At 54.3% G+C, this 68,770-nt stretch overlaps 3 protein-coding genes and 1 long non-coding RNA gene across 14 annotated transcripts in view; all 4 read right to left on the bottom strand.

The window, feature by feature from the left end:
- The window catches only part of LOC108384183 (uncharacterized), an 11,078-nt gene extending 4,182 nt beyond the window's left edge, over positions 1 to 6,896 (bottom strand). Inside the window, exons 1-2 of the long non-coding RNA XR_012127021.1 lie at positions 1,312 to 6,896; positions 982 to 1,094 (exon numbers count right to left, since the gene is read on the bottom strand). This is a non-coding gene — a long non-coding RNA (uncharacterized lncRNA). The remainder of the gene's footprint in view (positions 1 to 981; positions 1,095 to 1,311) is intronic.
- A 3,251-nt stretch (positions 6,897 to 10,147) lies between these two features.
- On the bottom strand, positions 10,148 to 21,298 carry LOC108384182 (putative killer cell immunoglobulin-like receptor-like protein KIR3DX1). Of its 6 annotated transcripts, none has more exons than XM_073226907.1 (10): positions 21,110 to 21,298; positions 16,678 to 16,752; positions 16,505 to 16,540; positions 15,606 to 15,777; positions 14,988 to 15,287; positions 13,780 to 14,079; positions 13,177 to 13,227; positions 11,312 to 11,434; positions 10,796 to 10,848; positions 10,156 to 10,689 (listed from the first exon to the last, which is right to left on the bottom strand). In XM_073226907.1, the coding sequence occupies exons 1-10, from the start codon at positions 21,131 to 21,133 to the stop codon at positions 10,570 to 10,572; spliced, it is 1,254 nt and encodes a 417-aa protein (XP_073083008.1). In that variant the 5' UTR covers positions 21,134 to 21,298; the 3' UTR covers positions 10,156 to 10,569. The 6 variants fall into 6 exon arrangements, with proteins under 6 accessions (XP_073083010.1, XP_073083008.1, XP_073083009.1 ...); XM_073226905.1 differs by having other exon boundaries at positions 10,158 to 10,689; positions 15,606 to 15,884; XM_073226909.1 differs by lacking the exon at positions 21,110 to 21,298 and having other exon boundaries at positions 10,148 to 10,689; positions 13,780 to 13,964; positions 15,606 to 15,884; positions 16,678 to 16,866.
- Positions 21,299 to 25,065: 3,767 nt separating this feature from the next.
- On the bottom strand, positions 25,066 to 44,478 carry LOC108389161 (uncharacterized). Its single transcript, XM_073226347.1, has 13 exons — positions 44,407 to 44,478; positions 44,209 to 44,244; positions 43,744 to 44,028; positions 43,301 to 43,603; positions 42,812 to 43,093; positions 42,334 to 42,636; positions 37,074 to 37,255; positions 31,423 to 31,764; positions 30,515 to 30,818; positions 30,283 to 30,318; positions 29,854 to 30,132; positions 29,361 to 29,660; positions 25,066 to 29,021 (listed from the first exon to the last, which is right to left on the bottom strand). The coding sequence occupies exons 1-13, from the start codon at positions 44,438 to 44,440 to the stop codon at positions 28,849 to 28,851; spliced, it is 2,859 nt and encodes a 952-aa protein (XP_073082448.1). The 5' UTR covers positions 44,441 to 44,478; the 3' UTR covers positions 25,066 to 28,848.
- A 13,987-nt stretch (positions 44,479 to 58,465) lies between these two features.
- Positions 58,466 to 68,770, bottom strand: part of LAIR1 (leukocyte associated immunoglobulin like receptor 1) — a 10,991-nt gene continuing 686 nt past the window's right edge. For 2 of the 6 annotated variants that reach the window (XM_037025879.2, XM_037025881.2), the window contains exons 2-11: positions 67,356 to 67,456; positions 65,494 to 65,802; positions 65,020 to 65,055; positions 63,003 to 63,278; positions 60,587 to 60,664; positions 60,205 to 60,312; positions 60,068 to 60,110; positions 59,945 to 59,982; positions 59,681 to 59,733; positions 58,466 to 59,181 (exon numbers count right to left, since the gene is read on the bottom strand). In XM_037025879.2, coding sequence (XP_036881774.2) covers positions 59,035 to 59,181; positions 59,681 to 59,733; positions 59,945 to 59,982; positions 60,068 to 60,110; positions 60,205 to 60,312; positions 60,587 to 60,664; positions 63,003 to 63,278; positions 65,020 to 65,055; positions 65,494 to 65,527 — 813 coding nt within the window. In that variant the 5' untranslated portion in view covers positions 65,528 to 65,802; positions 67,356 to 67,456 and the 3' untranslated portion in view covers positions 58,466 to 59,034. The remainder of the gene's footprint in view (positions 59,182 to 59,680; positions 59,734 to 59,944; positions 59,983 to 60,067; positions 60,111 to 60,204; positions 60,313 to 60,586; positions 60,665 to 63,002; positions 63,279 to 65,019; positions 65,056 to 65,493; positions 65,803 to 67,355; positions 67,457 to 68,770) is intronic. The other 4 variants (XM_037025883.2, XM_037025882.2, XM_037025884.2 and 1 more) reach the window with 4 other exon arrangements.

Below are 68,770 nucleotides of genomic sequence, written 5' to 3'. Positions count from 1 at the left end.
CAAAAGCCAAGGGGCCCACAGAAGGACAGGAGGGGAAGGAGCAGCGGCAAGCTTGGCTCCACTGTTGCAGAACCCACATGAGACTATGCCCAGTTCTTTATGAGATCTTGGATTTTTTGTCCCTTCCCTTCTAGTCACGTGTCATGTTTCTCCACATGGGTATCCCTTCCCCTCCTCCTCTTTCATTATGACCAGGCCTTAGCCCGGCACCGGGGCATCCCTCACGGCAAACCACAAGGTGGATCCGCGGGCAGGGACCCATCTCCCTTGGGATCACCGGGCGCCTGGCCGAGGATGTCTGCTGTGTGGCCGCGTTCTCAGGGCGGAGGCGGGGAAGTGGGGCCCACGCCCAGCCCCCCTGGTGCCTGAGCCGGAGTCCCCTCTCCTGCTGCACACGTGTCTGTGTCATTTCCTCCTTCTGTGTGTCTCTGTCTCTGTCTACTTGGTTTCTCTTTGGCCCATAACGTCTTATCTGTTTTTCCATTTCCCTACCCGACCGACTCCCTCCTGAGCCTGTTGCTTCCTCTGTCTGTCTGTCTTTCTATCCCTACTGTGACCTTGTACTCAACACCACATCACCCCAGAGGCTCCTGGGGACAAGGAGGACAGGGGCTGGGCGGCCACGCTCACCTGTGACCATGACATCCAGGGGGTCACTGGGGGCTGACCACACCCGGGGGGCATGGCTGAGGGAGCCGTAGCATCTGTAGGTCCCCCACGTGCAGGCGTAAGGGGGCCCATGGAGAAGCGAGCCTGGCTGTGCCCACCAGGAGGCATCTCTGTGCATTGCTCGGAATGCCATGTGACCCCCTCCTTGTGCAGAATGAATGTGACAATTGCAAGGTGACCCAAGGGGGCCTGGGTGGACAGTGGTGGAGGGTTTGTGAGCCCACCTAGGTGGGTGTACAGGAGTCGCCCTCCTCACCCTGGTCTCTGAGAACTGCAGGAGTGAGGCCCCCTCCCTTCCCAGGACTGACTCACCTTCCTTCCTGCCTCCTGGCACTTCCTCAGCGTTGCATCCCAGCCAGCCGGGGCCAGGCCACGCCTCACCTTTAAGTGCATTTCCTTCTCTCCTGGTCCCAGGACAGGCTCACCTTGAGGGGTGGAGGGACTAATGACTAATTGCGGTTATTCTTGGTTCCTTGGCTGTCAGACCCTCTCCCACGCCATTGTCTCCCTGACCTGCATGGTGGGCGTGTGGGCCCTGCAGGATGCATTTCCTGGCCCCCTTCTCACTGTCCTCCAGAGCCATGAGGGTGATGGGGGGAGACCGTCAAGGGGAAGAAAGGATATTTCCCAGCGGGTAAGCACCTGATCCTGGAGACAGCTCCTGAGGTGCCATCTTCCCCGAGGCTCCGGCTCCTTCCCAGGGGGCGCTGGTGCCGCTCACAGAGGACTCTTCTCTGCCCTGCTTGGCTCCCCTCCTTCCCCAGGCCCTCTACTCCCCAGACAACACACCCTCTCTTTAAATCCCCAGGCGGGATCTCCCTGCACGGTTGCCTCCTGACTGGGAGTCCTGCCCCCGCTCCTGGGCTCCCCGGGCTCTGGCAGGGCCCTCTGCATGCAGGGATGTCACGGGTGGGGCCAGACACCTGCCTGTGGTCAGACTGCGGGAGTCGCTGTGTGCTGACCAGCCTGGTCCAGAGCCCCGGGACGTGTGCTGCGCTCACAGATCTATCAGGAAGCTCACGGCCGCGGGTCCCCTCTCTTCTGAATAGCTTGAATGTGGCAAAGGGAAGGGGGGACTGACCCTGCAGAGTCACGTGTCCACCTAGGGGAACCACGGGCTTGGCCAGGCTGACAGGGAGGGCTTGTGGTGTCCACCTGGGGAGAGGGGCATGGCTGTGGAGGAGAAGGGGGAAGCCACCCCATTGCCAGCCTCAGGGGCTCTCCCTCCCGCGCAGCCTTCCGAGGCTTCCCCCCACACTGGCCCCAGGCCCAGGGGAGCCTGGTGGGGGCCAGGGACTCAGCCCAGCCCCGCATGGTCACCACAGGTCTTCCCAGAGCAAGAGGTTTAGAGTGTTGGTTACATCTTGAACAGAGGTTCTCTTAAACGCAAAACAACCATTACATGTGGAAAAGAAGAGCAAATACTCCTTGATGAAAATAAGGTGATGGAGCCTTGGTCGTGGGCCTGCACCAGGAGGCGCCGCCAGTCCAGGTGGCCTGCCGCTGACCAGTCCCTTCCCCAGCCCCGTGGGGGGCCCACAGCTCCTCCTGTCCCCTCTGTTCCATCACTACAGAGGCTGCACTCATCCCCGAGCCAGACCCCAGCTGCGGAGCTGCGCAGCGTCCCTCGGGCGGCACTGGAGCCGGGCTCAGCCTGTGGGCGTCTAGAAAGAGTCCCCAGGAATAAATGGGAACCTGGGACACATGGGGCTCACCAGCTCCCGGTCTTGCTGAGGGTCAGCCCCAGCTTCCGTGCCCACAGCACTGCTGCTGAGGCACGGTGGGTGTGAGGGGACAGAGGACTCGGCCACGCATGCCTGGACCCTCCGGCCCTCATAGAGCCTTGGACAGAAACCCGCGTCTGAGATGACTTATCCCTGATGAATCCAGGCTTCCATCCATCCATCCTGGATGGGGCCTGGTCTTGGCCGGGAAGCCCTGTTTGCACCACCATCCCCTCCTCCCTTGCCTTCAGGGCTCACCAACACCCAGAAGGTGGAGGAATTTGGCAGACGTGGCTTTGCTTCTGTCCGGCAGGAGTTGAGCGAAGTTACCAACTTGCAGGATGTTGGGGGCAGGTCCCCCACCCCAGTGGCTGCCACACAGGAAGATGCTCAGCACTTCCTGCCCGGGACCTGCCTTAGTCTGCCAGAAACACGTCTCCTGCCTAAGGGATCGCACTTCCTTCTGCTAAAGTCTCCAATTATGTAAGGATTTTAACACATCTTTCTGCCTTTTGAAATCCCTACTTCTGATTCCATTTATATCATGCAATACTCCCTTCCTGAGCGAATACATGAATCTCATGAACTTTATAAAACTCTTTGCAGAACAGACACCAAACGTATTTCCTGCCTCGTAGTTTCGGCCGAGAACTGGTTGCAAATTGTTTCTCTTGTTAAACAAAAGACAATTGATAGAGACTTTGATTCTGCATTCATAATAGAGAAAGAAACATGCAAATTCTGGCTCTTGTTGCTTATCTGAAATTATTTCTCGATTATGAGTCAAAACGCAGCTCTTGGATTCTCTCCAATCCGAGGACCACATGCATACATACACAAATGCACATTCGTTGATAAAGGATGAATCCACACAGACGGAAAGATAGATAGGGGATCAGTAGAAAGGTGGTTAAGAGACATGATTGATAGGCGACTGACAGGTAGAGGTTCCTGGGGCTCCATGACAAAGGACTGTACACTCGCCGACCTAGGGACACAGCAACGTATCCTCCCAGAGTTCTGGGGGCAAGAGGTCTAAGGTCATGGTAGTGATTTTCAGGGCCCCCCTCCCTCCCTCAGGGTCCTAGGGCACAGGTCGTTGGCCTTGTCTGTGGCTGCATCAGGTAGGTGGGCTGACCCTGGAGGGCCCTAGCGCAGGCCGCCCCAAGATATGCCTCTTTGACAAGCAGATGGGTTCAGATCTGAAGACCATCAAGGCCCCAAGACTCAGGAAGATACCCGGGCCTCCCTTCCTCTCCGTGGCTGCCTCAGAAGGATGGGGTTGGAGGGCCCACTCCAGGGAGGGAGCTGCCCCCTTAGGTGACCGCACTATCACGTGACCACGGTGGCAGACTGCGAGGGGTGTGGCTAAGCCCGTGACATTTCTCTGAGCGCCCCGCTGCTGTGTGTGGCCCAGGGGATATGTGACCATCAAACACTGGCTCTCTTCATGCTCCTGTGAACGGCTTCCCTTTTCCTTGGCAGCCTCACACCCCTCCCCTGTTCTCCTGGGTTCAGGGTGACCCACAGGCCTCATTTTGCCCACCTGTCTTTGGACTCTCTCGTCTGTGTGGATTCCCTGGATCAAATTTGTTTTTTTCTCCTGTGAATCTGCCTCGTGTCAGTTCAGTTAGACCAGCTAGCCGAACTTTCAAGGGTACAGGAAAATTCTCCCTCCCCAGTATTGGTAGAGTGCAAGCTCACTTTAGAAGTTGTTTTACCCTGTACAGTAGATAACGAGGTGTTTGTGGGGAGCTCTCTCTGTGGGTCTCACCGTGCACACACACACACGCCGCCGAGCCAAGTCATTACGTTTGCCCTTGTGCATCTGAAGATCCAACACAGAGGCACCGGTCTTTTGCAGCAGGCAGCCCAGCAAGGGGGCAGCAGGCAGGGCCCCCACGTGCCTTGCCCACCTTGGAGGACAGAACTTACACGGAGGTGCAGGGATATTTGGCAGAGTGGGCAGGACTTTTCTCACTCACAGACTGTGACTGAAGCCCGCAGACGCTGGGATTCAGTGGGGCAATGAACAACAGGTAACTTCAGGTGGCCTGAAATTGGTTGTGCAACCAGCCTGGACTGTCGGGCTCCAGAGGTCCCGAGAAAACCATTGGGACGTCTTTGCCTTGGAAAGGACGGTCCAGAAAGCGTTAATGGATTTTAACAGTGCAGAAATGGGACAGGAAATGACTTTTGGCTTCTTATTTAAAAGGCCCTCTGCATGACTGGTTTCAACTATTAACCTCAGGGATGTGTGGTTCCACACACGGAGAATAAGCTGCTGTGCCCTCCCAAAGGGCGCTGTAATTTCTGAGCATGGTCTTCACCAGAGACAAGGTACTTGAGGGTGCACTGCCCCTGAGGTATGTCCCCAAATCTGCCTCTGGTAATGGACGTTACTCAGGCCCCAGAGCTGGGTGCACTCACCTCCACGGCAGCAGGGCGTGCGGCCATGTGGGGCACGGGCCCCAGATGCAAGGTGATCTCTTTCTGGGCATGTGTGTGGGGCACGGGGCCCCAGATGTGGGTGGGGTGATCTCCTGGAGCACATGTGCTCCAGCTTAAGCACTGGGCTCTGGCCACATCCCAGCCCCGCAGAGGAACTAGGTCAATCCTGCACACGGTGCTGTCCCTGGCTTTGCAGATGAGGAAGGGAAAGGATGGTAAGGCCAGCTTTGCCAAAAACACAAGCCAAGAGCTTTTTCTAGAAAATGGGCTGATTACCAAAATAAAAAGTGAAATACCATTCCTAAAGTAGCCACTGAGACACAGAATTGGTGAGTTGAGGGATAAGCCAGAATTTAGCCGTGTCCCTGTGAGATAGAGGAGGGACATGGGACAAGCATCAGGATTAATTTTTTCTGCCTATCACAAAAAATGCTAAGATATGAACAGTATAGTAAGAACAGGAGGGGCTCCATCCTAAGAATAAGATTTCATTTTAAAAACCAGGGAGTTACCAAGAAACAGAAGGGGAGGGAAAACTCCCAAACTCATTCTATGTGGCCAGCATCACCCTAATACCAAAACCAGGTAAAGACCCCACAAAAAAAGAAAATTACAGACCAATATCCCTGATGAACGTAGATGCAAAAATACTCAACAACATATTAGCAAACCGAATTCAAACATACATCAAGAGGATCGTACCCCATGACCAAGTGGGATTCATCCCAGGGATGCAGGGATGGTACAACATTCGACAATCCATCAACATCACCCACCACATCAACAAAAAGGAGGACAAAAAAAACCACATGATCATCTCCATAGACGCTGAAAAAGCATTCGACAAAATTCAACATCCATTCATAATAAAAACTCTCAACAAAATGGGCATAGAGGGCAAGTACCTCAACATAATAAAGGCCATATATGACAAACCCACAGACATCATACTGAACAGCGAGAGGCTGAAAGCTTTTCCTCTGAGATCAGGAACAAGACAGGGATGCCCACTCTCCCCACTGTTATTCAACATAGTACTGGAGGTCCCAGCCACAGCAATCAGACGAAACAAAGAAATAATAGGCATCCAGATTGGTAAAGAATAAGTTAAACTGTCACTATTTGCAGATCACATGATATTGTACATAAAAAACCCTAAAGACTCCACTCCAAAACTACTAGAACTAATATCTGAATTCAGCAAAGTTGCAGGATACAACTACACTGCTGGTGAGAATGTAAAATTGTTCAACCATTGTGGAAAGCAGTATGGAGGTTCCTCAAAAAACTCAAACTAGAAATACCATTTAACCCAGGAATTCCACTCCTAGGACTTTTCTCTAAGAAAGCAGGGACACTCGCAGCCCGGGTCACGCCTCCTCACTCGCGGAGGGCATCAGAGCCCTCGTGTCGGCCCCTTACCACACTGTCCTGAGGTGTGGATGGACGGGACCTCTTCCCGGCACCCGCCCCCAGCGGTAAAGTATTTTAGATGTCCCCAAAAGTAGGTGCTTTGGGGCAGTTGATCGGGACACGAGGTGGGCTGCTGTGGGGCCGCCGTCCTCAGCAAGCCGCTGAATAAACTTTGCCTTAAAATGCAAGGGCGCGTCGACTTCAGTCAACAGACGCAATGCAGCCTCTCCCTCCGCATCCCCAGGTCCACGACCCAGAAATAAGGTAATGGACTCATTTCCCAGAAGGATACTTCAGAGGCCTGCTCCACAGGGCGCTGGGGAGGAAGGGGAAGCTGCCCTCCACCCCTGCCGGTTCTGCCAGCTGGTCTAGGGATCCGGTCTGTTAGGTAGAAAGACACGAGCAGCCGGGGACGGGGAAGATGAGGTTCAAGGAAATAACCAAGCAAACCGGTCAGGAAGGGGGTCCCACGGTTCTGCAGGGACCCCTGGGGACCAGGCCAGACCGGCCCCAACACGGGCGCAATCGAACAAAACCAAGGACTGCCCAAACCACACCCCCTTATAATCTCATCAAAGTAAAATGGGGGTTTCGCTCTCCCCGCCGACCCCTGGGCTTGTCTGGGCGCCTTTCGGGGAGAGTCGCGCGCGCCAGGAGGAGCGGGCGCAGAACTAGAGCTGCCCATCACGTGACCCCACCCTGCCACTCAAAGGGCGGGTGAACAGCCGGCAGCCCCTGAAGGTTCGGGCCCGCCCCTCCCTGGGAGGGGCTTCAAACCCAGCGTCCGCCTGGCTGCGCCCCTGGGTCCCCGCCTTTCTGCTCTCTGCTGCTGCGGGACGAGGGTGAGGAGAGCGGACTCGGCCCGCGACGGGTCCCCGTGGGATAGATCAACACGGGAGGAAAAGCCAGTTTCATTCCGTATGTGCGGAGGCCCAGTAAGGGAACTGAGACCCAAAGAGGTGACCAGGCAGCTTTTACGCATTTTATACAAAGAGACAATGAATCCGTGAGGAATTGACAGGACAAAGAATTCTTCTATTTGGGAGCTTCAGTTAGCAAGGACATCTAAACAGCCTTTGGGGCTGGGGCAGTAAATCAGTAAACAAGTCAGAGGCTTGTTCAGGCAGACATCTCGGCTCCGGGTTCCCTCCGGGTTCCCCGTCTCTGCAGACAAGGACGCCGGCTACCGCCAGGGCAGGGGGGCGCCTTTGCGCTGGGAGATGCACTTCCCGGTTTCAGGGGACAGAGGGGGGTCCCAGCGCCCCTCGCGCCAGCTGTTGCCCAGAAACTTTAACTCGAAGTTATTAACACGCCGAAGCGGCACATTTGGGGGTAGCCTGCCCTTGGCCCCCTCCAAGGGCGCTGATGCCATTCTGCAGAACACGGAAATGTGGGGCTGCTAGCTCAGTTCTTGTCGTTTCTCGTTCGGCAGCATAAAGGCGGGCTGGGACTGCTGCTGCTCCAGGTCTCAAATGGCTTAGACACAAAGATGCCCCGGTGGTTTGGGCATGAATGGGAGAGGCGTAGAGGCCCTCATGAGTGTGTGCAGCTAACCAGGCGCTACGCCTCGGTTGTCCCACAGTCAAGACCAGCCTGCTTGGCTTACGAATGTTCCGGGGTTCTGCTCATAAACGCTCACCTCCCCACATGAACAGAATATCAGAGTTTGCAGGGGGCTAATGATTTTTTTGTTACCTAAAATGTAAACCTTCTGCATGCTTCTCAACACTTTGATTTGTTCAAAAATTTCTGAGTAAATAGGGTGAAAATAAAATCAAAACAAGACGCAAAAAAAAAAAAAACACCTGGGATCAGTGAGCAACACAGAAGAATGGAAAAATTGTGCAAACAAATCCCTTTCTAAGTAACTAAGAAACTTTTCATTTCTCGAGTTACATAAGGAAGTACATGCTTCCTCGTAAGAAGGAAAATACAGAAGCGGAAGTTTTATGAGTGGAAATCGTTGGATTTATTCTCTGACCTGATAAAAATAGAAGCCACACTAGAGTATGATCAAAGCGTAGGAGCATCTGTTGGGGAAGAAGAAATTTCCTCAGCCCATCAAGGTTCTTCTAGTTGGTCTAAGAATCAAATTGACAGGAGACACATTAGTGGGAGAAAAAAGAAACAAAATTTAATTTCATATGTATGGGGAAGACACAGATGTGGGTTCCAAAGACAGTCAGGGAGAACGGGGCGTAGATGTTGTCCTGAACCCAGCAGAAGGGGGCAGGGGTCTGAGACGCCAAAGGAAAAGGGAAGCAATTCACAGCAATATGAAAAGAGTAAATGTGTGATAAACAAATGTTTGATGGGCTACGAGAAACAAACACAGAGGGGAATTTTAACAGACAGTCACATCCCTCCCCTTACATTTTAATGTATTTATTTATAGTGCTGGCTCTCCTTCTGGAGCAATGCCTGCATCTAAAGTCTTTCGTCGTGGAGTCAGGTATCTTTCAGGGTCTCTTGGGCCTTGACGGTCTTCAGCTCCCAAACAATATGCACGTCCCAATGGCACACTGTGGGCCGCCTGCCCTGGGTACTGTGCATTGAACACAGGAAATCCCATTTCGGGTCTCACTTCTAATGTGTCATAAACCACTCTCTTTAAAAATAATTCTCATGCTCTCTTATTCTTGAGTGCACCGCTTATGTCATGGAAGCAAAATAAAATGTATTTATTTCCCGTGTAGCTCCTTGTGAGCCCCGGTTGACTCTGTAGGGTAGCTGTGCTTGTGTGATTTTTCAGAGAGAAGAAGGTGCTTCCAGTCTTATATTTTTCCATCTCTTTTCCAAACAGGATTCCTCCGGGACAAACCTTGCAGTGGAATAGACACATGAAATCGCCTGGCCTGGCTGTGCCTGCCAGCCATTTACGCTCACCTCCCCTGACCAGCGCTTGCCACCAGCCCCACATGTCTCAGAAACCAGAAGAACGTAATCCTCTGTCTGACCCAGGGAGGCAGATGGACTTTTCTTGGGTCCCATGAGATGTTTTCAGAAGTGTGCACCACCTTCCTCTGCCTGGTGGGGTGTTGGGTGTCCTCATATCCGGCATGAATGTGTTTCCTGAGCCCCCTACTGGGCAGGATCTCAGCTGGGCACTGGGGTCCCAGGGAGTAGTCACACTCTGCTTTACTCCAGGAAGCTCATGTCCCAGTGTGGCGGGCCAGAGAGAAGCTGTAATTATAACTCAGCCTGTTGGGCAAGGTGGGGTGTGGCACAGGCTTGCCGGGGACAAAAGGCCCCCGTAATTGAGGCCGTGTGATGAAGACGATGCCTACACTGAGATACTCAGGAAATCGAGGAGTTTGCCGTGTGGAGGAGCAGCACGCTCCCGGTCTAAGAGCTGAATGAGTTTACTGCGTGTGGCAGTGTGCGCGTTGTTTTGTGTAGATACCAATTCAGTTCGAAAGCAGAAGAATAAAGGGTGAGACGGAACGGCCCGGAGAACATCGTGTGCTAAGAACAGACGTGTGGGTTCCTTGGGGACAACAGTGGGGACCCAGACAACGTGTAAGCAGGCGGTGCCATCCGCAGGGTGTGGGTGGAAATGCATCTGGCAGAAATTTTTGTGGAGTTGAGAGGTGATAAGACATCCTAGGAGAAGATTCTGCTTGGGACTCATGTTCCATTGGACATAGCATCTCATAAAAGATGCTGAATATTCTCATCGCCCGGCGGACCCTCCCATTGGGTGGGGAACCCTGAGAACACGGGCACCAAGTCTTCAAGTTTGCATCGTAAATCTGAGCACTTGTATTTTGGCTAGTGTTGCCAAGGCACTTTATTTTAAATTTTATTTAATTTAACCTATTCTAATTTCAATGTAAATAGCCATATATGGCTACTGGTTACCATATTAGACAGCTCAGAATCTCTGTAACATTTTATTGACTAATCGAAGAATTAACTGACAGAGGATATACATCAGACTTTTTAAGTTTGCTTTAGTAGAATTTCAGAAAAAGGAGGATGATAATGATTGGATTTCCAGTATGTGCGGGTGGGCACAGCAGAATCTCTGGCAATGGCTGATATTCATAACAGAGTCCTATAATAGGATTCTCAGTATGACGTAATAGAGTGACAGTGGAGCTGAGCGGTTAGGTAGGGGTTCTGGGCTCTAAAGACGATCCTGAACGTCGTGAGGCTCTGCTGCTGTCACCGTGGAGATGTAGCGATCGTTTGGAAGAGGAGGAAGGGGGCCCGTGAGGGAACTCCTCCTTGGAAGATACCCGGGTCCTCGCTCAGAAAGGCTCACGCGTGGAGCCAGGTCCGGCCTCTGCAGGCTTGGTGTCGTTGAGTGTCATGTGGATGCTGGGTTCACGGAGGGGCCCGTGGGCCTCAGGGAGGTGGCGCGGAATCCCTGGGAGAGGATCCATGGGTCCAGCTGGGCATAGATCACATCCTGTGTGTCTTCTGGGTCCTGCAAGGAGAAAGGTAAGAATCCTGGGCTGAGACACGGTCACTAAAGGTGGGGTCGCTGGACATGCGGTGGGGCAGACGCTGTGGCAGGCATTTGGGGAGCTCACCTCGCCGTCCATCGCTGGGTCTTCCTCGGGCCCTGTGCTCTTCATGGCAGCACCTGTGAGTGGGAGAGGCAGTTGAGACTCCGGGCAGAGCTCTTCCAAGCCCTTCGGTCACAGAGGAGGACATCAGGGCCAGGGGGCGGCCGTGGTGTGCCCGAGCTGCTCAGCCTGCCTACCTCTCCAGTCCAAAGAACCATCCCATCTACAGCCCCAGGTGTGCACTGCCTGCCCCAGGGGCCCGTCCCCTCCCATTTCCCTCCCTCCGATATCTTCCACTGCAGACCATCTCCTTCTGCAGGTCAGTGGGCTCCCAAGAGCTGAGGAGCAGATTGAGGAGAAGGGTGGTGGGCGAGTTGCAGGAAAGGCCAGGGGGCCCATGGGTCTCCCTGGAAGACCCTCCACCAGGGATCTGAACACTCAAACCACAGACCAGCCCTCAGGAGGTGAGCATGCAGCTCTGGGCCCCAATCACACCCCATGTCCGCTCGGACGACACGGTCCTTTCTCCTTCAGACTTACGCTTTTTGGTAGAACACCAGAGGCAAACAAGCACGGCCAGGAAAATGCCAGTGGAGATGAAGGTCGCAGAGAGTCCAGTGAGAATATACCACTTGTCGGTGTCCTCTTGAGGATGATAGGCTTCTGTCAATAATCAGACGGCAGGAGCTCCGTCTATCGGTTGTCTCTTTATGCCAGGAGCTGCTGGAGTCTTTACACACTTTATCTCAAACCCTCCCAGCATGCCTGCATTTGACCGCTTTACTCTCCATTTCCCAACAAAACCCAAGGGCCGTGATGATGGTCGTTCAAACCAGAGTCCTGGGAGGCAGACGGAGGCCAGACCCAGGGTCCCAGGCTCTTCTGGGCTGCCCCATAGGCCAAGACATGAGGCTTTGCCTGAAAGGGCACCGCCTACATCAGCCCTGGCTGACCACCCCTCCCTCCCATTCATCCTAACTCCACCACAGCCGGCCGCACACTCTGAAAACGGAGAAGGAGGGGGCTAGAGAGCAGGGGATGCCTCTGGGTCAGGGTGCCGAGACATGAAGTCACTCCCCCAGGAATGACCACACATGGGGCAGGGAGCCATTCGCTGGAGCGGGCGGGGAGGCAGCCAGGGATGTACCACATCTTGAGACCCTTCTCTGCGGCTGGGCCCCGTCTGCGGGTTGGGGAGCTCCACACTGTGGTGAATGCCTCTTTTCCTCAGTGCACACCGTGGAGGGAGGCACCGTTAGTTGAGGAGATTGATGCTACGGGGGTTCAGTTCCTAGATCCGGCAGAGCTTCGAGCAGGGTCCACAAATCTGACTCCAACCTTTTGGCTTTCAAGGGCTACGCCATTCTCCCCCACCAGGCTCCCTGCCCCGTGGTCCTTTTCTCTAAAAACTCAACTCCAAGTTTCCACACAGGGACCCAGGAGCTCTAAGAGGCACGAACAAGCCCACGGCTACTCAGCTAAGAAATAGGAGAATTACCCTCTCAGAGCTCCTTCCTAGGGCCTTACCTCGGAGCGTGCTCCTAATCCACTCATCCTGCGCCTCCCCCAGCACCTCTGGCTAAGCCACCATGGTTTTTCTGCACAAGGGCCTGCACGGCCTCCCAACTGTCTCATGGCTTCCAGGCATGGTCCCCTGTGCGAATCTGTTCTCCCCTGCCAACTGTCTCCTTCTAAACTTTGCACAGTGTGATGCTTTTCTGATGTCAGTACTAAATGGCTTCCCATTGCAGCCAAAATAAAATCCACAATCCCTGTCATGACTCGTCCACCCGTAGCTAAGCAGGCTTCTGGCCACCTCTCCAGGTCACCTCTCCACTGCACGGCAGGTGCACTAACTCCACATAGTCCGAGCTCATTGATGCCTTGGATTCCTGGCACTCAGATCCCTCCACCAACCTTCTCAAGACTGGGTCTCCTTGAAACGGAAGCTCACCTGGGCTGTCACCCTGAGCCGGGTACCACACACTCTACAGTGTCCACGTACCCTTTCTGCATCGCATGACCCCAGCTCAGTGTATGGGGATTAAAGAATCTTAATGGAATTTCTCCTCCTGGAGTGCAACCCTCATAAAGGCATGATCCCTTTCCTTCTTAACGGCTGAATGTTCAGCTCATAGACGATTAACAGTTGGGTGATACAACTGTCCCCGTCCCCACCCACCCTGGTCCCTTTGACCCCTCTGTCCAACTAGGAAAAGGCCTCAGTCCAGGAGCACAAGGGGGCGAATGCCCCCCTGATTCCATGCTGTATGCAATCTCAAATGCCAGTGGAGAATTTGGGGATCAGAGAGGGAAGGAGATGAAACAAGGTCACAGAGTTGGGGACACCGGAGCCCTGTGTCCCCGGAGGCTCATGAGCTGAGCACAGAGGCCTCCTTGCTCACCGTCTGTGGGGCTCGGCTCGCCGGGTGATGGGCAAGTGCTTTCAGTGGTTTCTAGGAGGAAGGACAGAGAAGGGGTGAGCAAGCGTCCTGTCTCGCCCCTCTGGAGCAGAACCCCTCCTCTGGAAGGGGGGCCCCTGCGCGTCCCAGCTCTGTCATCCCCTAAGGGCTGATAGTGGTTCTGGTCCCTCCGCCCGAGTGCCTGGGTGTGTGACTTCCTCCCGGGATATGCCTCCTGCGATGCTAAGGATCTAAGCTCCTCATCTGGGGTCTACCTGCGCGTCAGGAGCGCCTCTGGGAAGCGAGTGAGGGTGAGGGGCTGCCGCTGCCGCTGGTCTCCGGCCTCAGTGCGGCCTCAGGAGCGCGGGCCTCCTGGGTCTGCCCTGGCCTTTTTCTTCGTTCACCTGGACCCAGAGGCCCCCAGCGTGGGCTTCCACGCAGGAAGGGTCGGGGGGCGTGCAGGGGCCTGTGTCCCAGCCTCTCTGTATTTCTCACTGCTTCTGTTTCTGCAGAAGCCCCGGATCCCCTGTCACCAACAGGGCGCCCTTCAGATAGAGCTCGTGGTCTAGTGTATCGGAGACACGGGGCAGGTTCGGGATTCCTCACCTGGGACAGAGAGGTGCACTGGGTCACTCGGGGCTGACCACTCATGGGGGGAGTGGTTGAAAGAGCCGTAGCACGTGTAGGCCCCTTCCTGGGCCGGGGTCCCGGGGCCCAGGGGGAAGGCGGCCTGGGAGGCCCCGCTGTGGCTCCGCCCTGCAGCCAGCCGGCGTGGGCAGGCGTGCCCAGCCCTGCACAGGTGGTACACGTCAAAGGAGCTCTCGGAGCCGCAGAGCAAGGTCACATTCCCTGCTGACCGCACCGCGGAGCCCAGCAGGGCAGAGAGATGCGGCTTCTCGTGTTTTCCTAGGAAGAAAGCAGGCCTCGACCTTACAGCACAAATTACTCCCACTGTCCTTGGGCGAGAGTGGAGGGGTCTCTGTCCCCATCCTAGGGGCCCACAGTGTGTCATCAGTGCCCCCCATGCCCACTCATCTTGGCAGTGTGTGTGCACGGGTGTGTGTGCCCTTTGCCAGCTCCACTTTGCCCCGGCTCCTTTGCCCTCTGCAGACATCTCTCTGTCTTACTGCCCCTAGAGGCCAACGGGGAGGGGGGAGGGGGGTTCTCTCGTGCAACGGACCCGCTAGCTGCTGCGGGACCCTCAGAACACATGGTGCTGGCCTCAGGCCCCTGGCCCACAACCACCGGGCGTTAGAGCCAGAGCCCCCGTCAGCCCTGGGGACGCTCGCTCTGCAGGGAGTGGCCAGTGCAGCCTGGCACCCGCGGGGCAGGAAGGAACCCCGCCTCTTTGTGCAGAAGGACGCATGACACCACAGAGTCGAGCCACCTCAGGGTGCCAGCTCCTTTCGGATCATCTGGGGGCCTGGCTGAGAATGTCTGCTGTGTGGCTGTTCTCAGGGCAGAGGAGGGGACGCGATGCAGTGGGGGCCACGCCCAGCCTCCCCGGTGCCCCAGCCAGGCCCCCTCACCCCTCTGCTGCCGCCTCCTTCCCATCCCTCTTTCAGGGCCCCTTCAGCTGCCCTGCCCCAGGCTGGGCTTCCCCTGTCGCAAAGTGTTTTGCTCCTTTTCCCTCCATGTTTCGCCTGCCCCCTGTCTCTCCCTGTTCTTCTCTGTCTCTGCCTCTCTCCTGGGCCTGCTGCTCCCTCTGTCTGCCCGTCTGTCTGTCTGTCTATCTCTGCACTGACCCTGCAACACCCCGTCACCCCAGAGGCTCCCGGGGACAAGGAGAATGGGGGCTGGGTGACCACGCTCACCTGTGACCGCGACATCCACGGGGTCACTGGGGGCCGACCACTCCTGGGGGGCGTGGCTGAGGGTGCCGTAGCATCTGTAGGTCCCCCCACGCGCAGGCGTCAGGGGGCCCATGGAGAAGCGAGCCTGGCTGTGCACCCCAGAAAACTTCTCTCTGTGTTGCTGAGAATACTGTGTGCCCCCCTCTCTGTGCAGGATAAACGTGTCAAAGATCAGCCGTGAGTGACAGCACAGGGTCACACTCACCCCTGCGTGCACAAGGGGGCTGGGCTGGGCTGAGATGGAGGGACGCCTGAGCACACCTAGGGAGAAAGAGGGTGTAAGTGCCCCTCCCCACCCCTCCCCTGGCATTTCAGAGCGCATTTCCTGACCCCTCAAGCCCCAAGCGGCCGGATTCTTCCTGCACCTTTGTTGCTGCAGAGCCTCCCCTGCTCGTGACCTTTGCCCCCTGGGCCTCTGCTTGCCTCCGTCTGCTCTCTGTCCATCTCGGCTACCAGCCCCTCTTCCTCCAGGTTCCTTCTAAGCTCTGTGACCTTCAGTCCTGCCCCTGCTCCTGGGCTCCCGGGCTCTGGCAGGGCCATCTGCACGCAGGGCTGTCACGGGCGGGGCCGGACACCTACCTGTGACCACGATCTGCAGGGGGTTGCTGTGTGCTGACCACTCGCAGCTGTGGCAGAGAGCCACAGAACAGGCATAGAACCCCGCGTGTGCCACGCTCATGGGGTCTATCGTGAAGCTGTTGGAACGATGTCTCTGGAGCTCACGGCCGCGGGTCCCCTCTCTTCTGAATAGCTTGAATGTGGCAAAGGGAAGGGGGAACTGACACCTCAGAGTCACGTGTCCACCTAGGGGAACCACAGGGCTCGGCCAGGCCAACAGGGAGGGCTTGTGGTGTCCACCTGGGGAGAAGGGCATGGCCATGGAGGGGAAGGTGGGAGCCACCCCGTTGCCAACCTCAGGGGCTCTCCCTCCCCTGTGGCCTTCGGAGGCTTCCCCCCACACCAGCCCCAGGCCCAGGGAAGCCTGGTGGGGGCCAGGGACTCAGCCCAGCCCCACATGGTCACCACAGGTCTTCCCAGAGCAAGAGGTTTACTTAGAGTGTTGGTAACAGCTTGAACAAACGTTCTCTTAAAATTTTTTCTACAAGAACAGAAATACACATGCAAGACGAGGTCATCAGGGCTGGGCTGGAGGCCCCGAGTCACTTCCGGGTCCTCAGAGGGCTCCGGGGGCCCAGCACTGGGTCCTTCCCTCCTCACCAAGATTATTCTAACCCATCTGCAGAGAGGCCGGCTTCTGCTCATCACAGGCTCCTTCAGGAGCTGGCTCGGCCCCCGGGCGGGTGTCTGGGGGGGGGTCTCAGAAGAACTAGAAGCCTAGGGTTGCCAGGTAGCCCCACTTCTTGTGCCTTTGGGGGGCTCCCTGCCCAAGCCAGCCTTGTCACCCACTCCCGAGCTCCCATCTCCCACCGGGGTCACCCATCTGTGTCCCACCAAATTGGCACTGCTGGGGGACTCACCCATGGGTGCCCAGGTCCTCTGGACCAGACAGGCTCCTGGGGGGAAAGCCACGTCAGAGGTGACTGACACCCTGGGAACCTCACCCTCTTGCAAGAGTGCCCTGTCTTGGCGCCCAGCCTGAACTCGGACTTTTCCCCCATAAGCCTCTCCCCCCACCCCTTCCAGAACTTACCGAGACACAAGAGGCTGATGAGTGCGGAGGACATGGTGCTGCTTCTGTCGGACGGGCTGCAGGAGCTGAGCAAAACTGGAAAACCAACAGAATGTGGTTACCAGAGGCTGAAGTTCACCGCCTGCAGTTTACAGGCGGCCCACCACACAGGAAGATGACCGGCTGTTTCTCACTCTAAATATGGGAGGTGTTGTGGAAAACTTACAGATAACAGTCATGGCTCAGCACAGCCCTGAGGAAGGCCCTGCTCCAACCCCTGGCTGACCGATCCCTCGCACCCAGGTCTTGAATCGGATTTTCCTACCTCCAAAACCCTACAGAGGGATTTAACGTATCTTGGCTGTCTTTTCTGAGATATACATACGATTCAATGTATAACCATGTGTGATGTTCTGCTACCAAATTAGTGTGTGTTTATCGTTCATGTGATAAATGGAGTTTAGAAAAAAACAGTTCTCTTATTTTCGATACTTATTAATTGCAAATGGAGAAATAGTGACAAATTTTTAAATTTTCCTGCCGAGTGTTGAGGAAATCTGATTCTGCAGCATTAGCACAGATCAGAATCTGCCAATTCCGGCCATGAAAGGTCTACTTGAGATTGATTGTTTACTTGTAAGTCAAAACTCTGATATTCCTCCCTCAGCCTCAGCAACATATGTAGACACTCATATATATAAGTATGAATAGATATATATATTCATGTTGAAGATATATGTAATATGCATACATACACACATATGTATACTTTTATTTTATATAACATTTTTATAAAAAATAATCTATATTGTATTGATACAAGATATATAAACAAATATATACAAATCATAATAAATATACACATACATATGTGTATATAATGATGAAGGTACTTCAAACAGTCAACAATATCAAAAAAAATAAGTTCTATCAAGAACAAAGGTGTGAAATCAAGCTGACCCAGCAACCAGGATACTCAAGGGAACACCAATATGGCTCGGGCTGTGCCTCCTGCGTCCCCGCCCTTCCTATAATCTGATGTGACCACTGCACTGGGTCTTTTGTTTATTTCTTCAGAGTTGTTCTTGTCAGTATGGTTCTCCCACACCATCATGCTATTATATGCAACATTTGTGTCTGCACATACATAATTATTTATGCTTCAATTCAGAAGAAAAGGACAAGGCACTTACGCACCTTTATGTGTGAGACCGTATTGCGGCGCCCACACTGTTTTGCTGAGCTCCGGTTTATTTCCTGGCCGGTGTATAGTTCTCCACTGCCAGAATATTCCCCAGTGCATTTATCTTTCTTGCTCACTCTGACACCTGTTTTTACCATGCATTTCCTTTTAAGAGCAGAGCTGCCCTGAAGGTTCTGGCCTATATCCGCTGGAGTGTATGAGCTAGAGCTCTCTGAGTGTACAGCCAAGGGAAAAATTGTGGGGCAGGGGGCGTGTCGAGATACCCATCAACCCGAGAGCAGCGCGTGGTTACTTCTGTATGGATGGCACCCTTTGTGCTTATTTTCCTGCTTCCCAGCAAACGCCTGATTATTTTGAGAGGATAAATTCTATGTTAGTGTTTAGTTAAATAATTACACTCTATGAACAGACAGTAAATCAATGCTGTTACTTAAATATCTATAACTGTAGGTGACTGTACCCTCCATGAGATGATATTTTTATACAAAAATTGCAAAAATAACACAGTGTTTCATAAATAAAAAGAAATTAGTGCCGTGATTCACAAAAGGTGTCATAGAAGTGGGAAGCAGAGAGCCAAGGTCTCATAATGGAAAGTCATCCTCCGAACAAAAACACTTAGAAAATAACTGTTTAAAATTATGATATCTTATTGGTTAATCATGACAGGAAGTCATGGCCATGGACTTTGTTTGGGAGTGCTTGGAGGTATGTGTGGGATTCTTGCCAAGGAGACAGGCTAAAAGTGTCTGCACATTGGGATAAAGCCAAGAAATCCATGGAGCGAACTGTTTTTCATTTCCATTTTTATTTACTGCAAACGGAACTGGGCTGGTAAGGCAGTCAAATAGATAGTAGAGTGGCCTTTGAGGAAGGAAAATTTGAATACTAATAAAAAAAGTTCTGGCTCTTGAGGTTTAAATGTACCTTGATTTCTAAACAGTCAATGAAACTGGGAAATTTTACATTTCACATTTGTATTAAAGGATATATTTCCGTGTCTTTTTCCTGCAGTGATGAACTATTATTGCAGAGGTAAAATTGGTGCAGGTAATACATTATTCACAAGTATTCCTCACCCAACCCCCATCCTACTGAGGTATAATTGACCTATGACATTATATACATTTACGTGTACAGGCGACAGTTTGATATATGTATAGTGCAAAATGTGACCACACTGTCAGTTAACACCTCCATCACCTCACCTAGTTACTACATGTTATTTTGTGTGTGGTGGAAACATTTAAGATCTTCTCTCTTAGCAACTTTCAGCTATGTAATACAGTATGTTAACTACAGTCCCCACGCTGTACAACTAGGTCCCAGAACTTACCTTATAACTGGAAGTTGGTGCCCTTCAACCAACATCTCCCCACATCTACTCCCTGCTTCTATGAGTTCAACCTTTTTAGATTCTGCACGGAAGTGAAATCACATGCTATTTGTTTTTGACTTTCCTCACTTAGCATTACGAGGTGAGTGAGATGGAAGGGAATGGATTTTGGAGCCAAGCACATAGCTGAATTGGGATTGTGACTCTCTTTACAAAGCGTGGAGATGGGAAAATGCCTTCATCTCCCTGTCCCTTGGAATCCTCCCCTTTAAGAGCAGAAGGTGCTCCCTTCCTTAGGTGTGTGAGAATGCATGAGTTGGTGTGTGTTGATCACTAGTAGAGCCTGGTGGACAGAAAATGATCAGCAACCACCAACTCAACCCTGCCTGTGAAACACCTAAAGTTCCCAATTATCCAGAATTGTGTTCTGTATCTTATTTTCTGATATTAACCTTTCATATCTTAGAAATGTCCCAGATGTGTAGAGAAAGAAAACAGGAAAGGGATTTCTACCAGGCAAAGAGATTCTCATCAAATTTACAGACATGCTAAGGGATTGGTGGCTCACCCATGCATTGTGGAGTGTTTTCAATGAATAATAGATTAATACATTTGTCTGTCCATTTATCCACTTGCCCAGGCACCCATCCATCCATCCACTCATCCAACCTGCATATGTTCTCCAAAGAAAAGTGACTATATTTCACATACTTGCTGAGAATAAAAAGCTGGAATATGCTGAATCAATGGGCATAAAGTTTCAGTTATGCAAAACAAACCATTTCTGGAGCTCTGCACTACAACATCGTGTGTTTAGTTAGTGATGCTGGATTGTGCACTTGATATTTGGTTAAAGGGTTAGACCTCATGTTAAGTGTCTTTAACACAATCACATAATTCTAAAAAGTCAGAACTAGGTGATAAAATAGTAGAGGTCAGGCCCTCTGGGAATGATGAGTCCTGGGGATGACTCAGATAGTAACCACACAATTAACAAGTACGGAAGCACACACTTAGTTATGTGTTTGGAGGCACAGCCTCTTGGACCTTGGAGATGGGATGTCAGGCACTGGAGAGAAGGCTGGGATATGCAGGAAGATCTAGGCCGGATGAAGTGACCTTTGAGGGCAGAGCTGAAGCTTGAGAGCCTTAGAGAATTCCAGGACTAGGCCACAGCACGTGGAAGAGACCTTGCACTCCCCCTGGGAATTCCGTCCCCTATTCCTGTCCTCTGAGTAGGCGTGCTGTTTGGATTCTTCTGTAAAAAGGTTGTAAGACCTTGCTGGTGCCCTTATCAATAACGATTCAGGTAAAAATGTCCACTCATGTTTATTTTATAACTGTAAAAGACCAACTGTTTTACCTTTTAAAAAAGTGATCTTTTACCCAAATAGACATTAGGAAAAGGTGTGTTGGTCACAGGTTGCGCACGTGTGCATCTGGACTGGCTGCTCCCACCAACAGGGACACACAGCGTGCACACCGCGCTTCACCCCGGCCCAGAGCAGCAGACACATGCCTGACCCTACGGTCAAGCTCAGTGTCGCCGTGCCAGTGAGCACAGAGGCGGAAAACAGGGCATATGGTGAGCAGACACGACTCTTGGCCCCCCAGCGTAGATGTTCTTTCTCACCTCCCGCTTTCGCTTTATGGGCCGCCCTTTCACTCCTGCAGCAGAATCCACCCAACTTCCTAGAAACGAGGCTCTGAGTCATTTCTGCCTCCCCAGTGCCCTTTGCCTCCTGTCTCAGACACCTCCTCCTCATCCTGAGGTCCTGCCGGCAGCGCCGGGGGTCCCGGAGCTGGGCTGCTGCTCTGAATCTGGGGGGAAGCTGAACTCCATGTAAGCATTCATCTGTCATCCACCGCCTGTGTGGCAATGCCGCCCCATCCCTGAGCCCCCGTCTCCTCACCGGGAGCAGTTCGTCGGTGTGCATGTGTGGTCAGGGCCACCAGGGCCGCGGGTGGGGCTCAGTCATGGTTATTTTCCAGATCAGATGGAGACGTATGGGATTTGGTACAAGAGAAGATCGTGGCGTCCACTCTGCAGTCCAGGTGGATGGCGATGTGCTCACTTGAGAGCCCCCAATGCTGAGAAATGCTGTGTATAATGTTTCTGCAGCGTGTAGACACTGCCAAATGCAGGAAGAGGGAAATGAAAGTTCCCAACAGTGGGAGGGGCACAACAGATAAAAAAGGCCAAAGCTGAGAGGCCACCTGTGCCTGGAACAGCCAGGAGTCATCAGAGGGGAGGTTTCCCCTCTGTGCAAACAGGAGAGGGACCCTAGGTCCTCAGGGTGGGAGGGGCCCGGGGCCTGTGTGAGTCAGGAAGCTGTGTTCCTCCCTTCCCCGCTTTTGTGGAGGGACACTGGGGTGTCTCTGCCCACTGAGCGGCCCGTGCTCAGCACTGAGCCCCGTGCTTTGCACGGACATGAAACAGGTTCACGGCAGGACAGGCAGCCTGGGTACCCGTCTTTGGGGGCGTGTGAGGCTTGCACTGGTCCTGTCCCTTCTGGACAGCCCTGAGGGGATGCTAAGTTTGGGAGAGTGGATGCCACAGGGCAGGCGCAGCTGCGCTAGTCCTCGTCATCATGCCTGACGGCCGGGACAGCCGCGGGAGAAAGTCTCTATGGGAAACAAGGTGAATGGAAACTAAGCTTCCAACGGGAATGGACAGCAAAGGGGGATCCTCACAGTAATCAGCGGCGCTGCAGAAGACACTCTTAACGCTCATGAATAATGTGCGTGACTGTAGCCACAGAAATAGAATGCTAGGAACATGTGAGACTTGATATTGTAAATCAAGCAGGTGTTTGAATATCTGAAAACAAAGGAGGAAATCGAATGTTTGAGACAAGAGTGTGGTTCACACCACAGAGGAAGGGGCCATTGCGGAAGGAAGTTAGAAATCTTACCGTTGAAAAAATCCAAGTGAATGAACACATTCAAAATTTCCGTTCCATCCAGGACAAGACACAGCTGAAGAGCTAGGTGTGGAACCCGAAACACAATACTGAGGAAATTTTCCAGAATGCAGAAAAGCGAGACCACAAACGGAAGTTCAAGTTCCCTGGGAGCAGAACGGGGACGGCCAGCGCCTTAGCCAGTGTGTCCGAAGGAAAGGTGTGAGTTCGGCGCCCGCCAACAGCCCAAGAGGTGAAGGGCTGAGCGTGGCACAGAGAGGAAAGTCGCTTAAATGGTAACATGCACGCATTTAAAAATAAAACCTGTATCTTGATCCTTTATGGTAAAACGAAGAAATCCAGGGTAAATCGGGGGAAAAAAACCCCACGCTACTCTGAATCGCATATTTTAAAACGGCTGATTTTATTCACGAATTCCACATCAGTTGCAAAGTGCGCGGCGAGGACTGGTCTGATAAAAAATCCTACGATCACTTCCTAGGGAAAAGTCAGGTACTGTCAATAGAATGACATTCTCACTGGGAGCGCACTTCCCAGTGGCAGGAACAGATGCCCAGAAGACTGAGCCACTGCCTTGGGGCATGACTGTTGGCACAGGATTCTGTACCGAGCCGAATTTGTCCTGTGGGGCAAATGTGGAAGGGTCAACAGGGACACCCCTGAGCTCCAGGGGCCGAGGGCGGCCTCGCCACCCCGGGCTGCGCGTCTCCAGGCTGTGCCTCCAGGGGGTGTGAGGAGAGAGGAGGGAGGATCCCAAAGGATCAGCTGGATTTCTCCCCAAGGGAGTTGGATCTCATTCTTCACTTGAGGTAAGAAGATATGAAGAAGTGTCTTGACAGACAGGGCGAGGGTGAAATAAGGTATTTCAGGATCTGCAAGTTGTTAGCTGTTTTACTGCCTTTGTGCTCACTGAAAGCAGCGCAAAATGATGCGGTTCACGTGGACGAGCAATGAACCCAAACGAAAGGAGGGATATGAGACGGTGAGAAGGAAACGGGAGGCAGAGAAGCATTGGGAAGTTACATTTATATGTAGTTACACACATGCAGATATGCATATATATTCAAGGAGGCCGAATCAAGATATTAGCTGAACCAAAATATAGGAAATACTTGTGTGTGTGTGTGAGACAGTGTTTTCAAAAATATCAAGGACTAGGAGTTATGCTAATGTGTAATTGTGCCCTTTTCTTACTGAAAGAGAGGATGAAGTGAGACGTTGTTCAAAATTATAAATGTAAATTCCCAAAACAACGATGTAGGTAACTCTCTAAAATTAGCAATACAATCTAAACCTTCCAAAATGCTTGGTATAATTATACAAAACAATTAAGTGTCAGTCAAACAACAAGGAGCCTGGTAGGTCGCAAAGGAAGCTAAGAGAATGCAGGATATCTTGATACGTAATGAACCAGAACTTAAAGTTGCAGTAATAATTCAAAATTACTAATTTATTACCATCCATTAAAAGATGAATTGATCTAGCCGAGGGTTAGATCAAAGCACTCCCACCCCAGAAAAGGAAAACCCACTTGTGTACTCACAATAAAATCTCATCTGAAATAAAATCATTAAACGTTTTCTAAATCAAGTATGTCCTATTATTATTATTTAATGGAAGTAGCTGCTACCTATACAAGTATTCAACAAAGTTGAATATAAAACAAAAATGTGTTTATAAGGAACAATTGTTTCATGTTTAAATAATCCATTCACATACAAGGTTTAGCACTCATAAACTTAAATGTATCTAACCACACAGCTTCGAACTACAGAAAATGCAAGTCGATACATAACTGGACAGTTAACCAAACATTTCAAAGATTTGGTGGGTGAGAAGAAAACTTATATAAGAATAAATGACACATCTTCCAAACGGTGATGTGGGAGACCCCAACCTCTGTTCTGCACAGATCAGCAGCTGGACAGCTCTCCATGAACAAGCACAGCTCTGGCGGGGGGCTCTGGAGTCCACTGTGGAAACGTCAGCAACACAGTGGACATCACTAATCACCAGAGAAATGAAAAATAGAACTGCCATGAGGTATCGCCTCACACTGTCAGAATGGCTGGCATCCAACAGACAGGAGGGAACAAGTGTTAGAGAGGATGTGGAGAAAAGGCAACCTTTGTGCCCTGTTGGCCAGAGTATAAATTTGTGCAGCCACTGTGGAAAATAGTATGGAGGTTCCTCAAAAAAAAAAAAGCACCGAACCAATATCTGATCCAGCAATTCCACTGCTGAGTACATATCCAAAGGAAATGAAAACAGAATCTCAAAGAGATATCTGCACTTTGTGTTCATTGCAGCATTATTGACAATAGCCAAGACATGGAAACAACCTAAGTGTCCATCTATGGATGAATAAATAAAGAATCCACAATGAGACAATATTTAGTCATGAGAAAGAAGGCAATCCTGACATTTGCTACAAGGATGGACCTTGGAGGCATTATACTATGTGTAATAAATTAGACAGAGGAAGACAAACATTGTGATGTCACTTATATGTGGAATCTAAGAGTCAAACTCATAGAAGCAGAGAGTAGAATGGTTGATACCAGGGGCTGGGGTGGGGGACATGAGGAGACATTGGTCAATGGTGACTATAGTTAACAATACGGTATTATATACTTGAAAATTGCTAAAAGAGTACATCTTTTTAAAAAAAATTTTTTATTAAGGTATGGTTGATATACACTCTTATGAAGGTCTCACATGAAAAAAACAATGTGGTTACTACATTTACCCATATTATCAAGTCCCCAACCCACACCCCAGTGCAGTCACTGTCCATCAGTGCAGCAAGATGCCACAGATCCACTATGTGCCTTCTCTGTGCTACTCTGTTCTCCCCGTGACCCCCGACACCATGTGTACTAAAAATAATACCCCTCAGTCCCCTTCTCCCTCCCTCCCCACCCGCCCTCCCACACGGCTCCCCTTTGGTAACCGCTTGTACATTCTTGGAGTCTTGGAGTCTGCAGCCATTTTGTTTCTTCGGTTTTGCTTCATTGTTATACTCCACGAATGAGGGAAATCTTTTGGCACTTGTCTTTCTCTGCCTGGCTTATTTCACTGAGTATAATGTCCTCCAGCTCCATCCATGTTGTTGCAAATGGAAGGATTTGTTTCTTTCTTAAGGCTGAATAGTATTCCATTGTGTATATGTACCACCTTTTCTTTATCCATTCATCTACGATGGACACTTAGGTTGCTTCCATATCTTAGCTACTGTAAAAAGTGCTGCAAGAAACATAGGGGTGTATATGTCTTTTTGAATCTGAGAAGTTGTATTCTTTTTTTTTTTACTTTGTTTGTATTCATTATGATATTATTAGGATTCAGAACCATACATTATTTTCATATGGATGTACCTTATTGCGCTGGCTGGGAATCCTTTACAATGCTGAGTTGGTGAAATTGATCATCTTTGCCTTATGTTTTTTTCTTTTTTGAGAGGGCATCTCTCATATTTATTGATCAAATGGTTGTTAACAACAATAAAATTCTGTATAGGGGACTTAATGCACAATCATTAATCAACCCCAAGCCTAATTCTCAACATTCTCCAATCTTCTGGAGCATAACAAACAAATTCTTACGTGGTGAACAAGTTCTTACATAGTGAATAAGTTCTTACATGGTGAACAGTGCAAGGGCAGTCATATCACAGAAACTTTCGGTTTTGATCATGAATCATGAACTATAAACAATCAGGTCAAATAGGATTATTCGTTTGATTTTTATACTTGATTTAAATGTGAATCCCACATTTCTCCCTTATTATTATTGTTATTGTTATTATTATTAATAATAATAAAATGCTGAAGTGGTAGGTAAATGCAAGATAAAGTTAGAAAACATAATTTAGTGCTGTAAGAGGGCAAATGTAGATGATCAGGTGTGTGCCTGTAGACTAAGTATTAATCCAAGCTAGACAAGGGCAACAAAACATCCACGGATGCAGAAGATTTCTTTCAAAATAGGGGGCGTGAGGTTCTAAGCCTCACCTCTGTTGATCCCCAATTTCTCACCTGATGCCCCCCTGCGACTGTGCCTCTCTTAGGTTGTTCCTCCCTTGAGGAATCTTACCCGTGAGAAGTTGTATTCTTTGGATAAATTCCAAGGAGTGGGATTCCTGGGTCAAATGGTATTTCCATTTTTAGTTTTTTGAGGAACCTCCCTACTGCTTTCCACAATGGTTGAACTAGTTTTTCATACCCACCAGCAGTGTAGGAGGGCTCCCCTTTCTCTGCATCCTCGCCAGTGTTTGTTGTTCTTAGTCTTTTCGATGCTGGCCATCCTTACTGGTGTGAGGTGATATCTCATTGTGGTTTTAATTTGCATTTCCCTGATGAATAATGATGTGGAGCATCTTTTCATGTGCCTGTTGGCCATCTGAATTTCTTCTTTGGAGAACTGTCTCTTCATATCTTCTGCCCATTTGTTAATTGGTTTATTTGCTTTTTGGGTGTTGAGGCGTGTGAGTTCTTCATATATTTTGGATGTTAACCCCTTGTCGGATATGTCATTTACAAATATATTCTCCCATACTGTAGGATGCCTTTTTGTTCTGTTGATGATGTCCTTTGCCATACAGAAACTTTTTAGTTTGATATAGTACCATGAGTTCATTTTTACTTTTGTTTCCCTTGCCTGAGGAGATGCAATCAGGAAGTTGTTCATGCTTATATTCAGGAGATGTTTGCCTGTGTTGTCTTCTAAGACTTTTATGGTTTCATGACTTACATTCAGGTCTTTAATCCATTTCAAGTTTACTTTTGTGTATGAGGTTAGACAATAATCCAGTTTCATTCTCTTGCATGCAGCTGTCCAGTTTTGCCAACATCAGCTGTTGAAGAGGCTGTCATTTCCCCATGGTATGTACATGGCTCCTTTATCATATACTAGTTGAACATATATGGTTGGGTTTATATCAGGGCTCTCTAGTCTATTCTATCGGTCTGTGGGTCTGTTCTTCTGCCAGTACCAAATTGTCTTGATTACTGTGGCTTTGTAGTGGAGCTTGAAGTTGGGGAGCATAATTCCCCGTGCTTTATTCTTCCTTCTCAAGATTGCTTTGGCTATTCAAGGTCTTTTGTGGTTCTATATGAAGTTTAGGATGATTTTCTCTAGTTTGTTGAAGAATGCTGTTGGTATTTTGATAGGAATTGCATTGAATCTGTAGATTGCTTTAGGCAGGATGGACATTTTGACAATATTTATTCTTCCTATCTGTGAGCATGGGATGTGTTTCCATTTATTGGTATCTTCTTTAATTTCAAGAGAGTAGGTCTTAAATGTTCCCACCACACACACACACTAGAAAGGTAATTGTGTAATGTGATGGTGATATCAGTCAACACCATGTGGCCATCATTTCGCAATATATAAAGGACAGAAATCAACCCCTTACACACCTTGGATTTACACACTTTATAATGGGTATATTCACTCTGCTGAACCACCCCTCGCGTTCAGCCCGGTATGTCTGACAGCCAGTGAGTGTCTTGTGCACAGCGTATTGTCGGATCTTGTTTCTTTTAATTCGTTCAGCCGCTCTGTCTTTTGATAAACCGTTTGCATGGGAAGTGGCTATTGGCATACGAAGACCTCCTACTGCTATTTTATTAGTTGTTTTTGGACTATTTTGTAGTTTCTTCCTTTCTTACTTAGATGAGAGAGAACAGGTTCTTGGAATGTCCTGTACGTAGGCTTTTGATGGAGAAATTCCACAGGAAAAGAAAGCCACTTCTTCCTGGTGTGCTTTTCCTAATTCTCCCTCGCTGAAGACTAAAATGAGGCAAGACATCCTAATTATGGTTCATGCTATATTTTCTCCAAAGAAATAAACAAATGGCACAACTCAGGGCTTTTGAAAAAAATGATATTTCCTTAGAGCCGGTTTACCAACACACTATCTGGCTGTCACTCCAAACATGACTGTGTTCTTTCAAACAGATGTCATTTCTGGAGAGACTGTACCATGTGACATCTCATAAGAGAGAATGGCTCAAGGAGCCCCAAGAGTGTTTTACAGAATGATTTTTTATGTATCCGTTCCAAACTGGAGTTGCTATTAATCAGAAATACAATGTGACCAGCAATTCCACCTCTGGGAATTTGCCTGAAGAAAACAAAATCACTAATTTGAAAAGATACATGCACCCCTATGTTTATTGCAACATTGTTTACAATAGCCAAGATATGGAAGCAACCTAAGTGTCCATCAAGGGATGAATGCGTAAAGATGTGGTGCTTATACACAATGGAATATTACTCAGCCATAAAGAAGAGAGGAATTTTGCCATTTGTGATAATGTGGATGGAACTAGAGAGTATTATGCTCAGTAAAATAAGCCAGGAGAACAATGACAAATACCACGTGACTTCACTTATACATGGAATCTATAAAACAAGAGAAACGACCAAACAAACAAAACAGAGCAGACTTGCAGGGATGGGGGAAAGAGGTGAAGGGGCTAAGGTAGGACAAACTTCCAATTATAATATAAATTAGCCATGGGGATGGGACAATCAAGGAGGGTGCGAAATCATCACAGTAATTGCAGAAGAGCTTCCACAGAGGCAGCGCAGAAGCTGTCCCGCACCCAGACCATGTGTATACCTCTGACATTGTCAGCAGACAGGTCCCTGGCTTGTGCCCCAGGTTTTCCTCCAGAACCTCTTGGTATCATCAGATTATGTCCAAGGTTCTAGATCCCTCAGGGGTGAGGTGTTACCGCCTGTGTCTGACTCCTGCCTTCACCTTGGGTCGTGTCCGAGCAGTGTCCGGCCTGGGCCAGCAGCATCCCGAGAACCAGCAGGATAAAGGCGGCGATGCCCAACCGGATGAGGTTCCCCAGCGTGTAGTCCTGGGGGTGTGCGGCTAGAGATGCTGGACGGTGAGGTCACAGAGGCAGAGACACCCCAAATCATCCAGGACCCCTGCATGGCGGTGAAGGGCCCCTGCTTCCCCCTGACAGGATGGGACCCTCTGAGCCCAGACTCGTAACTCAGAATCCCTCCCACTCACCCCTCCTGAGCCTGACGTGTTTGTGATGGGATGATATTAGTTCCTCGGGGGGACCCAGAAACACTGGAGGAATCCCTTCTCGGATCTCCGATAGTTCTGGCCCCCAGGGGCCAGTGTCCCCAGCCCTCCCCCACCCAGGCCTCCACGGGCCGGTCACTCTGGGGTCAGGAAATAGCCAGGGCTGAGCCAACCTCCCCTCACCTGTGACCTCCAGGGACAGAGGGCCGCTGGGGTGTGACCACACGTAGGGGTTTTTAGTTTCAGAAGTGTAGCATCTGTAGGTCCCGCCACGGGAGGTGGTCATGGGGTCCACAGGGAAGCGGGCCTGCCACCCCCCAGCAGAGAACAGCGCAATCATGTGTTGGGGCCCGTCAGCTCCTCCCTCCTTCAGCAGGTGGAAAGTGCCCCCTGTGACCTCTGACCTACACCTGAGGGACACAGTCCCTCCTGACACCACCACAGGGCTTGGGTCAGCCGAGAGGGAGGGTGGGTCAGACACTCCTGAGGGAGAGAGCGGAGACGGGTTAGAGGTGTGGACGGTGAGGGGGGGCGGTCCACTGGGGAAGGGGCCTCCGGGGGGAGGGATTTCAGAGGGAGGGGCCCCAGGGGAGGGGCCTCCATGGGGAAGGGTCTCCAGGGGGAGGGATCTCCGGGGGAGGGGTCTCCAGGGGGAGGGTCTGGTGCCTCCCCTCACCTGTCACCACCAGGTCCAGGGGGTCACTCCACTCTGAGCCGCTCCTGCTGTGAAACCCACACTGGTACCGTCCTGCGCGGTGTGCGCTCATGAGCCCGATGGGGAAACTGGCCTCGTCCCTGAACTCATCCTGGGCTACCAGGGTCCAGCGTCCGGAGTACTCTTTATACAGACTGTACCTGACAGCCTGCGGAGGCCCCTGACAGTGGATGGTCACAGGGCTGCCGTTGGTGACCACGGAGCCCGGGGCAGCCCAGATGGAGGGCTTGGGGAGGGTCCCTGGAAAGGAATCAGACCTGGAGTCCGGGAGTGCCCTTCCCCCGTCCCCGGCTGTCACTTCGAGGCCCCCCGGGGGGTCCCCGCGGGCCCAGAGCCCCTGTGCTCCCAGCTGCCCAGGGGCCGTGAAGCGGGAGGCCCGGGGAGACTCACCCGCCTGCACGCGGTCCCGGGGGCCCCAACACAGCCCTGGAAGAGAGCCCCCCTCTGAGCGGCCCACCCGGAAGGTCAGCCTGGCTGGGCCCCGAGCCCTGGGGTCCCTTCTGGGGCTGAGCGCGGCCCCCCCCAAGGTCCTGCCCCACTGAGCCACTGCGCCCCGGGGGGTCAGGCCCAGGCCTGGGGGGGCAGGGCGGCCCCATCCCTCCTCTGTCCCCCCGTAGCTCACCGAGGCAGAGAAGGGCAGCGAGTGTCGTGGTCGAGGCGCTGCCCCCCATGTCCCCGAGGCCAGACAGACGGACACAGGGCGTGCTGACAAGGACAGCCCCCTGTGCCTCGTCTCGGGTTCCTCTCCAGGGGCCTCTTCGGAGGGAGCAGCCCCCAGCGCCCCACTCTGCTCCCTGAGGGACGGGGCTGAGGCCACAGCAGGCTCTGGGACCCTTCAGAGCAGAGCTGCCTCCAGACCCCACAAGCTCCACCACCCGCAGAGGGCAGGGCGCCCAGCCCAACTTCTGCTCCAGTGGTGACTCTGCCTTTTAGAGCCCGTGTGACCTTGAGCAAGTCACTTCCCCTCCTGAGGCTCCGTAAACGCAGCTGTGCTTCCTTCCTTCCACCATCCAGGCAATGAGCCAACGTCTATTGAGCAGTGACCCTGTCCTGGCATGCGATTCATTGGTGACGGTGACCAGTCCCTTCCCAGGGCGCACGGGGCTGGTCGGTGACCACAGAGAACACACACATGGTGACAGAGACGCTTTGGCTGCGTGGGTCGTGCGCGGCAGAGAAGGGAGCACAGGGAACAGAGGGACCCAATGGCAGGTGGACATGGAGCAGCCATAGACACGGGATTGTGGGGACCTTCTGGAGAAGGAGAGGCCAGGACAGGACGAGGGTCCTTCCGGGTGCAGTGAGGGGACACCGTCCTCGGCCAGCAGGGGTGTGACCTCCCCTGAGACCCGTGAGTCTCAGAGGGTCTGCGCCCCTGCAGGGGTCCTCGGGTCTCATCTTTCAGGCAACAGGACTGGTGTCAGTCCAGGGGCGTGTGAGCAGGTGGCCGTGTGGGAAGGTCGCCACCCTGCAGGGTGCAGCGTGGGGGGTCCGCACTCGTGAGGAACCGGTCGTCTCCGGCCTCCCCACCGCTCGTGGGGAGCCCTGCTCCCCGTGGCCGTGCGGGTCTCTCGGGCAGCCCCGCCACCGTCCCGAGACCGCGAGCACGTTCCCCGGCGAGCGGGAGGGGGCGGGAAGCGCCCCTGCAGCTGGGCCCCTGCAGCCGCCGCCGTCCAGGACGTCTGCAGGGAGCCTGCGTGCCCAGCCGGCCAGGAGCCGCTCGGGGAGACACACGTGTGCGTGCAACGCAGGGCGCGCGGGTGTCGGGGGAGGAGGCGGTCGGCTGGGGGGCGGTGTCTGCGGGGAGGAGCCGGCTTTGCTGGGCCGGAGAGTTCGGCCCCGCCTGGTCTCCCCGGACTGTCGGGCGGAACCCTGGGGTGTCAGGGGAGGAAGGTGGGGGCCTGCGGAGGGGTCTGTGCGGGGCGGGGGCCCTGACAGGCGAGCCCGGGGCGGCGGGGAGACAGGGCCTGGGAAGGGGCGGGAAGGCGGCGGGCGGCGGGGAGGCTGCCCCGAGCCCCGTGGGGGCCGTCGGGGTCCTGGAGGAGGGGCCGCTGGGTTTGTATGGGTGGGCGAGACGGGAGAGCACGGGCCCCCCAGTCCCTGCCCTGCCCGGGGCGTCACAGGACGGGTGCCCCCCGGCTGAAGGGGGCTCGGGGAGGTGTTCACACCCTGTTCTGACTCGCCGGGGGGCCGCCCCTCCCTCCTGGCCTGGGTTCCTGCTTCTGTGCCTCCGGGCACTTCCTCTGACTTGCCTGTTTTCACAACAGCTGCAGCTGTCCCCACAGCTGTCCACGCGGCCTCCGCGTGCCCTGCGCCTCCTCACCACCTCTGTCCCTCCGAGGCCTGGACCACAGCAGGAGCTGGAGACAGTGCTCAGTGGAAGCCCTTACTGACCGTCTACTTTGGGCAAGTAATATGCCCTCTCTGGTTTTGCCCTTATAGGAGAATGTTAACAGCCTCACTGTTACGGGCCTCACTGGACTGTCACGAGCGTCAGTAGTTCCTGAAACATGGAAAGGTCTCAGGCTGGAGAAATCTCTGTGATCAGATTAGACACGTGGTACAGGAGCCCTTTTGGTAAGAAGGGCTACTTGGAAGTCCTACACCTGCCCTCCCTGCCAACAAGGGATGTCAGAAGCCATACCTTCTCCTTGGCCGAATGGCAAATGAGCACGGGTACAGGATGCAGGAAGGACCCCGGGTACAGGATGCAGGAAGGACCCCAGTCACAGGATGCAGGAAGGACCCCGGGCACAGGATGCAGGAAGGACCCCGGGTACAGGATGCAGGAAGGACCCCGGGTACAGGATGCAGGAAGGACCCCGGGTACAGAATGCAGGAAAGACCCCAGTCACAGGATGCAGGAAGGACCCCAGGCACAGGATGCAGGAAGGACCCCGGGTACAGGATGCAGGAAGGACCCCGGGTACAGGATGCTCATCCTGGGTTCCACCTCCACCAAGCTCAAGAGTGAAGGGGCCACCAGTGGGATTGTCTCCAAGCCCTCTGGCTCTCGGCATTCAGACCTGGGGGGAGTCTCTCCTTGGATAAACTCGGTAGGAATGCCATGCAACTCCTTAAGGTGTAAGGGATCCATAGGGAGGCATGACATTTTTACTTGATTTTCATTTGATTGATGTGAGTTCATACAACACTGACCATATTCAAGTATAGAATTCCCTGAAATTGAGTCAATTTACAAAGTTGCCACCATCACTTGTAACTAGTCCTAAGAGACTTACATCCCCCAAACCAACACGAGGCAGCCAGCCTCCATTCCCTCCTCCAGCTCAGCCTCTGGCAAACACAAGTCTGGTTTCTCCTCAGAGGGTTTCCTTCTTCTGTCTGTTCCACGTCATGGAATCCTACAACATGTGACCGCTTGGGTCTGACTCCTTTCCCCTGGCTTATTCACTCTTATGTTTTTGTCCTACATCCCCATGGTAGCAGGTATCAGTACTTCTTTCCTTTTAAGGCTGAATACAATTCCAAGGTTATGGAGATGTCCATCAGCCGGTGGACCTTGGGTTGTTGACACCTTTTGTCTATTGTGAAGTGTGCTTCTATGAACACCCGTGCACAAGTGTTTGTTGGAATACCTGTATTCAATTCTTTCTGTTTTCTATTCACTGCAGTCAGAACACTTACATGCGACTATGCTCTTTACAAATTTTACCAGCACAGCACTCTGTTGTGAACTGGAGGCGCACGGTTGAATGGCAGATCTCTAGAACTCAGGTTCATCTGCAACAGCTGAAACGAAGACCTGGAGATGGAATTTCTAGGTCATGTGGTCACTCTAGTTTAACATTTAAAGGAACTGTCAAAAACGCTTGACCCACTTCACAGTCCCTACAGCAGTGTATGTTCGTTCCAGTTTCTCCAAATCCTGGCCATACTTTTGTTTTCACACCGAGGCCAAACAATGAGTGAGAAGGGGTAGCTCCAGTTGCTTTATTAGCATTTCCCTAAAGGCTCTTGATTGGAGCATTTTTCCTTAGGCTGTCTATTTGTAGATCCTCTTTCTAGAAATGTCTGTTCAAGCCATTTGACCATTTTTAAAGTGGGTTGTTTGTCTTCTGTGTTGCTATAGAGGTGTTCTTTCTAACTTTGCATTCTTGACCCTTACTAGATACATGACTTGTAAATATTTTTTTCCAGTTCTGTAGGTTGTCTCTTTACTCTCTTGATGGTGTCCTTTGATGAACATTAATTTTAAAGTCTGATAAAGCTTGATTTATTTATTTTGTATGTTGTTCTTTGTTCTTTTGGTGTCATATAAGGAACGATTGACAAGTCCAGGGTCTTGAAGATTTACTCCATGTTTTCCTCCAAGATGCTTAGAATGTCAGCTCTTACAGTGACCTATTTGGGGCCAGTGTTTTTCTATGGTATATGCAAGGGTTCAACTTCATTCTTTTGCACCTGGATATCCAGTTTTCCTAACACCACTCGTTGATAAGACCACTCATTCCCCATGGTGTGTCTTGGCACCCTTGTTGAAAATCCATCTGTCTCCAGGAAACTGCCGGCTCCTCCTCCCTGACTCCCAACCCGGTCCTGCCCAAGTGTTGCTGAGCAGCTGGCAGGACCCTCCCTCCCAGCATCATCCTGGTCCTTACCTCACCCCATCTCTGCAATTACATGGGAGGCGGCTGTGTACAGGGGTGCCAGCCCCTGGGTCAGGGTTCTCTCGACGCCATTCCCAGATGGAAGCAAACTGGAGGCTTGACCCTGAAGGGCAGACACAGGATCCCTTAGCCGTGGTGTGCCATGTGAAGTAGAGATGACATTTGGTTGTGAGCAGTTTCCAGGAGAAGGAAACCCCCAGTGACAGATCTTGGTAATTGATATCCCAGAAATAGTAGTTTGTTTCCTTACAAACCTTCTTTCTGGAGAAGAGAAGAAAGTGGGTCCCTGAATGGAGACCCACTCATCCAGGGCTGTCCCTGCCCTGAGACCCCAGATTTGCTGGCCTTATTTCCACGGCAATGAGCATTGGACCATCCATGTGTAGAGAAAGAGGGTCGCCCTAATCCAGCATGCTTTAGGCCAATTACTTCATGAGCTGAGATCATGTTTACAAAGGAAGAGATGCCCCCACCTAAGGGTTATGTGGTGAAACTCAGTGTTGGGGTGTTTGCAGGCCCTGCACACAGGAGGCCCTTGGAAAATGCTGGTCTGCACCGCAATGTGCAAGAGCCACGTTGCCCAGGGCTCCCTGCACAGCCGCCTCGTGGGTGCTGAGCAGAGCGATCCCCCCGGGCTCCCGCTCAGTCAGGGCTCTGCTGTTCTCGTGGTCCAAGAAAAAGACCAGACATCCTGAGTGTAGCTCTGTTGTGGACCCGACTCCAAGGTGTGGCCTAAAACCACCACCTGATGGGCTTGAACCCAGGCTCTGAAAGCACCCCCAGAGCCCTTATTGGTGGCTCAAGCCCAGTTCAGATACTCAGGCCGTGGGCTCTGGAACTCACTTTAAATTCTTAACTGCATTTCATCTGGTTGTGGGCAAGGTGTTTTGTTCGGATGCCTGGTTTCTCCCCTGGAGAGGGGCTCCTTGTCTGATTAGACTCTTGAGAGGCTCATTAGGCAGGTGAGATCCTGTTTTGAGAAAATCCCAGTGCCAACCTGTGAAGTATTTGCTGTAACAGATCAACAGCCACACTGTTGAAATTAGTGTCTAGTGGAGGGTGTGGCCTCTACCACCTGCTTCAACCCCTCCTCACTGTCTGCAAAGCGGAGACGGTCACAGAACAGGAATCTCTAATCGACCAGTAATGGCAAGTGGACTTCTGAGTCATCCGGTGCAAGTGAGGAACACACTGCCAGTCTTCTAGAAGATTCTGTGGTCTCCATCCCAAACATCCCCTGGTAACTGCCACCATGGATTTCAAGGAATTCTTTCTTTCCTTTATTTCTAGGGTTTATCACAGGTATAAATTCCTAAGTAATATATGATGTCTCCTTTCTAATTTGAGGTGACTGGAATAATCCTAAACACGTAGTTTTATGATCTTTCATTCCCTATCACGTTTGAAGATGGATATACATGACCATTTGGAAGTTCAGTTTGGGAATTTTCACTGATGTATAATATACAAATTTTTACACAAAACACCAAATTTTCTCTTTCCTTTTTTGTGCATGTGATCTTAAAATGGTTTTGGCTAATATGAATAACTCTCTTGTCAGTGTTCTTGTGAATGGGTCCCGGTGCACATGCACATGTTTCCTTTAAAGTATATACTTGTGATCATCGCTGGGTGTCTCTTACTTTACTGGGTAAGTCAGTCTTCTCTCTAAATTGATTGATGTAATTAGCACTCCTACGGGGAGCCTATTGGAATTCTGTGTGTCCACTATTCTCTCCCACGATTGATATTCACGGAAACTGTGCCACACCACTGAGTAGGGATGAGCCCCACACATCAAAGGCAAGGAAACTCCAGCACAGGCTGGGGCTCTCAGGGTGCAACAAGAGGGGTCCCCCTCTGGCTTTAGGGGTTGGGAAAGTCAATTCTGTGCATAGCTTCCCGACGGCACCAGGACCTCATGTTGGTCCTTAAACTTGGCCGTGAAGGGAGCATATACACCAGAGAAACGGGCAAATGCCGTGAGTCAGCGTTTTTAACAGCAGGTCAGTCCAGCTCTCCCTTCAAAGGCTGTCTTGGCTCCAGGAGGGTATTTCTGAGCAGACTGCATGGCGGCATCTGATGACAAGTCAGAGGCTTGCGGGGCCCAGAGAGGGTGTCAGGGCATCACTTGGATTTATCTTTATCAGGCTGGATCGTTGTTATTGTTGTTGTGACAATTTATTAAAAGAGATCGCCTGCTCTGCAGTTGGGAGATGGAGATTCCTTGGTGTTCTTCAAGGTATGTATTAACTAGCAATAAATAAAAATTTATTACACAAACACGTACCAGAGCAGATGTGTCTGGTGGTGGGGACCCAGGCCAGCATGCAGGGAATAAGCAGATTTCACGGAAATGGGGAGAGACAGGAGCCAGTCGAGACCCTCAGCCGTGGCCGGGAGGGAACATCCTGCAGCTTAATGGCAGAAGAGTCCAGGCATCGTCCCTGCACGTGAACACCGCCCCCTCCACCCCACCGTGGCCTGCACACGGCTCACACAGCCTGCGCCCCAGACGCTTCTCCAGAAGCTCCGGGGCACCCAAGGTCACTTCCCAGGCTCTGTCCCCGGGATCCTTGGCTTGTTCTCCTGCGTGGGCCTCCTGGCTGCATCTTGGCGGTTTGCAGGGCCGTGTCGAGCCTGGAACAGCAGCACCCCGAGGACCACCAGGACCACACCAGCCACGCCCATCCGGACGAGATTCCCCACCGTGTAATCCTGCGGGTGGGGGGCTAGGAATTGCGGGCAAAGAGGTCACAGAGGTCAGCACCAACCACAATCACCCCAGGATCCTGGATGTATACCCTGGACACCCACATTCCCCTGACAGGATAGGACCCTCAGCCTGGCCCCATGGCTGAGAATTGCTCCTGTTCACCTTTCTTGGGGGCCGACTGGTTCTGGGATGGGCTGATGGGGTCAGCTGCCCCTGAGGACAGTAAAAAGCGGGGCTGGATGAGGAGTTGAGGAGCCTGGGCTCCGTGGTCTTCCGACCCCCCCGTTTCTCACGAGATGCACGTCAAACCTCCTGACCACCCCTCCCTCGGCTGCAGGAGGACCCCCTCTGCTCCCTTTGGATGCTTTCACTCTCCCTGTCTTTCCAATTCATGCTTTGCTTCTGAGTCCGTTTGGAGCAGATGTGGCCCCGAGAGCTCAGGCCTCAGGGGAAAATTGGTCTCGACACAGAAATAACTGGGCTCTTGTCCTGTTTATCCTTGGGTCGGGCACCATGTGAGCTCTCTCTTCTGGATGTGAGAACTTCCCTTCACTCAGCAGCTGGGGACCCAGATCCTAGGCTGAGGGGCTGGTCTCGGGGTCGCCTGAATGCAGGAGCGCAGAGAGTTAGGCTCTGACCCGGGTCCCCCCACTGCACCACCACCCGGTTTCCTCCCTCTCAGGGCTGCATTTTAATCACCACCTGGAGTTGCCCATCTACTTATTCTGTCATTAAATCATACTTCACAGAGTCAGGCCTACTCGCAGGGGAAACACAGAGACAAAGACGCATTTTCTGAAGGGTGGTGTTAATTCAGAGGGACGTGCAAAGTGAAGTTTTGCTTTGTGAGTGTGGTCCTGTGTGCGTCTACCAAGGCAGCCTGTTGTGAGCAGTGCCACAGACACAGTCACACTTGACATGACATTTAAGCTGATTCCTGAATCAGACACAGTGCCCGAGAGGGTGGCATGAAGACCCAGACAAGGCACATCGCAGGCTACAGGAAGAGCGGGTCCCCAGACGGGTCTAAGCATGTTCTTGGGGAAGGAATGAAGTCGTGTCTGCGGGGTGGAGGGAGCGTCCAGAGGAGAGGCGGGCGCTGGGTGCTGAGCGCTGAGCGCTTGGGGCACGTGAGTCGGGCGGGGGGTGCAGGCCAGAGGAGGGCCCCCCCCCTCCGCCACACCTCTTTCTCGCTCCACAAACTTTGGAAACTGCTGCACATATTCAAGGAGAGAAGACTAATCGCTTGTCTTATACCTTAAAAGACTATCTACCTTTCCCATATGTAATGTCCAGAAAGAGGAGGGCGCAGTTCTCGTCTTCAAATCGTTAAGGAACAGAGAAAATCAGAGCTGTTGTAAAACTGGGTGGGCACAAAAAAATAGGGAATCCTTCAAATCCACTGTACCGTTTGGACATGAAGAAACAAATTATAAGTCAATCTTCTTTCAGATCTCCACGTGAAGCACTGAAATAAGCTTATACTTTTCAGAAACTTCGAATGAGTGACAGACATAACCCTGTAGGGTTAGCATCCTAGTATTTGATACCAAAAGACTTTTAAATATATCTCACCACTATTATAAATCAGAGAAAATGTAATTGTTCAGGAGGCTTACAGTTGTCTGGAAAAGAAATTCACAATTTAGTTTTTCAAGTTTTTTCCCTAAGGAAACCCTGCTGAAACAGAGAAATGAAGAGAAATGGGAAGTCCATAGTGCTGTTGCAGAAAACAGAAATTTTTCAGTGTGTTTGCCACAGGGTGATTGGGGCTACCCATGGGGATGTTTCCTTAAAATGACACTGTTACATTTAGCATTTTACATTGTCGTCATTATCAAGTGGTATTTGATGTCAGTGAATTTGGTGCACAATGATGAGTGAAATTTCAGTTTCCTTGGGGTTGGTATAAGTGTTATCAGTAAAGCAGTGATCAATTGGAAAGTGATTGATTTCCGAGGTTCTGGGCAGATGGCAGAATAGGAGGACACTGTGACAGCCCCCTCCCAGCACACACGCAGGCAGCAACCACACATCACGAAACTCATTCAGAAAATGACCCGAGGCCCCGCAGAACGGACCTTCCGCAGCTGATGCCACAGAGGAGGCCACACTGACAGTGTAAAAGGGGCAGAGCTGCGTGGGCTCCAAGCCCAGCCCAGCCCAGTAGCTGGAGGGAGCGAGGCACAGAGGGGAGGAGGGATTAAGCCCAGGAAACGCTTTGCCTGGCCCTTGAGAGCCACCCTGGGAAGATGAGCTCCTACAACACCAGGCTTCAGCCTGCGGGCTTCCCTGCACCCCAGCCTTCCCCTGTGCAGGCACCTCTACAAGCGACTCCCACCCCGGCACACCCGAGGACCAGCCCCACCCTGACGGAGACCACAGAGCGTCCCCAGCCCCAAGGAGGGGAGGAGGTGGCCCCACTCAGCAGCACACCTGTAGGAGATCCAGCCAGGCCTCCCGGGCACCTGGCCAGGAGGAAGCCCTCCTCAAAGTGCAGCTGCAGTGGTCGGGCCGCCAGTGCCACCAGCCGGGCAGAGAGGCGGGCTCCCCCACAGCCCACTCAGACTCAGGGCTCAGACACACAAGAGAGTGGAAAGAGCCTGGCAGGGGACGCCCCTGGGGCACCTGGTCCTCATGGCAGGGATATTTGCCCTTCTGGGCAACGCAGGATGCCTATCACATCAGACCACTGCTTTGAAGACCGGGTGACACAGCCCACGTCCCTGATACATGGAAACAAATGCAGAGAGCCAGACAGCGTGATGAGGCAGAGGAACATGGGCCAAGTGAGAGGAGAAGAAAATGCTAGAAGAACTGCTAAATAGGTGGAGATAAGCGATCTACCCGATAATGACCTCAAAGTGCTGGTCACAACGGTGGGGAGAGGAGTGGATGAGCTCAGACATGATTTCAGGGAAGGGATAGAAATGTAAAAGTGAGTCGCTCAGAGCTCAAGAACACAACTGAAATGAGAAGCACAGAGGAGGGACCCCGCAGCAGGTCCAAAGGTGCAGAAGATCGGGGCAGTGATCGGGGAGACGGGGCAGTGGGAGGCACCCAGGCAGAAGAGCAAATGGACAGAAGAATTCAAAAACCTGAGGGGCACGTAAGGAACGCCCGTGGGCCACAGCAAGGACACTGACGCCGGCATTATGAGTGTCCCAAGAGGGGAAGAGGAGAGACAGCGCGGAGGATGTATTTGATGAAGTTATGACTGAAACTCCCCCAACCTGGGGAAAGAAACAGGCATCCAGGTCCAGGAGGCACAGAGAGCCCCGAACAAGATGAAGCCAATGATCCTCACCAGGACACAAGAAAACGAAAAAGACAAAGATTAGGGATGGAAAAGCACCTTCAAAGCACCAGTAGGAGAGGAGACAGTTCTGGGACAGGGGAGCCCCATAAGGCCGTCAGCTGATTATCAGCAGACTCCGCAGGCCAGGGCGGAGGGGCCTGACACACTCACAGGGCTGGAAGGACTAAACCGACAGCCAGGACTCCCCTGCCCGGAAGGTCATCGTTCAGATTGGAAGGTGAGAGAGAGTCTCCCATACAGGCAACAGTTAGAGGGGTTCATCACCGCTACACTAGCCTTACAGAGATGTTAAATGGACTGCTTTATGGGAGGTGGGGGGAGGCCATAAGGAGACCTAGGAAAATTAGTAAAGGAAAGAATATCACTGGTGGAAACACTACAGAAAGGTCACAGATCCATCAGTTACCAGCTAGGATGAAGTTCTAAGGAAAAAGTAGTAAAATCACTTCCATACAGTAGGCAAGGGATATAAAAAATAAAAAGATGTAAGTCATGGCATCATATAGATAAAGAGGAGGGTGAATAATAACAGGGTACTGCTTGCAGAACGTGTTCAAACGTAACGAACCTCAACCTAATATAGACGATGCTGTGTATGATACATAAAATATGTAAGATGCAATGTCTGACACACTGTAAATGGCCATGCCACCCCACAATCCACGCACACAGTGCAGTCCCTATCCAGATGCCAACGGCATTGAACACGGAGCTGGGGCGCATAGTCCCCACCGTGCGTGCAGCCACAGAGCACCCCGGGGGCAGGGCAGTCCTGAGGAGGAGCAGAGCTGGAGGGACCGCGCTCCCTGTCGCAAACTCTACGAAAGGCCTGTGATAATGAAAACACTGTGTGTGGGACTGACCCCAGATATGTAGAATCAAAGCACAAGACTAATAAGCAGACAAATAAAAGCCCTAAACAGACTTAGACATACAGAGAACGATCGGGGGGGGTGGCCAGAGGGGAGGAGGGTGTGGGGACGGGCGAAATATGTGCAGGGGATAAAGAGGGAGAACCTTCCAGTCATAAAATATGTAAGTCACGGGGATGAAAGGTACAGGACGGGAACACGGTCGGTAATCCGGGAATCATTCGTGTGGTGACGGACGGCAAGTGTGCGTTTATAATGCACACGAATGTCAAATCCCCACGCCGTAAACCTGTAGCTACTATAATATCACATCAACTACTCTTCAAGTTTTCTTAGATGGAAAAGCCCAACTGATTTCTTATAAAGGTAAAATACGAAGGAATTTTATAACAAATAAAAATGTAAAATAAATAAAGCGAGGTAAATGAAAATAAAATTAAGTAAAAACCATAAAGAAATCACACAAGTGGCAAGGCTACCTGGAGAGCCAGCCCCGCCCTCCTCGGTCTCAGGGGAGCCCTGAGCTGGGAGCCCCAGGGTCGCAGAGGGCGCCCTGCAGGGAGGGACCCACGGCTGCTTCTCTGTAGGATGGTGTCAGGTCGGGCTGCACACCCAGGGCCTCCCCTTCTGATCTGGACACTAAGGGGTGAGCAGGGCCCCCTGACTTCCCACTATGTCTGCTCATGACCTCCTGGGTCACCCCCACCTCACTCCACCTGACCCCACCCCATCTGTGCTGACACTGTGGGATGGGGGCCCAGGGGGATGCCTCTCTTCCATCCCTCCTGGGCTAGGCCTCCTCTGAGGACCCCCTGCACCCCTCATTCATTCCTGTCCCAGGCCCTCCTGAGGATTGAGACCAGAGCTGACCGAGCTCAGACAGGACAGGTCAGGGGTCCTCACCTGAGACCCAGAGCTCCAGGGGCTCACTGGGGTGTGACAGCAGGTAGGGGGCACTGCTGTTTGAGCTGTAGCACCTGTAGGTGCCCCCGTGGGCTGAGGTCACAGGGCTCATGGGGAATTCGGCCTGGCTCTGCTGTGCCCCGTTCTTTGATCTGAGACGCAGGGGGGCCTGGGCTGCCCCCTCCTTGGACAGAAGGAAAGTGTCCCTCGGGCTCCCCGACTGGCACAGCAGGGTCACCTTCTCCCCTGAGGCCACCGTGGGGCCCGGCTGCACTGAGAGGGAGGGTCTTTCCGGGAACTGTCCTAGGGAGAGGAAGGTGGGTGAGGGGTGCCACCGCCCTGTTCTGACGGAGCCCTCAGCCTCTCTGCCTCTCTCCCTCCCTGGGGTCCCCACACCCCCAAACTGGACATCACCACCAGGGCCCCCGGCAGGCCATGTGCAGAGTCTGGGCCCCCAACTGACCCACCGGCTCCTCACCTGCCACCAGGATGTCCAGGGGGTCGCTGGGGGCTGACCACTCAGAGGAGAGGCTGTGTCCCCCGTAGCACCTGTACCTGCCCCCTTGTGAGGGTCTCACAGGGCCCAGGGGGATGTGGGCCAGGGGCTGCCGCACAAGGCTCTGGGGGAGGCCTCGTCCCCCATCCTGGGTCAGAACGAACCTGTCATGGCCGACGTCAGAGTGACACCGGAGGGTCAGGTTCTGCCCAGGGGTCACGACAGGGCCCTGCTGGCTCAGGAGGGAGGGCTTCCCGGACACACCTGGGGAAAGACCAGTGGGCATGGCGGGGCTGCTCCCCAAGCCCCCTCCTGTCCCAACCCGGGTCTCGCTGTCTCCCACCCCTTGTGTCTCTGGCCCAGGAGCCCTGGGCTCCCCTCAGCCCACCCACTGCTCTGGGCTCCCCAGGAAGCAGAGCCCCTAACCTGTCTAGTGCCTCCAAACCCAGAGGGGGCAGGGCTGGTCCTCACCTGAGACCAGGAGGTCCAGGGGGTCACTGGGCTCCGACCACACCTGGGGGCTGTTCCTCAAATACCCGTAGCATCTGAACGTCCACCTGTGGCTGGGGGTCACCGGGCCCACGGGGAACAGGGCCTGGCACTGCCCACCAGGGAGTCGCTGTGCATCCAGGGTCCTGGAGGGCTTGTGTTCTCCATCCTCCATCAGAACGAACTGTTTGAGTCCCTGCCATGAGTGACACCGAAGGGTGACGTTCCCTCCTGAGGTCACGACAGGGCTGGGCAGAGCTGAGAGGCTGGGTTTGCTGTAGGTTCCTAGGAGAGGGGAGGCGGCCGTGATAAATGGGGCTCATGTCCCCACGTACCCCCAGGGCTGGGATGGGAGAGGGGATACCCGAGAGCAGACCCCCTTCCTGAGGGCAGAGCCTGGGGCTGGGGCCCTGAGTGGGTCTCACCTGTCACCACCAGCTCCAGGGGGTCACTGCACTCTGACCAGCCAGTGGGGCTGTGATAGGAACAGCTGTAGGTCCCTGTGCGCTGCCTTGTCATGGCTGGGACGGAGAACTTGGCCTTGTCCCCGGGCCCCAGTGGGCTCTGTGTGTCCCCAGGTACTGAACTTCCATGTTTTTGCAGACGGTACCACTGAGCCGTCCGGGTGCCCTGACACCAGATGGTCACAGGGCTCCCCTGGGGGACCACAGAGCCTGGCTCAGCCCAGATGGTAGGTTTGGGGAGGGTCCCTGAAAGGAAACCAGAGGCTGGGTCCCGAGCCCTCCCACCCCTGGTCCCCAGCTCAGCACCAAACCTCCCAGGCGCCCCACCACTCAGCCCAGACCTGCAGGTCTCCATGCCCAGCTGCCCAGGCGGTGGCCCTCATCCCTGTGAGTAGGAGGGGCCTGGGCCCCTGGGGACAGACTCACCGGCCTGCACGTGGGTCCTCGGGGCCACACTCAGCCCTGGGAGAGAGTCCAGTGAGGTCCCTGCCCTGGAGCCTGAGCAGAGCCCCCCTCCCCGTGAGGCTGATGAGCCCTGGTGTCTCCCGACAGACCAGGCCGGGCTGGGGGCTGGGGGGCGGGTCCCCCCGGTTCCCCCCTGACCAGGGCTCCCCCAGCGCTCACCGAGGCAGAGCAGGGCCGTGAGGGTGGGCGTCATGGTGGCTGCTCCCTGTGGCCACGGTGCCCGGAGGACAGGCCAACCACAGGGCGTGGCACTGGGAGGTCACATCAGCAGGAAGGGGAACCAGCCTCCTGGAGCCCGGCTGTGCTTCCCCGGGGCTGTGTGGGGTGGGCAGCGGGCTTCTGCTCCTGTTCTCCCCGTAGCTGTGGGCTCCCCTCACCCGGGATGTCCCGACCTCCTAGCCTGGAGCTCCTCAGTGATCCGAGCATCCACACATGTTTTGTGCACATTTGCAATGTATCTGTCCCAGAAATGCATCTGTGGACAAGAAGATTCAGACTCCGAGTTTATAGTACTGACATTAGCCAAAAAAAAACACCCACAAATATAAAACAAATAGGAGTATTTGGTTTCTGTTGCTGCCATAACAAACTAATGGCTTAAAGCCACTCAGATGTATCATCCTACAGTTCTGAGGTCAGAAGTCCAAACCGTAACCCCGCACTGAGTTAAAATAGAGGCTGCGTCCCTTCTGCAGACCCTGGGGTACATCCACCCCCTGGCCTTCAGCTTCCACAAGCCGCCTGTATTCTTGCTTAGCCATCCCGGTCCGTCTTCCAAATCAGCAGACCCGAGCCCGGCCCTGGGTCCCTGCGGAGCAGCCGGCAGCCCCAGGCCTCCTGAGACGCCCCTTCAGGGGAGGGGGACCAGCGACGGCCCTCCTCCCAGGGCCTCCCCGGGGGTCTCCCTCACCCAGCCCGCCCACCAGCACATCCCGCGGGACCTCGCCTGGGACGGGGTCCCCCAGCCCTTGGGGTGCTTCAGGGGCCACGCCATCCAGCTACCCTCAGAGCCCAGGGCAGCAGACCCGCATCTGCCGGGTCACTGCGCGTTCAGGGCCTGGGCGCCGAGGCCGTGAGCCCCGGGGGGACGCGGGGAGCAGGGCAGGGAACCAGCCACCTCAGCCCTGGGCTGGGGGCTCCTCACCCCTGCCCCTCAGGGGCCTCCCTAGTTGCTGAGCACAGCGTCCCCCCCACCTCCTGGGTCCTTCCTGCCTCCTCATGGCCCTTGTTCCTGGGGCAGGGCTCTGCCCCCCACAGGGGTCCCTCCTCAGCTTTAGGGGGCAGTGTGTGGTTCATACTCTGATTTCTGCAGCTTAATTGATCTTTATTAAAATACTTGTCTCCCACCCACAGCCCATGTGAATTGAGCAGTCATGTCAAGATGTTTACCCCCTTTTAAAAAATCAGTTTCCATCTAGGTGTGTGTGGGAGACAGAAGAGTGATTTTCCTCGGCTGAGACGGCCTTTCAGGTTTCCCCGCCCGCCTGTGACATGCGTTCGCTCCGTCAGAGTGTCTGTGTAAGACGTGTGTTTTGTCTTCCACGATTGTTTGGAAGAGCTCACTAGGGAAATTTGCTGCACCTGGAGTTTATTTTGTGGAATCATTTTAATTTTCAGATGTCACTTATTTAATAGCTCAAAGATGATTCAGATTTTGTATTAATCTTGAATCTGAACTGGATTTTTAAAAAAGATATTATTCCATCTTATCTAAATTGGATAAAGTTCTTCCTGAGGTCTACTTAATATTTAGTAGAAAAGGATTTCCATCTGAAATGGAATCGACAGTGTGAAATGGAGAAGATCATGTATGTGTCCTGAGAAATTAAACATCTTAAGGACTGAGAGCCTGATTGCCTGTAAATACTTGATTTGCAGAAAACTGTCAGCTCATAACTTATCTTCATAGCTCCACCCTAGTAATCATCCTTTTATTTTTTGATGGAAAAAATGTCTCTATCATTTTATGTCCTGGTCTTGTAGCAAATTAGATTAGCTGTAGTTATTTTCAGTACTCTTTGCCCTTAAGCCTCATACTATAGTTGGGAGGCTACCACACCAGCCTCCGGTAGAATTAAAATTTCCTTAGTCTGACTTCGTGCTTTCCACCAGTGCCTGGGTATTGTGCACGCTTGTACGTTTCCATGTCACCGATTGGCGTCTTTATCATTTCGCCTGAGGAGCAACTTTCAACATTTCTCCTAAGGCAGGTTCAGGGATGAGCTCCTTCAGCTCCTGTTTGCCTGGGAGAGTCTTTATTTCTCCTTCATATGTAAATTATAACTGGCAATTTTTCCCTTCAACATGTCATTCTGCCCTTTCCTGGCCTGGAGGGCTTCTGCTGCGAAATCCACTGAGAGCCTTGAGGGGATTCCTCTGTAGCTTAAACTCCTTTTCCAAGGCTGCCCTTAGGATTCTTTCTTTCTTTTCGATTTTTGACAGTTTCTGTGTCATGTGTATTAGCAAAGATCTTGCACTGAGATCCTAGGGTGACCTATTAGCTCTGTGGACTTGGATGTCCAAGTCTTTCCCCAGGTTTGGTAAGTTCTTGGCTTTTATCACCTTAAATAAATTTTCTTCTCCCTTTTTTTTCCATTTTTCTTCTACAAAACCAATTATTCTAATATTTGGTCTTTTGATGATTTTCCACAGATCACACAGGCTTTTTTTCTTTTTGAAGTTCTCTCATCTCTTCATCATTATTTCAAGATCCCTGTTCTCTGACTCACTCATCGTGGTCTCCATCCACCGTCATCCACTGCGGACGCTCTCTACTGCATCTTTCAACTCATTCAACGAATTCTCCCACTCCAGAATTTCTAAATGTCATCACCAGGGTCCTTAGAAGTGAAAGAAAGAGGCAGAAAGGTGAAAGTCAGAGAAAGACGTGGTGATGAACACAGGGTCAGCGAGACGAGACGTGAGAAGGACTCGACCCGCCGTGGCCGCCTTGGAGGCCGTGAGCTGAGGGGCGCGGCGGCTCCTGGGTGCTGGGGAAGGCGCGGACTGAGGCTCAGCACAGAGCCTCCAGCACAGAGCACAGCCCTGCAGACACTGTCCGTGTGGCCCAGGGGACTCGAGGGGGACTTCTAAGTTACAGAGCTGAGGGATCAGAAGAGCGTGTGGTTTTAAGCATGAACTTGGTAGCAATTTGTTGCAGGAGCGATAGGAAGTTAGAAACAGAGCGAGCGAGCTACAGGACAATAGCTACCGCGGGCTGACTTCTCTCTAAGGAAATACTTATGTAAGATTATGTGTCCGTTGACTTACTTTCCACATATCATTCTCTCATTCTGAAAACCAGGAACTAGCAAAAACCGTTACCTCCAATATGTGGGGACATGGCACAAGGGGACAAGATGAAGCGGGCCACTCCTGAATGTACTGTTTTATGTAGTTTCAGTTTTGAAGGCTGTCAGTATTCTACATATTCCAAAACACACAATTAAATCACAAAAGATGGGAAAGCACACCCTAACGTGAATATAAGCAAATGAAAACAAAGATAGCTTATATTCAATGAACAACAAGACTTCAGGGTAAAGCAAAGAGAAAGCAACTCTATTGACTTACTAGGAATTGGGGTTTTAAAACGTAAGGCAACAAGTGGACACACACAACCAGATAAGAAGCCCTGCCATGGTGCACGCCCGCACGCCCATGTCGCCAAAGGAAGGGGCGCCCACACTGAGGAACCCGCCCAGCAGGGCCTCCTGGGGTGGGGCGCCTGGAGGGCGCGGGTCCTGTTTAGAATCTGCAGGGAAGGCGGGCCCAGGGCGCAGGGGCTGGGCCATGGCTGCGGGTCAGACCTGGAGGTAAACCCTGGGAGTGGGAGACATCAAGCCCCAGAGAGGCCCGCGGGCTAAGTCCGGAGGGCGGGGCAGCCGCCTGGACGCCTGCCAGCGTGTAGACTGGAGGCACCCCTCTCCTTGGGCTCCCGCTGAGCCTCAGGGCCTGGGGTGTCCCTCCGGACCTTGGGTCTAGTCCCTCTGCTGGGCGAGACCTTGTGTGCACCCCTGCGGCCCGTTGTGACTTGCTCCCGCTGTGCCAGGCTTCTGCCAGCACCGCCTCCAGGATCAGCGGGCCCACGCCAGGCAGGCCCACACGGACAGAGCTCACCATGTCAGGCGGGGGTGCGGGCTGCAAGCAGGTCAGGGTCGCTGCCAGGGGCACAGAGCCCTCCCAGCACCAGAGACAGGAGCCCGTGCCCCACCAGGCGCCAGGCCCCGACCCCACCGGGACCTCCCCGGCACATTCCCACGTGCCTTACTGCATGGGGTCCGCTTCTGGGGTGGGGGTCTGGTAGGGGTCAGGAAGGGCTGATGAATGCCTGAGCTCCCAGACGCCCCCTTCATTGGGAACACCCGCGCCCCGCCTCCCCTGGTCCCCCAGGCCCCTGGGTCCACAGCTGCGGGTCCCATGACCAGCCAGCTGGAGGACCCCAGGAGGGCCCGGCTGGGGAACTCGGGCCTGCCCTGACCGCACTGGCTCGGATCCAGGGTGAGTCCCCTACGGGAGTTGCCAGTCCCAGCAGTACACGGGCCTCTGCTGTGAGAGGGGCGGGAGACACCCCTGCCCGCTGAGCTGCCTGGAACCCACTCTGGGAGGCAGGGCCAGTCCCTCCCTGCTGGGCCTGAGGCGGGGAGCTGGCTTGACCACCGCCCCTCCCACCTTCCAGTCCTGAGCTTGTGGCCTGGCTCTGGGAGCGCTGGGACTTCCAGGGCCCCTGAGCTTGGGCAAGAGGGTGGGGTGGCCACCCCCACCCACCCCGGGTCCCCTGGTCACGTGCCCATCCCCCAAGCTTCCCTGGGCCTCCTCCCTGGCATCTGAGCATCCGGGGAGCAGGGGAAGCCAGGATACCCTGGGCGATTCGGCCCAAGACAGGCGGTGATTCCGCTCCCTGCCCTGGCCACCAGCCTCCTCCAACCAACGGGGTCCCCTGAGGCCTTGGCCCCAGGGCACAGAGGGAAGGACCCTGCAGGCTTATGGGGCTGGGTGGGGTCTGTGCTGGGGCCCCTGGGTGCAGTGGGTCCCTGGGAGCTGACTTCCCACAAGGATGGTGGTTGTCACACCTCCAGGTCCAGAGACCCTCCAAGGCCTCAGGGGAAAATGCAATGGGAGTCTCCTCTGCTGGGGTCAGAGCCCCCAGCCTCACAGACACTGGCGGAGCTGGGACAGGGGCCGGGCCTCCGGGTACCTGGGGTCTGGACGGGGTCTGCAGGATCTCTACCTCCTGGGAGGCTCCCCTCCGTACCAGACGGAGCAGATGAGCAAGCAATCCACTCAGACAGCAGGACAAACATGGCCAGACAGTGGGGCCGCTGGGCCTGTCCCTGACGGGTGGCAGGGAGGTGGCAGGGACAGTCAAAGAGCCAGGCGGGACCTAGCCTGGCTGTTCTCATCCTGGCCTCCCCTCAGGAGCCACTGCCCCCGGCTGAGGCAACATCCCCTGGAAGGGTGTGCTGGGGGCACGCATCCCGTTGGGGGTCCTCCCCCTCCCTCCTCCCTCTCTGTCACCCTCACTGGGTCTCTCCACGGAGGACCCTTCCCTGGGGGGCACACACGTGCTGTCCAGCCCAGGACAGACACGGTGCATGCGCTTTCCCGGCATGGCTAATGTCACCCTCCCGTCTTACTGTCCAAGTGCTGGACTTTGGGTCCTGCTCTGCTGACTACAGTGGGGACGGGTGGCTGCAGGCTGAGCCCTGGGATTGCCCCAGGAGCCGTGGGACATTCAGAAACCTTACCTTGTTTGCTTCCCCCAGCATGGGGGTGATAGTGTCTCAGTTCATCAGAAAGACAAGACCCCAGTGCCCAGCATGGACCCCCATAGGCCTTGGTGTTGCTGTCGGGAGCTGGGAGGATGTGGGGGGCCCAGTGCTCAGAAATCTGCCCCCTTCCCACTGGAGCCCAGGCCCTCCTACAAGCAGGGCAGGGCTGAGGGGCCCCCCCACAAGTATGCAGGCCGGCTGCACCCCAACGCAGGAGGGGCTCAGCCTCAGGGGAGCTGAGGTCTGCAGGGCCTCCTGGACCCGCTGGAGAGGTGCTGGCCCAGGCCTGGGGTCTGTCCCACTCAGCAGGGCTCGGGAGGTGACCCACCTAGTGGGCCCACTGTGCCACCCATGGTCCCCAGGGCAGTGCACAGTGTCACAGCTCAGGTTAAACCCGCTGGAGACCCCCTGGGCCTGGATGATGGGAGCCACTGGGGACACTGTGCATCCGACCCACGGGATGGGCACAGGAGAGAAGACGCTGGGCTTTAAAGGAAGCGTGCGCCATGCCCCCAGCAGCCCTCCATCCCCGGGAGGGGGGTCCAAATGTCCCCAGTGGGCCCTGATTCCCCGACGTCCAGGGCTGACCACAGAGGGGCAAAGACAGCATTATCTCAAAGGCTCCTCAAGCGCCGACCACCCTGCTCAGGCCCCTGCACTGTGGAGGGCGGGCCACCCACAGGGGAGTGTGGCCTGGGGCCCCACAGGTGGTGGTCCGGTGGAAGGATGGCTTAGCACCATCCTGAGTGAGAGCACGCTGGTTCCCTGGAGGGGGGCCTGTCTTGCACCCAGTCTCTGGAAGCGCACCCCACCCCCAGCCCTGCAGCAGCCCCATGCCCCCCGAGGCTGCGGCCGAGTGTCCAGGCATCTGTGTGTCCAGATGGGAACAGACTCCCAGGACCAAAGCTGGGTGCGAAGGCAGAGGGACACGTGTGCCCAGGGAGACAGGGAGCCAGTGGACCTGGGGGCCAGCAGGAAGGCAGGGGGCCTGTGGACAGAGGGTGCAGCTGGGGACAGCGCTCGGGCCCCCGGGGCATACCTGAGACGGAGGGGAGCGTCCTCACCCATCACCCGCAGTTCTAGGAGCTCAGTGCCCTCAGACCAGAAGGAACTCTAAGCATAGAGGCAGTGACACCTCCCAGCAGGGCCCTCACTCGCTGCGGTGAGGGGAACCTGGCCTCCGCCGCCTTCTGCAGACGGCTCTGCACACCTGGATATAGGAAGCTTCCCTCCTCCAGGTGGAAGGCATCAAACCCAGCAGAGCCCCGGACACACGAAGGTCACAGCCAGCCCCGGGGGTCACAGAGCCTGGCTCTGCCCTGATAGGGGGCCTGGCCAGGGCCCCGAGGATGCAAGCTCAGACACTCTCAGGGTCCATAATGAGGAAATACCTGTGTGGACAGGAGGGCCATCAAGCACACATAGCAACCGCCTCCACAACACCGGCACTTAACACCCTTGTTTAAAATAAAGCAGCACTTTTTGGGTGGGCACAGTGCCTCACGGACAAAAGACATCACTTGCAACCAAGATCCATTCTGTGCCACCCAGTGACCATGTCTGTTTCAATGAGATGGAAGGGGCCTTGCTCATGAGGCAGCTTAAATGGTGGTAATTAATCCTGGAAGGTGTTTTTCTTAGTTCTGCCTTTCTCTGCCTTCCAGAGTGTGGGCATATGCAGTGGCCGGAGCTCCAGCAGCCATCCTGCATCAAGAGGTGACCTTAGCCCTGATGGGCATGAGCTGAGCTGTGGAGCAGAAAGGGAGCCTGCATCCCTGGTGACATGCTGGGCTGCCTCTTGACCTCTGGCCCAACTCTGCAGAGACTGTGTCACTGTGAGAGAGACATAAAGTGCCAGGAAGCTCTCCTGACATGCGGCACACTGGGAGGTATGACGAGAAAGGCCCCATGCCAGGCAGCCCTGTGGTCAGCGCCCTCTGGCGTGAGAAGGGCACCCAGCAAGGAGACCCTTCCTTATCTGGAGGGCGGGGAGATCTGACGAGGAGAGGTGATGCGTGAGCTGAGGTCTGAGATACGGCAGGAGCCACCCCAGCTGAGCAGGTAAGGGGAGCCCGGGAGGCGGAGGTGAGAACTCAGTGGGTGAGCGGTGCTGGGTCCCCGGTGAGGACGGCGTGTTTGAGGAATGGAGAGAGGATAAAGGGTCTGGTGATAAGAGCGTCAGGCGGAGCAGGCCAGGGTGTGGCTGGAGAGACAGGGCTGATGGGAGTCTCTGTAAGGGACCTGGAGTGACCAGCATTCAGCTACAGAAGCGTGTGAGCCGGGAGGTCATCATGCGGCGTTCTCTAAATCCACCTGCAGGGAGAGAGTGGACAGGCAGGTGGAGGTGAGAGACGAGGGGCCTCAGTGGGTGGAGGTGGGAGATGAAGGGCCTCAGGCAGGTGGAGGTGAGAGATGAGGGGGGCCTCAGGGGGAGTGGAGGTGAGAGATGAGGGGCCTCAGGCGGGTGGAGGCGAGAGACAAGGGGCCTCAGACAGGTGGAGGTGAGAGATGAGGGGCCTCAGACAGGTGGAGGTGAGAGATGAGGGGCCTCAGGCAGGTGGAGGCGAGAGACAAGGGGCCTCAGACAGGTGGAGGTGAGAGATGAGGGGCCTCAGGCAGGTGGAGGCGAGAGACAAGGGGCCTCAGACAGGTGGAGGTGAGAGATGAGGGGCCTCAGGCAGGTGGAGGCGAGAGACAAGGGGCCTCAGGCAGGTGGAGGTGAGAGATGAGGGGCCTCAGGCAGGTGGAGGTGAGAGATGAGGGGCCTCAGGCAGGTGGAGGTGGGAGATGAGGGGCCTCAGGGAGTGGAGGTGAGAGATGAGGGGCCTCAGGCAGGTGGAGGTGAGAGATGAGGGGCCTCAGGCGGGTGGAGGCGAGAGACAAGGGGCCTCAGGCAGGTGGAGGTGAGAGATGAGGGGCCTCAGGCGGGTGGAGGCGAGAGACAAGGGGCCTCAGGCAGGTGGAGGTGAGAGATGAGGGGCCTCAGGCGGGTGGAGGCGAGAGACAAGGGGCCTCAGGCAGGTGGAGGTGAGAGATGAGGGGCCTCAGGCGGGTGGAGGTGGGAGATGAGGGGCCTCAGGCAGGTGGAGGTGGGAGATGAGGGGCCTCAGGGAGTGGAGGTGGGAGATGAGGGGTGCTGATGGGAAGCCGGTGTCTAGGGGGACAGTGGCAGGTGCAGGGCAGGAAGGGGTGAGGGCCAGGCTCTGTGACTGGGCTGAGCTGGCGGCGTCCCGGGTGACCGGGTGTCGCCTGTCCTGGGCAACAGCGTTAGAGGACCGAGGAGTGAGGGTGAGGAACTGGGTCCGAGGCCCGGTGCTGGCGTGCTGGGTGTGGGATATCCAGGCCATCGCGCTTCCTGCGGGATTTGCAGTTTCATGGGAAGCAGAGCGGGACGTTCGCCGGGTGTCCGCGGGGTGCGGATCCCTCCTGCAGCCGCCCTGGGGTGGAGGGGTCCGGGAGCCGCGTGGGACGACTCACCCTCCTGCGTGCGGGACCCTGGCCCGGGCAGGGCACTGGAAGGGGAGCCCCAGGGTGAAACGCCCGGCTCCCCGTGTCCCCGGGGGGCTGAAGGTCAGTGTGCTCCAGGGAAAGGTTCAACTCCGACATCTCCACACCACCCCTAACCCACATTCACTCCAGGGAGAGCTTCCTTCCCGCCGCTGCTTCCAGACCCTTGCCCGGCGGCCTCCCACCCCGACGCCCCTCTGGCCTTTCCTGTGTCTGACCCGTCTCCACCCCGGTGTCTAGGACAAGGAACAGGCCCTGGTCCCTCCACGCCCGGCTCAGGCCCCGCTGACTGTCCCCCCGGGGGCCCAGAGGGTCCCGGGCAGAGGCTGGACTGAGGCGAGGCCTGGACCCCACCCTGAGTCCCCACCCCCGTGTCCCCAGGTCCTCCCCAAGATCCCAACTCACCAAGGCCCAGCAGGGGGAGGGACTGGGGACCGTGGCCAGCATCTCCCTGGCCCTCTGTCCTGGTCCTGGGGGTCCCAGGACAGTCCCTGCAGGCCGGGAAGTATGCAGGAGGGACTCGGGGCCACAGCCTGGGGCCTGGGTTTGTGGTCACACAGGAGGGGAGAAGGGCAGCTCTCAGGCCCAGCCCGCCTTCCCCTTTTTGAGGCGCAGAGAGGCCTCGGCTTCCAGAAGGTGTTTCTGAGGAAGGAGTGTGATCACCAGGCTGAGTCCATGTGCAGCCGAGCCCCACAGTGTTGCCTGGGTAACACAGAGAGATAACGTGCAGGTAGAGATTCAGAGAGGTGATGAGTGGTAGGTAAGGGGTAATAGATGCGGGCACACGTAAGACAGGTGACGGGTGGCGAGGCGGGGTGATGGGTAGAAGGGTGGATAATTAATGGACTAAGATGGGTTATGACCGAGCAGAGAGATAGGTGACAGGTGATAAGTGGTACAAAACCAGTAGATACAGGCGCCCACATGTAGGTGGCAGATGCATCGTGGAGACATGACACACAGACGGAGTAGAAGCAGGCAGGAAGCTCCTGGTTTAGTGTCTGGTCCTGCAGGCTGACTGCTCTCAAACCATGCATTTCCCCATTTCTGTTCCTCACATGCAAATGGGGAACATCAACATCCCCCGAGGACTTCACCTCCCCATCCTGCAGGCGCACAGAGAGGCCCATGCTGGTTGGAGGGGCGTCCGGCCCTCCTCCCTGCGCCCTGCAGGTCAGGGCACCTGGTCGGGTAGGTGGGTAGGTGCTCCCGTCTCCGCCCTCTGCGTCCTGTGGCTCTGGTTGCGCTCTGCACACGGGCGGCCTCCCGGGGCTCCAGTGAGGCTCCCTGACCAGGGCGCAGGCCTGCTGTGCTCCCCAGACCTTGTGCTCAAGCCCGGGGCAGACCCAGCCCCCGTGGTCACTGTTTGTCAAGGAGAGAATCAAGCTCTCGGGGTCGGCCCTCCCTCCTGACGTCGAGGCCCACGTGCTTTAGGATTCTTGGCTGATCCCCCACCCTGTCCAGACCTCCAGGCTGCCCAGAGCAGCTGGCCCAGAGCACCCCTGAGAAATAAAGTTCTGACCCATGGGCTGTTCCCTGTGTCAGGGCCCAGGAGGTGGCCCTGCAGATTCAGGGGCTGCGAGGTATCAGCAGAGGGCGTCCCACGTGCTGCAGGGAATCTGGGGTCTGAGGGCAGAGCCACTGCCCGAGGAGAGCCCTTCTCTCACTAAGAGAAAACCAGCACCCTGGATTCCCAGGGCAACAGAGGGAAGAGCTGAGGGGCTCTGTGGACACGCCGCCCTCTGCAGACTCCCAGAGCAGCAGGAAGACGGTGGTGGATCCTGCCCACCCATCCCTGCGCTTAGGACCCCTGCCCCGGGGGGACTGGCGGCCAGAGGGATCGGAGGGCCCGCTCTGGGCAGACCAAACCTTGGGAGCGGGCGTGTGCCCCGTGCACCGTGCCACCAGCCCACGACGGCTGTGTGTGTGTGCAAGGGTGCGTCCGATGGATTCTTAAGGGGAAAAGCAGCCGAAAGGGGGCTCTAGATTATCTCTCACGTTTATCTGGGGAACCCTGACGAATACACTAACAGCTGAGAAAAAAGAGAGTTAAATAATGTGTCCCACCTGAAGCAGAGTAATCCAGTACAGAATGGAATGAACAGAATAAACACAGATAAGCGGGGAAGAAGAAGACGCCTGAAGGAAATCAACCTCACGTGCAAACAGAAATTAAAGCTGCACTGGAGCTGGAGGGCCGGGCAGCCGTCCTCTCCAGCCAGGACGGGCGCCTCCCTGCCACTGAGGGCACCAAGCCCGGGCCCCCGACACCGGTCCTCAGCTCCCCGCTTGAGCCTGCCCACTTCGGGCCAGTGAATTAATGACCTGACCCTCATTTCTTCAGGACAAATGGAGAAAAGGATGGGCTGTGCAGGCGAGGACTGGAATGAAGATTAAACGTGTTTATTGTTTGCATGGAGATAAAATAACAACAGCATCATATTAAGAGTTGGCTGAGCTAAGGGTGAATTTTCTAAAATATCCTTTAAATGCGTAATAAAATACTCGTATCAGGTCTGTGACAGGCATGTAGGTTTCTTATCTTTTCTACCGGAGAAAATAAATAAAGTTCATCAGAATGAGCCACTCGTGCCTCCTGGGCAGTTAGTAGAGTCCCTTCTGTTTTAATCTGAGTGGGTCCCTGGGTCTGATGCTATACTCAGGGTGCAGACAGGGACATGTCCCACTCCCAGTGGCTGAGGGCTGTCCAGGCAGCGGGTGCCTGTGACCCTCCATCCTCTGGCTGCATAGCTGGTCCTGCTTTGGGGCCATGGCCGGGCACATCCCAAATGCTTCTTTGTAGAGAAGGGTGGGGCCGCCTTGTTTGCATGGCTTGCACCGTCAGCAACAGTGCCAGCCAGGCCAGGGGCAGCTGTGGATGGGATGCAAGCAGCATTAGCAAACAGCACAGGGACGTGGGAGAGGCAGGAGGGTGCCCACGAGGCCCCTGGGGGTCAGGGAGAGGAGGTGTGAGGGTGTGTCCGGGAGTGGAACTCAGTGCGGGGGGCTGACACCACGGAGTGAGGAGCAGATTCAAGGAAAGGGGTGCCTGCTTTCTGCTCACCATAAGCGGGAGACCATGGCCAGGGAAAAGACCGTGTGTCACTGTCAGTTCCAGGAGAGGGGCCACGCCCCATGGCAGGGCCGCCTAGGGCTGCGCCAGGGGTGGTCAGGAGGAGGGGCTGAAGGGGAAACATGGGTGGGGGCCGGTACCATGGTTTACACCAGAGGGGTATCATGGTTTACACCAGAGGGCATGGATGAGGCGGGGCGAGCAGGCTTAGGACCAGCTGGACTGCATGGTTTCCATGGTTTCCACGGCCTCGGGGGTGGAGGGGATACCTTTGTGGTCGGGGACCCAGCCTGGGGGGGAATGAGGGCATGTGGACGGTGGCCTGGAGAGTGAGAGCTTGGTGGTGGGGGTGGCTGAGGATTCTTGTCTGGGGAGCAGGGCAGGGAGGGAGGCAGGGGGCCAATGCAGGTGACACAGGCATAGTATTGGGTATGGACGACAAGGTGTGTCCAGCACATGCATGCATGACAGATGTCAAAGCATCCAGTTTACAAACACCTGGAGCCCAGCTGATACGAGGGGTACAGCAGGCTCTGGGGGCCAGAGTGACAAACACCTGCCACCTTCAACAAGGGCCATCTGGGACCACCCTGGGCATCAGAAGCCACCAGCGAACAGAAGAGCAGGGGACCCTGGAAGCAGCTCCCGTCATTCCTGCTCATGTGCCATGGCCGGCCTTCACCCCAGGACACCCCAGCTGGGAGCCCCGGGAGGGAGGACACAGAGCTGGCATCACACAGCCACCCCCAACTCACTTCAGGCCCCTGGGGTCACCGGACAGCCCGCTCCCAATCTCGGATGTGTCCTGCCTGACCTGCTTCACAGTGAGGTTCTAGTCAGACTCCCAAGCGTCCATCCTTTCAAGGGACTGCCCAGGTGCAACGGGGTTAACGGTCTTGAGATGAGCAGGTGACCTTGGGTTATCAGTGGACAGCATGACATCACCAGGGTCCTCGTGAGAGGGAGGAGGGAGGGTCAGAGACAGGGGGACAGAAACGGTGGTAGGACAGAAGTGCAGGAGTCCAATCTGAGGGCCGGACCGGAAGATGCCACGGTGCTCCTTGAAGACAGGAAAGGCCCCAAGCAAGGGACACAGGTGCCTCTAGAAGCTGCACAGCTTAAGGACATGGTTCTGCCCTGGAGCCTGGGGAAGGCAGCCAGCCCTGAGACACTGTGCTGCTAGCTGGTGAGACCCAGCGTGGACTTCTGACCTCCAGACTGTGAGATGAACTGTTGTTTGAAGCCACTGGGTATGTGGTAATTTGTTACAGCAGCTTCAGGAAACTAACCCTGTCACTGAGGGTAGAGGAATGGGTGCATGCCTATTGGGAAGAAGAGCGTCCGGTCCCAAACTTGAGGGTGAGGCCAGGTGAAGGACAGTGTCCTAGAGCTGGAGGGGTCCTGTTGTGTCTGGGGATTGCATGGTGCCCAGTGTGGGTGAGCCTGGAGTAGGCATGGGAACTGACAAACTGCCACATTCCTCTGCATGCACCAAAAGCCTCGGGGACCCTCCCTGTGCAGTCAGTCCCACCATCGCCCTCATGCAATCCACACATGTCCATGTGTGTGGGCATGTGTCTGTGCATGTGCATTTATACCATGTACATATGTGTGTGCAAGCATTCATGGGTGCTTGTGCGTGCATGCATTTGTACAGTGCCTGTGTGTGTGTGTACATGTGAGCATGTGGGGATGTGTGTGTTATCTGTGGTGTCACTCGGCCACACGTCCCCTCAGATGTCTCTGTCATTCACCCCTTCTCAGAAAACACTGATGACCCCTTCAGTTTGTTCACTAAGCTTTGAGTGACTGGAGCAGAGACCGAGACCGGGTTACCTGTGTGTCCCAGGGGCTTGTGCAGAGCCACTGTGGGCTGGGCCTGTGCAGACATTTATTGATGAACAAAGGGAAGCATGATCCAGAAAAGGGGGTTTCAGCCATCTGCTGTGTTAGGACAGGAGGTTCAAGATCAACAGCTGAACTCTAGGAAGATCTTGAGAGTCAGCCAAGCAGACAATTGAAACAGTCTCTGGGGCAGCTGGGGACGCACAGGATATATCTGGAGTCATCTGGGTGACTGTAGGACTATAGCTGGGTCTCTGGAAACAGCCAAGTGATTTGTAGCTGGGTCTATGGAAACAGCCATCTCATTGTAGCTGGGTGCCTGGAAACAGCCAAGTGTCTAGCTGGGTTTCTGGAAACAAGTGCTACATGTCTCTCCAAGGAGCTAGTTGATTTTAGGAGGGACCATATGGCTAATAAATCTCCTCAGTGTTGATCGGGGATCTCCAGACTTAGCTATTGCCTCCAGGAGAGACGACTGGATGATTTCCCAGAGGCAGATGATTCCATAGGGAAGCCCCCCAAATGACCACTTCAGGCTTTGGCAAGAGTGACTTCCTGCATCTCTAGGAGCAGGGACCAGGCAGCCTCGAGTCAGTGTCTGGTGAGGGCTGCGTACGTGCTGGACTCGGCTGTGGGCTCTGTGGACTGTGGGGATGCAGCTTGGGCCACCCTCTGTGTGAGCACCCGATGGTCCAGCTGAGCATACGTCACTTCCTGGAGGTCTCCTGCAGCAGGGGTCTGAGGGAGAGACCCAGGGTGAGCAGGGGTGACACGGGGTAGCCCTGAGAGAGTAGGGGGCTGTGGGAAGGGAACACTGTGGCAGCCGGCCTCCAAATGGCCCCTATGATCCCTCCCCCTGGAATCACCAGTGTGGGGTCCCTTCCCACACAGAAGCAGGGTTGGTCTGTGTGACCAGCATGACAGAATGAGGTCATGCCGCCTCCCAGGGAAGGCCCTTCCCTCTCTGTGACCCCCTCCCTCTGGAGGAGGCTGGCTGCCATGGAGAAGCCCACATGGTACAACATCCCAGAAGTGGGTGTTTTGGGCACAGCCAAGCCTTCGTGTGATGTTCCTATGGCCCTGGTCCACCTTGACATGATATGAGAGACTATAAGCCAGAACCACCCAGCTAATCTGCTCCTGAATCCCTAATCCAAGTAACTGAGATAATTTTGTTATACTGCTAAAATCAGGGTCATTTGTTATGCAGCAACGGATGGCTGATACACAAACTTACTGAGGTGCATATGTCCCTGTCCTTCTCAGGAAGTCTGTCCACTGTGGCCAGATCTGGAGGGGAGAGGACAAGGGGTCAGTTCTCTGGGGTGGACCTCAGTAGGCACATTTGCCTGAAAACTCAGAGCTTCAGACTTGCTCTTGCTTCCCATCTAGAACATTCTAGAATGTTCCCAGGTGTTTGTCCTCCCCTCATTGCTCCTTGAACAGTGCTGAACCCCCACTTCCCCTCCCTCTGGCCTGTCCAATCTCCTGGTCCCTTTACCTGGTGTCCTCTCCAGGGCATCCACAGCTGGGCAGGCCCTGAGAGGAAAGAACAGGTGAGTGCTGGGCCCCCCCAGGAATCAGAGGATGGCAGGGGGGCTGGGGGTCATCCCAGGGTCCTCACCTCTCCTGGGGCATCTGCTCCTTGCCTGCGTTGCTGTGGGGCCCTAAAGACAGTCAGGAGTGTGAATTAAGACCGGCCCTCTTCCCAGCACCCCAAAGAGCCTGCCCAAGTCACCCCACCCTCTTCCTGAGACCTACTGTGTTTTTTCTGATGCCGGCGCAGGAGGAAGACGATCAGGAGAAGGAGACAAAGGAGAAAGGCCACAGAAGCCCCAGCGAGAATATATATGTGCTCTGCCGACAGCCCTGGTGGAGCAGGGGAGGCGGGACCGGTTACCAGCGCCACGCACCTACCGAGGCCTACTGCGTACCATGCATGCGCTGGGGGACTGTCATGTGCACATTCATACACCAAATCCCTCTCATGCTCAACAGTCCTGAGACTGTTACAGAACCGGGGTCCTGAGTGCTGAAGCCTCCCCGCACAGAGCACCAGCCTTGGCGACACCAAGGCCCGTTCTCATCCCCCTGCTGCAGGAAGCACACTGCAGGCCCGTGCTGCTCTGTCCCCGTCACTCACCGCCATCGTTACTGTCCTCTGCGTGTGTCTGCGTGTCTCCTGGAAGAGGGATCAGGAGACATGGGTCGGAGGCCTGAGCTGGAGAGAGAAGGCTCTGAGCCTTCCCAGGCCCTCGCCAGGGCCTCCCTCACTGCCTGGACCCTCGCCTGCTCCCCCTGAAACTTTCAACGAGAACAGAACCGCTCCACATCTGTGCTGTCCAATAGGGTGACCATACGCGACTATTCCTCTTGAAATTTAGGTTAAGTAAATGTAAAAGTCAGATCCACAGATGCACTAGCCATGTTTCAAGGGCTCAGTGGCCACACCTGGCTGACTGGGTGGCACAGATATCCAGTGTCTGCCTGCAGAAGGTGGCCTGGCCCTGCTGGGCTCCCCCTCTTATAGAGACAGGCCCCCTTCAGGAATAGAGTGGGAACCCTTCCTTTCTCACCCCCTCCTGACCTCTCACCGGAGCTCAAGACTCCCCATCTCAGATTCCTCCTTTCTCTCAGCATCCCCAGACAGGGTTGGAACCGGTCCAATGTGCAGAGGCCCAGCTGCCTGAAGCTCTGCTGTTATGGGGCAGGTGGCGTCCCACCAGCCAGGGCCCCACGGGGGCATGCGGGGTATCCACCGGCTCCGTTCCGTGCACCCGCTCTGCAGGGCGCCGCATCACCTGTTTAATAGGTGACCCCTGGGCCAGGGATCACTGGGCTCCTCCACATGTGGGGGGGAACCCCGTGTCTCCCCTTCTGGACAGCGCCCCTCCCTCCGGCTGCTCCGGAAGGCTGAGTCCTCAGTATCCTTTACGAAAGGCAGGAAACCCCCCTTCGGAGTGACGTCCCCTCAACACCGCGTCCCTGGCCGCGGAGCCAGGACCCCACCCGCCCTTCTAATGCCGTGGCCATCTGGGCTTTCCTTCCAGACATTTACTACAATTTAAAGTTATATATATGCTATATATATAGAAATATATATCACAACACATTTTTATATTTATAATATATTCCATATAAAAATATATTTGATAGCAAACATAAATATACTTAAAATTGTGATGACATTATGTATAATTTATAGAAATATTTTAATTGTATTTTAAAAATATTTGAAATGTAAGCTATATATCAATTATACATATTTAATATATATAGTATGTAGTTGTATTAGCATTCACATATATAGTAATACATTATAACGTTATAACCATCTATAATACTATGTAATACTGAACACTTATCATGTAATAACATCAATGTATTTTTAATGGTAACATTTTAATACACTTAATACGTATATTAATGCATGTTGATTCTATTAGGTACATGTTGCAATACGTAATGTAAACATGTATTCTAATGTATTTAAATTACAGAGCTGAAGTTTTACCTCGCAAATTATGTGTTTGTATTTAGTACATGCACCTACACACCGACGTGCGTCTCCACTCATTCCGACCGGCCCTCCTCAGCAAAACCCGATGGCGAGGACCGCTGCTGGCACGCACAGCGCCCAAGCCCCCCGAGGGCGCTCTTCCGGCTGCAGCACTGCCTGCCCCGCACCGCGCGCGCCCCCTGGGGAGGGGCCAGCCTGGAGCTGGTACCCCCATCCAAGCGGTCCCGCTGCCGAGGAGGCAGAGGGCAGGGAGCGGGCAGGGGCACTGCCCCGTGCGCGCCCCGCCCAGGGGCTCAGGGCCCTGGTGGGGGGGGGACGTCTTCCTCCAGGTGGCCTTCACCCGTGTCCAGGTGTCACCGCCCGCAGCGCCACCCTCCCCCACAGCGTCCGAGTTCGCAAGGTGCGCTGGCATCCCCTCTGTCGCCCTGTCCCTCCGTCCCTCTGTCCCGCTGCCACCCGCAGAGCGCGGCGAATGGTAGGCCCCTGCCCATGACGGAGAGGCGCAGAGCTGCGGCCGGGCATGAGGTCAGGGGTCTGGCCGCCCTGGGCAGGCTGCACCCCTCAGAGCCTGGTGCTCTGGGCAAGCAACTTTTATCTTTTCAGCCCAGGAAAGAGGGGCTGAGAGGGTCAGAGGAGCCCCACCCACCTGGGCCGTGGCCCCTGTAACTGCCTCCCGGGTCTGTGCCATCAGCTTGGGCCCTGTGACAAGCCCCCAGGGCCTCTGGGCGGCAGCCCCCGACAGCAGCGTTACCACTCCCCAGTCCGGGCCCAGGGCAGAGGCTGGGCCCTGGAGACCGACCCCCAGCGCAGGGCGCCCCAGAAGCCCCTCCAGGAGGAGGCGGGCGGCTCACCAGCTGGGGACTAGGAGCTGACCTCTCTGGGGCTTCCTGTGCCCAGGGGCATGGCAACAGCCGAAGCATCCGTGGGGGCTGCCTGGGTCCCGGCCCATGCCCTCTGCACCCTGCGCAGCCTTCCGAGGGCCGAGTCTGGCCGTCACGCACTCCCAGACAGACCTGGGGCGGAAGGGAGGCGTCCTCACCTGTCACCCGCAGCTCCAGAAGCTCGCTGCGCTCAGACCAGGACCCTTTAAGGTAGATGCAGTGATAGTGCCCAGCAATGTCCTCGTCTGCAGGAATGGGGAATCTGGCCACCGTCTCGTGCAGTGGGTTCTTCATGTCTGAATGACTGCCGGTTCCCTCCTTCTCCAGGCGAAATGTATCAAACCCAGTGGGGCTGTGGCACTCGATGGTCACAGGCTGCCCCCGGGGGATGACAGAGCTCGGGTCGGCCCGGATGGAGGGCCTGGGCAGGGCCCCTAGGAGGGAAGCGGAGCAGCTCTCAGGTCCTTGTTAGGACAATTCACCTGTTCCAGATGCTCAATTCAATTTTCTTTTCAGCAGATTTCCAGAGCTGTGCAACCATGATCACAATCCAATTATAGAACATTTCCGTCTCCCACAAAACAGCCCCACCCCCACTGCCGCCTCTGCCCCTTCTAGGCGGGTGTGAATCCTCATCAGGGCAGAGCTGTTCCTCCCACTTGACGTAAGGACCCTGAGACTTGGTCATATCTTGAGCTTCACTCAGGGTGACAGGGGAGGTGTCAGCGGGGGCGAGGGGCCCAAGCGTATTTGCTGCAGAGAGTGTCTCCCTACCTGCTCAGAGCCACTTTCTGGGGGACAGAAAGGGCCAGGGGGGAGGAAGGCGCAGGGTGAGGAGGGCCAGGTGACTGGTGGGGACACAGGAGTCTGGGGTCGATCGGAACGGCTCTGGCCAGTCTGGGGTGAGACTGCGGGGGGCTGAGGGGCCGGTCCGCAAAGCTCCGGGAGGTCCGGCAGGGGTGGGGGGTTGGGGGAGCATGTGGTGGTGCCCACAGATCTGGCCACGCAGACACCAGGGGAGGAGGCCCCTGCGCAAGGCAAGTCCTCTGCGGATCCCTCATCTCTGGGTTTCCTCTGTTTTTTCTACCTCTGTCTCTGCCTTATTTCCATCTCCTCATTAAGGTTCTTGAAAACCCGCATCTGGGACGAGAGGGTCGGGAGAGAGGGTGGGGAGAGGGGGTCTGCAGCCCTGGAGCGGGGGGAGGTCTCAGGGCTCCCAGGCCCCGGCTGGAGCAGGGAGCTGGCAGGCAGCTCCTGTGAATTCCTTCAGCCGCATCTCAGCACCTATCTGTCCCTTTGTGGGTGCCCACCGTGTCCGCGAGTTCTCCGAGCCTGGGAGACACACACGTGACCCCTGCCCTTTTGGGAAGGCCAGAGGAGGACAGACACTGGTCAAATAATTGTCCAAATCCATAGCTGCCAATGGGCCCATAACTCAATGGGGTGAGTGCGGGACTCGGGCGGCCTAGGGGAACCTGAGCTGCCCGCGTCCTGCCCTTCCCGGAGGTCAGGGGGAAGAGGCATCTGAGCTGAGCTCCAGCTCGTGTGAATGTCCCAAGCCTAGCGGACAGAGGAGGCGGGCGGCGAGGCCTCGGGGCCTCCGGGGCTGAGCGGGACGTGGGGAGGCCTGGGGGTAAGGCGGCCCTGCGGCCCTGGGGCAGGGCAGAGCCAGCCAAGGCGATCTTACTCTATCTGAGGATAAACTGTGAAATCTTTCAAATTGGGGAAGTACTTTCAAGGCACTCCACACAAAATTAATATTTCCCCTGAAAATAAAAAGTATATGAAAAATAAATGAAAAATGTAACTAAGACATAAACCCTTCTAAATCCTGCCCTGGGTGATATGCTTGTCTGTAGGGAGTGAGGAAGATGGAATCAAGTCTGAACTCAGATTTCGCCCCAACAAGGGTGGCGTTCTCTGCCCAGTGGGTGCTGAGTGGGTCTGGGCTTGTGTGTGGGGCGCTCGTGGACCAGCCTGGCTCTGTGGGGTCTGGTGGGTGGGTCGGTCTTTGAGGGCACAGGTGGGGAAGGCAGAGAGGCCCAGCAAGGGTTACACATTTGGGGTTGTTTGCAATTCGGGGTGCACCTCAGGGCCTCCCCCAGCCCCCAGAATTGGCACCACTCCTGTGTGGAGCTGCCTCTGGGGTGCAGAGGGTGGGGAGAAGAGACTCACCCTCCTGCGTGCGGATCACCTGGCCCACGCAGAGAGCTGGAAGAGAAGCCCCAGTGAGAGAGCGCCCACCCTCCCTTCCTGGGGGGCTGCTCTCACTGGGCTGCTGGAGCCCGCAATCAGCCTCCATAACTCCAAATCCCCCTGCCCCCAAATTGCGTCCTGCTACCGTCCCTCCTTCTGCTCGGAAATAGTCTCCAGGCAGATTCCCAATTCCTCCTTTCCAACAGGCACTTCCTTTCCAGGGCACCTCTTGGGCCTGAACACGTGACGTCCTAAATACCCCGGAGCCCATTCCTAGGACTGAAGCTTCTGTGGTCAAGCTTAGTTTCAAGGCAAAAGCCAAGGGCTGACCCTAGGGGGGCCTCTTTGCTCCAGGACTGCAGTCAGGACGGGGCAAGGAAGCAAGCCTCCCTCCCCAAGTCTCCCCCCAGCCCCCTCTGTCCCTCAGCCCCCCACCTCTGTGCTAGGACTCACCGAGGCCCAGGAGGCTGGGGAGATGGGGGGTCATGGCCCAGAGCCCTGCAGCCAGGGCAGTCCGGGAGCCACAGCAGAGGGGCAGAGCCTGCAGCTGACACAGGAGACAGGATGTGCTGGCCGGGACTGCCAGGGGTTTCTACAACAGCCTCCCCAAAAGGGGAAGAGCCATTTCTCCTGTCCTTCCTGCTTTTCCCGAGACAGAGACAGGGGAGGGCCTTGGGCTCCGTAAGACGCTTCTCCCCACGAGCTCTGAGGAGGCTGAACTCATCTCTGATGAACCCGTGAGGTGTAAACCACTTTCTCCATCTGGGGGACAAAGCAGAACATGGATTTGTGCCCAACAGTAGGACTCGCATGTCAGCCCCAGCTCCACAAAACAACCGTCTGTTCTTGGGCAAGACCGTACGTCAGTTTATGCCAACATTTCCAAATATTTAAAATGGAAAGTCTAAAATCCTCTTCTAAGTCTTCAATATTACAATAGTTGTTAAATTCCCAGCAAGGTATTGAGTGCATTAAAATATCCTACTAAGCTTACAGCCTGGGTCTTGGGGGAGAGGGTAAAGTTTGGGTGAAGGCAATCTAGCAATCCCATTTGCAGTGACTGGTTAGAGGGGGGCATATGACCAGGTATGGCCAACGATACCTAAAGCAGCTATAGCAGGATTTCAGGGAATCCTATTTCTCCCTGAGGAACAGACGGTCTCATGAAAACCTTGTCCCCTTTACTCCCGTCCTTCACTCGCAGCTATATCATGATGATGTGGTTTCTGGAGCTGCAGCAGCCATCTCACAACCATGAGGCACCAGGCCTGAACACAGCGGTGAGAACACTGAGCAACCTGAGGTGGAAGAACACAGATCCAGGGTTCTTAGAAGTTGCTAAACCAGCCCTGGGACTGCCTGTTGCTGGAATTCTTAAAAGGTATACAATAAATACCCTAGGTTGTCTGTCAGAATGTTGGAGTAAGTCTATGGACCAACACTCCATCTTTAAATATAATCATTTTTAAAAACCAAAAACAGCTTAACACAATATTCTAAAGACCTTCTTAACTGTCCCATAGAAATGAAAACTACGTGAAGGCTATGCAATCAGAAATTAAAGGAAGGGGTGATTCCCCAGAGTCAGGCTCAATGCTGAATGAGGCTCTTGCCTTGACAGCGATAAGTGAGGTTTTATTTCCATGGCCTTGCAGACCGTAGGGACTAAAGGATGAAGCCCAGGGGTCACCCTCGTTAAGGAGTCTGGGGAGACTCTCCCTCGGCTAAACCAGAATTCAAAAGCTTTCATTGTAAGAGTGAATCAAAATTATTCATCCATTTCTGAGAGCTGCCCACGAATACGGGGTTTGAAGCTTAGCAGCAAACAGGAGGCCCAAAAATGCTGTTCCTGGGAAATGACTAACACACCAGACAGCCCTGTGTGTCTGTGACTTTCTGGTCTTTTCTTTCTGTGTGTGTCTTTGTCTGTCTGTCTGTCTGTCTGCCTCTCGGTATCTCTTCCTCTCTTTGCTCTCCCATCTCTAAGGAGTCTAGGGCCCCAGCCCTGCCAGCCGTGCCGCTTGGTCCTTTACGACAGGACCTGCCCCCCAAGCTGTGTGTCAAGGAAGGGCGGACCCCTAAAGGCTGCCTTTCTGGTCGGCTCTCCGAAGCTGGCCGGGCTATTTCTCATCCTTCTGAGACACCCAGGAAGCAGATGTGGGCACCCTCCTGGAGCTCCTGCTCCTGGCAGACACAGCCCAGCTCCTGCGGGGCGGCCGCAGGCTCTCAGCCACAGCAGCCCTGCCCGCTCCCCAGACACCAGCTCCGCCCCGCGAACCTCAGCCTGGCCTCGTTCAGCCCGTTCTGCCTCTCACCTCTGACTCCGGTGGCCAGCGGCTTCTATGCATTAAATTCCCCTTCCGACCTTTCTTCCGTCTTCATTGGTGATTTTTAATCAGCTTCATTGAGGCATAATCTACATACAACAAATTGTAAGTATGTGCGAGTGCATGAGTCTGGCATGTGTGAAACCATCCTCACAGATTTCCATCACCCCCAAAAGATTCCCGCCCCTTTGCCCCCAGGGGACCACTGATCTTTCTTTTTTTCTTTTGGGAAAGTGTATGGTTGGTAACATTTTTTAAACCAGCTTCTTATCTTGAAATCATGTTCGATTTGCAGAAAAGTTGCTAAGATGCCGAGAACCCTTGTACACCCCCTGTCCACTTTCCCCTAATGTCCACATCGGTCAAAACCAAGCAGTTAACACTGATGCAACGAATCCTAGACCACAGGCTCACTTGGATTGTATCCATTTTTTCACTAATGTTCTTTTCCTGTGCCAGGACCCAATTCAGAGGACGGTATTTTAAATACTTTTAAATACCTAGAAGAGTTTGTTTTCCTGGTTGGGTCCTAATCATGCCCAGGGAGAATGTGGGGATGGGCTGACCACTTAGGACAGGAACGGCTGAAAGTATCAACATCTGTGGTTCCTCCACATACGAACATCACAGGGGCCACAGGGCGGTTACTCTGGGTTTTTACTTAAGGAGGCAATTCGGAGCTGTCATCGTTCCCCACTCTCAAAAGGCCCTCAACCTTGGCATTCTCCTACAGTTGTGATCCCCAACAACTGGAGAATATTTATGTCCAAGGCTCACTACAGGACAAGCATCGTGCATCTTCCTCAAACAAAACCTTTACTTGGAGTGTTGCACAAATATTGAAGGATGATTCCATTCATAGATTCGGGTCTACACACAGCGTTTGCAAATTAAATGTAACCTGAATGTCAGGTGCAAAGCCAGCATCTATACCAATCAAATGACATGAGACGCAACATGAAACGTTATCAAGAGATGAGTTAGATGAAAAAACAGATTGGAACGGTCATTACCTGGGGCCAGAAGTGGGGTGATTGGGGAAATGTTTAAGTGTACATATTTGTGACTTGTAGGTAAACCCTGGAGTCCTAATGCGTGGTATGGTAATTATAGATTATAAAACTGTATTCTAGGCATTAAACCCGCTAAGAGACTAGATCTTGATTGTTCCCACCATCAGAAGAAATTATAATTACGTGGCATGGTAGAGGTGTTAGCTAACGCTACAATGACATAGTGTTGTACATTTTAAAATTGCATGATGTTATATGTCAGTTGTACACAATAAAAAAACAAAGATGTTTGCACCAGACGAATCCAACTAGTCCCAGAATGCTGGAGGCACGGTCCCTCCCGCTGACCAGCTCTCCGCCTGGGACTCTGATGAGCCATGACCCGCCGTC

The sequence above is a fragment of the Manis javanica genome, chromosome 17 (genome assembly GCF_040802235.1).
Source record: "Manis javanica isolate MJ-LG chromosome 17, MJ_LKY, whole genome shotgun sequence".
Classification (NCBI taxonomy): Eukaryota; Metazoa; Chordata; class Mammalia; order Pholidota; family Manidae; genus Manis; species Manis javanica.
Note: the sequence above shows the minus strand (reverse complement) of the source record. Positions and strands in the feature narration are given on the sequence as shown.

Coding starts and splice junctions, on each gene's coding strand:
- LOC108384182 (XM_073226905.1), bottom strand. CDS start 16,711: ATGTCCTCCGCACTCATCAGCCTCTTGTGTCTCG. Junction 16,541..16,677: donor CATCAGCCTCTTGTGTCTCG/GTAAGTTCTGGA, acceptor CTTTCCCCCCAG/GAGCCTGTCTGGTCCAGAGG. Junction 10,849..11,311: donor CTGGTGTTCTACCAAAAAGC/GTAAGTCTGAAG, acceptor TCCCACTCACAG/GTGCTGCCATGAAGAGCACA.
- LOC108389161 (XM_073226347.1), bottom strand. CDS start 44,440: ATGACGCCCACCCTCACGGCCCTGCTCTGCCTCG. Junction 43,604..43,743: donor CCTGGAGCTGGTGGTGACAG/GTGAGACCCACT, acceptor CCCCTCTCCTAG/GAACCTACAGCAAACCCAGC. Junction 30,319..30,514: donor CGCTGCCCTTCTCTGCCTCG/GTGAGCTACGGG, acceptor GCTCTCTTCCAG/GGCTGTGTTGGGGCCCCCGG.